The sequence below is a fragment of the Pelobates fuscus genome, chromosome 5, assembly GCF_036172605.1.
Source record: "Pelobates fuscus isolate aPelFus1 chromosome 5, aPelFus1.pri, whole genome shotgun sequence".
NCBI classification, from domain to species: Eukaryota; Metazoa; Chordata; class Amphibia; order Anura; family Pelobatidae; genus Pelobates; species Pelobates fuscus.
The window spans coordinates 165,026,271-165,098,359 of record NC_086321.1 but is presented as its reverse complement, the minus strand read 5'-3'; the positions used below and the strand labels follow the sequence as shown (position 1 = coordinate 165,098,359).

General features: G+C 43.6%; 1 protein-coding gene across 1 annotated transcript; it reads right to left on the bottom strand.

Moving 5' to 3' along the window:
- Positions 1-59,612: 59,612 nt before the first annotated feature.
- Positions 59,613-60,245, bottom strand: LOC134612061 (olfactory receptor 11L1-like). Its single transcript, XM_063456440.1, has one exon. It carries the CDS (start codon positions 60,192-60,194, stop codon positions 59,613-59,615), a length of 582 nt encoding a protein of 193 aa, XP_063312510.1. The 5' UTR covers positions 60,195-60,245.
- Between the last annotated feature and the right edge of the window lie 11,844 nt (positions 60,246-72,089).

Genomic DNA, 72,089 nt, shown 5'->3' with positions numbered 1-72,089 from the left:
TCTTTCAGTCCGGTCTGGTAGCAGAGGCTTTCACAACGAAGTTGTAGCCGGGTTGTGAGTAAGGAACGTAGTTCAATAATCCAGCCCTGATCAGCTGGTGCAGTCAGATTAAATAGGCAGACCGTGTCATAAAGGGGTGTGGCTAGGCTCCGTGGAACCAGGAAGTAAGAGGATACCATAGTTAAGGCATTACAGTACCCCCTCTCTAATGAGCAACCTCTGGGTGCTATTGAGTTGGCTTAGAAGGGTTATGCTTGTGAAATTTGGAAATCAATTTATTAGCATGAACAACAGAGGAGTTTTCCCATGTATCTTCATCAACACCATATCCTTTCCATCTGATGAGGTATTGTAAGGAGCCACGATGGATCCTTGAATCCAGTATACTTTGAATTTCGTATTCTTCTTCACCCTGGACCAATATGGGATCAGGAGAAGTAGTGACATTTCTTTGGAAAGGGTCAGGATGATAAGGCTTTAGCAAGGACACATGTTTGGATCTTTGGCATACAGAACAGGAATTGACATAAGATTCAATAGTTTGGTCTTGACGAGGCCACCAATAGTATCTTTTAGACAATTCAAGGGTCTTTTTCATACCTGGATGACCTGCCAGAGGAGAATCATGAATAATTTCAAGTACTTTAATTCTGAAAGAGGGAGGTACATAAATCCGGTCTTTAAAATAGTAGAGACCGTTTTTCTTGGATAATTTACTTGATTTAGGAAGTTCAAGAGCGTCTTCACTGAGACCTTTAACGTCGTCGATAAGAGAAGATAGGATTCTAATGACTGTAGGAGGAGGAGACTCCAGTTCGGTGTCAGAACAACATGAGGTTTTAGCTGGTTCTTTCGTAGACTGGAGAATTGGAATACGTTGCAAGCATGTTTTCTTGCAATAATCAGAATCAAATGCAAGAGAGAAGGGAAACCATGAGATTTGAGGGTTGTGGTTCCTTAACCAGTTGATCCCTAATATAATAGGAAATAATGGTGATGAGATGACATCAAATATAAGACTTTCCGTATGAGTATGATTGATGGTTACTTTTAGAGGGATGGATTCATGAAGTATTGGTCCCGATGAGATGAGGGACCGTCAATCACTTTAACAGGTACATAAGTTCTTTTACGAACACAAGGAATTTTATTCTTTGTTACAAAGGCTGAGTCGATGAATACTCCATTTGCACCGGAATCGATAACAGCCTTGGTTATAATTCTTTTATTGTCCCACTGTAATACAAGAACGATAGGGGACATTTGAGTATTTGCTGTAGAGGGAAGTACACTTAGGATGGAAGAGGCATGAGACTGCCTTCTGCCTTTTATCCGTTTCAATGAAGGACAATCAGAGACTAAATGAACTTGAGAGGCACAATACATGCATAGGTTTAATTGACGTCTTCGATTTTTCTCTTCAGGAGTGAGGGGACTTCTTATTATCCCTATTTCCATAGGTTCGATTGGTTCAGATGGGTTGTCAGGAGGCTTTGGAGCCCCTATTTCCATAGGTTCACTTGGTATGGAAGTCTTATCTGGAGCTTTTGAGGGAGTGAAAGGTTTGCGGTCTTTTGAATGTGAAAGGGCTTTTTCGGCATTTCTTTCTCTTAATCTTCTGTCAATGCTGATTGATAGGCGAATTAGAGCGTTCAAATTAGTAGGGAGTTCTGTTCTAGATAATTCATCTTTTACAGCTTCCGATAAACCAATTCGAAATTGGTTGCGCAATGTGATGTCATTCCATTGCGTTTCTATAGCCCATCTTTTGAATTCAGCAATGTAATCTTCAACGGGTCTATTTCTTTGCTGTAGTGTTCTGATTGTTAAATCAGCTGTAGCTTGTTTGTTAGGATCTTCATAGAGAAGAGACATGGCTTCAAAAAATTCATCCAGTGAATCTAAAATGGGGTCATCGTTTTCCAGAAAGGAATGAGCCCATGACATAGGTTCACCTCTTAGAAAGGAAATAACCGAACAAACTTTAGTTCTTTCTGTAGGATAGGATCTAGGTTTCAAAGCAATTAAAAGTTTGCAAGAGTTGAGGAACTCCCTGTATCTGGAACGATCTCCATAGAACTTTTCAGAGTTACACACAGCAGGATCACTAGCCGAGTGCAGAGTAGTATGAGGAGTATGAGTTTGTAAATCTCTGATATAAGTGAGAAGTCTTTCATTAGTAACTTGCAGGTCTTGCACACTTTGGGCTAGTGCATTAACTCTTTGATTCAGCGTAGCTATAGTAGAATCGAAATCTGCTGGATCCATTACAATGGCTGGATTATTCTGTCACGTCTAAACATTTGTTATGAAGGAACACAACTGCAGATTTCGTATAGTTTGAATAGTTATTAAAGAAAGTAAAAGGTAAAGACTTTAATTCCAATTTACAGGTACTGTAGCTTTAAGTAGTAAATGATAACTGAAGTCCACAGTTACAGGCACTGTAGCTTTAAGTAGTAAACGATAACTGAAGTCCACAATTACAGGCACTGTAGCTTTAAGGAGTAAACGATAGTAAATTGCAGACACTGAATCAATAAGGAGTCTCTTAGTAGAGTTAACGGTTTAGGTGATAAGTAATTACAATAGCTGTTCCATACTTTAACTGAAGCAAGACAGATGCAGATAACTGATATGAAGTATGAGTTGAAGTTAGCTGTAACGGGATTGTTTTTACCGAAGGACTTTTGGAGACAGGTAATAACAGCTTTTAGATGCAACTCTTATCACATTGGTTTTACTTAGCTTCCGGCATATAGAACACTGGTTCCCAAGATCTCCTCAGAGGCGTATGAAGAGTGTTTAATCTTTAGTCGTGGATGAGGAGAGGTGAAGGGAACTTTGCAGAGTATTTCAGTCCGGTCTGGTAGCAGAGGCTTTCACAACGAAGTTGTAGCCGGGTTGTGAGTAAGGAACGTAGTTCAATAATCCAGCCCTGATCAGCTGGTGCAGTCAGATTAAATAGGCAGACCGTGTCATAAAGGGGTGTGGCTAGGCTCCGTGGAACCAGGAAGTAAGAGGATACCATAGTTAAGGCATTACAGGAGGGAGTAAGAAGAGGGGGGAGTAAGAAGGGGGTAAGAAGAGGGGGAGGGGGAGTAAGAGGAGGGCAATTGCCCCCTCCCCTGTCTGCAGGCACCGTGCGGGCAGCTGGCAGGGGAGGGAGGAAGAGAGGACACGGGAGCTCAGCCTGCAGCTCCTGTGGGTCCTTCTTGCGCGAGCACAGATCATTGCCGCGGTTACCACGGCTCGTTACGGCTCTTGCCAGGGATTCCTGGTGGTCGCAGTGGTGAGAGTGAACTCTAGCCCCATAAACACACTGCCCCCCATACACCCACACACACCATACACATTTACACACATTGCTTCACGCACACACATACACTGCCCACCCTTACACACACAGCCCCCCATACTAACATTGCCACACACATACACAGCCCCCTCATACACACATTGCCCCACACACCCTACACATTTACACACTACACCCCCTCACACACACTGAACCTTTCACACACACTGCACCCCTTACACATTGCACCACTGCTCCTATACCCTACTACAGCCTCATATCCCAGCAGACCCCAGGTAAGTTGTCTACTTACTCTGAAAAGGGGGCCCGGCCCTCCTGGCACCATAACGACTACACAGAGCAGTAGTGGTTATTGTGCATGGATTATTTCTTGAAATAATCTACAAGTGCCCCAGTAGCCAGCAAACCAGCCAGCCCACAGGCCGGCCAGCCAGCCAGCCCACAGGCCGGCCAGCCAGCCCACAGGCCACCAGTTAGGCTTACAGCCAGCAAGCCCACAGCCTGCCAACCGCAGCCAGCAAGCCACAGCCTGCCAGCCAGCAAGCCACAGCCAGCAAGCCACAGCCTGACAGCAGCAGCCAGCAAGCCAACAGCCTGCCAGCCGCAGCCAGCAAGCCAACAGCCTGCCAGCCACCGCCAGCAAGCCCACCGCCTGCCGGCAGTAGCCAGCAAGCCCACAGCCTGCCAGCAAGCCTACAGCCTGCCAGCCAGCAACAGTAATTAAGGTAAGAGGAGCTAACTTGGCCTAGGTATCAGCAAGCTATGTTGTGTTGCTATATTGTGAATAGGAACCAGAGTGTTGGAGAGACCCCCCTCCAGGCCCCATTAGACTCCATTGTAGTCTCTAATGGGACCTGAAGGAAATTATTTCTAACACACTCTCTAAAGGACACTGAGATAGCCTCTGCTAGAATGCTCCCCCCCCCTCCATGGCCCATTAGCCCTCAATTGTAGTCTCTACTGGGGCCTCGAAGGGATTATTGCACTTTTGTTCCTTGTGGCTAAAGATTGTGTAGGGTGTGGCTGGAGGCGGTGCATGGAGGCGGGACATGGGTGGCGCTTGCTGCTGAGTATGGGTGGGGCCTGTAAGGGGGCCCTTGATTTATTTTGCCTGGGGGCCCTGAGGGTTCTCAGTCCGCCCCTGCACAGACTGCTGAGTACACACACACACAGTCCGCTGAATACACACACACAGACCGCTGAATACACGCACAGACTGCTGAATACGCACACACACACAGACTGCTGAATATGCACATGGGAGGATAATGTATAATGAACACAGGTTACTGGCTATGGGGAGGATAATGTATAATAAACACAGGTTACTGGCTATGCAGAGATAATGTATAATAAACACAGGTTACTGGCTATGGGAGGGATAATGTATAATAAACACAGGTGACTGGCTATGGGAGATAATGTATAATAAACACAGGTTACTGGCTATGGGAGGGATAATAAACACAGGTTACTGTCTATGGGGGATAATGTATAATAAACACAGGTTACTGGCTATGAAGGGATAATGTACAATAAACACAGGTTACTGGCTATGGGGGGATAATGTATAATAAACACAGGTTACTGGCTATGGGGAGGAAAATGTATAATAAACACAGGTTACTGGCTTTGGGGGTATAATGTATAATAAACACAGGTTACTGGCTATGGAGGATAATGTATAATAAACACAAACACACGGGGCGTGGTTTGGCCGCGAGGGAAGATGGCTGCTTAGGAGAGGAGCTCCGACCCACACAGCCTCTATAGCCAGCTAACACCGCAGCACGGCGCTATAATGGGGCGCACAAAACGCCCGGAGGGCGCACAGACACCCAGGAACCACCCGAGCGGCTCCCAACGGGACCCATGGACGGGTATCTTGCCCCGTCGACGGCCGGACACCGCAAGACGGCGGGTGCAAGCATGGACGACTCCCCGTCCCGCTCTCTCACCTCGGAACAGGACGGGCCCTCATTAGCAGACATTAGTGCGGACATCCGAGCCCTGGCAGCGGCGATGGTGACAAAAAACGATCTGCAGATCCTGTCTGACACCCTGCATGCAGCGATCCGCACAGAGGTGACTGCACTCAGGGCTGACCTCACCACACAAGCAAGCAGGCTGTAGGTAGCTGAATTTAATGTGCAGGCCATGGGGGACAGAGTGGAGGCCACAAACCTTGCCATAAACAGGCAAGGCAATCTTCTTTTAACCTTAAGGAGACAAACAGAAGATCTAGACAACAGGGGTCGCAGATCAAATATAAGGGTCCGCGGCCTACCTGAACCTGAAGGGGACGAGGACATAGAGGCTACACTGCAGGCACTATTCCACGACATCCTGGGACCGGAGGCACCAGAGTCCATGATATTTGATCGGGCGCACAGAGCTAACAGAGCACGTGCAGCAGATAACACGCCACGTGACACTATATGCTGTCTGCATGCCTACAAGCTAAAGGAAAAAATAATACACAAAGCCCGCTCGAGACCTACCTGGCGATTCCGCGACGCAGAAGTGGCCCTATACCAAGACCTGTCACCCCTTACACTCGAAGCCCGCAGGGCCCTGAGGCCCGTCACGACACTCCTCAGGGACAGAGGGATCCCTTATAAATGGGGTTTCCCCTTTATGCTCTTAGCCAGACATCAAAGTGACACACATACATGAGTGGGGACATATACACGGACACCCAGAGCTGGGCCAAGTGGCAACATGATAGCACACACCTTGGGAGGGACTGCATCTCCAAGTTGAATGGGGAGTGGGGCCTACTGGGGATGGGGCACACCGGACACGCTAGAAGCGGCCCAAGGAAGGGGACAAAGTTTAGGTTTGCCCGCCAAACGCATGCCGCACCATTGCATTGGATTGCTGGACATCTCAGGGACACTCCAACGCACGACACAACAAGCCATTCGGGCGATACGGGAGCACACCTGCCGTGCCACATCGACACACTACAAGCTATCTGGACTTTTGTCTGGGGGTGGTGGGAGGGACAATGAAGGTGCCTGAGGGAACATGCAACTGGGAAGTGTTATACCAGATTGTACTAAGGGTGATGTATGTGCTGTGGGGTGCCGGGTTATGCTAGCCGAATAACCAACGGATCGGGGTGGGGTTGGATGGGGGGGGGGCTGGGATTGGGGCTCTAACTGTGCTGCCTAAGGTATCCTCATGTTTCTGTAGATGGCACGTGGGAGGTGGGTTGAGACAGATGGGGGCGGGGATGACATGCACAGAGGAGAGGCACTTTATACTTAAAACGTTGCTCATTTTAAAGGAAACACGTCACCCTGAAACAGTGTTTCTACCGCCTGCATATGCACGCACCCATCTACGAAGCAGTAAACCTACACACACAACTTCTAACCCCCTAGCTGACAGGTCACGCAACGCCAACCTCTTTACCCTAGAGAGGTCCCCCCAGGGACCCCCCCATGTGACACAGGACCCTATAATGACAGCACCTCCCCCCCCCCCGGCCACGCCCGACATGAACCACATGTCACCTTTACGTTACACTGGTCATACAACAAGAGAAGTGACTCATAGGGGGCTACCGGATTGGCGCCCCGAGACACACCAATATCCTTCCACAAAGGGGAGGACTCCTGGACGTCCGCCCGCGCCCCATTGTCACGTGACGTACAGAACGTTCATTTAAGAGTATTAGCTGATGACGTTAGATTGGAACAAGTGGGACACGGATATCTCACTAGGTACACCTCATACTTTACAGTAGATTCTAGATAGTTCACTCCTGCTACTCAGCAGGCAACACGCTGGACTAGCTAATCCCACCAACCCGACCAGACCTGTGTAGACCTGATTGCTGGGGGATCCAACTCCGTGGCTGCCCTAGCCCAACTAGGAGATGGTACGGTCTTGAACTCCGCCCAGCTACACAGGTTCCCCTCACACTGAGGGATTTAACCCCACAGAGACCACATCATTGGGTCTCCCGGGTCGGACCGAATCGAGCGCGGGCCGAGCTGCTGGCCTGCAGGGCATAAGACCTCCAACGACTGAGTGTCATAACCTACTCTTTCCCGGCTGCAACCCTCACTCATCCCCTGCCGTCGCCCACCCACTGCACACTCTTCCCCCCCCCCCCCATAGCAGTTGGAGTGTGCACGGGCACCTAGACCTCGACACTGGAAACCAAACTCCGCAGGATCTACGCGCACGATCACTCTCTCTCTATGGCTTACACGGGCGCACCCCTCAGCATCTTAACACAGAACTGTCGGGGCCTTAACGCGCCTGACAAGCGTTCACATCTCCTGCGGGAACTTCACCGTAAGCGGATCTCAGTAGCTCTGCTGCAGGAAACGCACCTCAAATCGGTGGACACCCACAGACTGAAGGACAGACGATATCCAACCATCTGCCACAGCACCCACCCTACAGACCGAAAGGCAGGAGTAGCGATACTGATAGCCGCTGATACCCAATTCATCCAGACAGACCAACTCGCAGACCCAAATGGCAGATACCTCTTTCTCAAAGGCACTATATCAGGAAGAGTTTACACCTTCACATCAATCTATGCACCAAATGCAAAGCAGGCGACATTCCTGAACAAAACGATACGCCAACTAGCAACGTTCACGGAAGGCTCACTTGTCATAGGGGGGGACTTTAACACGCCACTTGATCCACTGTCCGACTCATCGACCGGACACAGCAGCATACCACAAGTCGCGATCAGGGTGATAAGGAAGACACTGTTAGACCTGAGACTGGTGGATGCATGGCGAACCATACACCCGATGACTCGGGATTATACGCACTACTCGGCCATACACAGGAGACACTCGCGCATCGACTACATCCTCATACAGCAGGAAGGGCTACAACGCTTGCGGTCAGCTGAAATTGAACCAACACCGTGGTCGGACCACAGCGCAGTACAGGTGCACCTGGACTCCCCTCTCTTCATACCCACCAAGTCGACATGGAGATTGAATGAGTCACTCTTGCTGGACCCAGGAGTGAAGACACTCCTGACAGAACACCTGTCCAACTACTTCTCTGAGAATGATACGGAAGACGTTTCTAAAGTGACACTCTGGGAAGCGCACAAAAGTGCTCCGGGGCCATCTCATAAGGATTGTGTTGCGGAAAAAGAAAGAAATGCAACACAATATGCTGGAACTCACCGACCTGATTTCAAACTTGGAAACTCAGCACAAGCCGTCACAACTGGAGGAACATTACCGCTCTCTTTTAGACGCACGAAGACAGCTGGCGGAACTGATAGCCCGCAAACACCATAGAGCAACGCAGAGATCCAAAGCCTTCTTCTACATCCACGCTAATAAAAGTGGGAGACTCCTGGCCAACATGATCCGACCCCAACAAGCCAGGGCGCAGGTACATGCACTGAGAAGGACCAATGGCACCCTCACACAATTCCCAGAGGATATCGCCAACGAATTCCATTATTACCGACGACTATACAACACCTCGCTGTCGACGCCCGATGCTCAACGCGCCGCTCTGCAGGAGGCCACGACGCTCTACTTACACACATTCCGACCGGACGCCCTCACACCAGAGGAAGCGGAAATGCTGGAAGTCCCGATCACCACAGAAGAGATACAAGCGGCAATAAAGGCAGCGAAAAGGGGGAAAGCGCCGGGTCCGGATGGACTATCGGCGGGGTATTATAAAATGTTTGGAGACATTTTGAACCCACACCTAACGGCAGCCCTCAACCGACTCCAATGGGGTGACAAGTTCCACCAGGAAACACTAGCAGCCACAATTACGGTGCTGCCCAAGCCAGGCAAAAACCCTGAAAACTGCGGCAGTTATCGGCCGATTTTGCTCCTTAACACGGATGTGAAACTCTTCTGCAAAATCATCGCCACAAGATTACAAACATACGTTCAGCACCTAATCCACCCTGACCAAACAGGCTCAGTGACAGGCCGGGAAGCCAGAGACTGCACTTTAAGGGCCTTCTCTATACAAGCATTGGCCCTTAGGGAGAACACGGAGTTACTAATGCTCTCCACAGATGCTGAAAAAGCATTCGATCGGGTAACGTGGAGCTTCATGATGGCAACACTACGTAAGATTGGCCTAGGGAGAGGAATGATAGCCTGGATAGAGGCGCTCTACACTGACCCCAGTGCCAGAGTGAGGGTGAATGGCGCGCTCACAGACAGCTTCACCATACACAATGGCACCAGGCAGGGCTGCCCGCTATCACCGCTCCTATTTGCCCTCTCATTGGAGCTGTTCCTAGATAGGATAAGGCAAACCCCAGAGATTCGGGGGGTTTAGACACAAAGACCATGAGCATAAGGTAGCCGCGTATGCGGATGACATGCTCTTTTTTATTGACGACTCTATCAACTCCATGTCGGTCCTGATGAAGGAATTCGAAACATACGGCCAGATATCGGGACTGAAGCTAAACCAAACTAAATGCGAATTGTTGAACGTAATGGCCCCAACAGCTGTAAGGGAACAGATCAAACGCGACTACACCTTCCACTGGTGCCTGGAACAAGATGCGTTATCTGGGAATTTGGATACCCAGCAAACCGAAAGAGATATATGCCAGAAACTACATGCCCCTTCTACACACAATACTGCTCGACCTCAAAAACTGGAACTTTGACCACATATCCTGGCAGGGGCGCATAGCGGTGGTTAAAATGAATATCCTACCACGGCTGCTTCACCATTTTCACACCATCTCCTGGCACGTACCCCCAGAATTTTTTGCAACTCTTAAATCGGCGGTGATAAAATACATCTGGAAGGGGGAGAGAGCGCGACTCAGCTACGACAAGTTATGCCTACCCAAGAACTGGGGCGGATTGGCGCTACCTGACATTCGCAAATATTTTCAGGCCACAGTCCTACAACGGATAAGAGATTGGCACACAGCACCCGAACACAAATTGTGGGCTTCCCTAGATAGGGAAAGTACGAACAAGGCCCTCCACATGTATATATGGCAAGGCACGGCGGACGCGGCACCAAGACTGGGCCATGAATCACCCATTGTACAAACGCTGAAAACGTGGTCGTCCCTGAGACGAAACCAACATATCTCTCTGCAACCAAGCCCCTTGATCCCGATAACACATAATAGTGAGATAGGCGGGGGACTCCACCGATCTGCCTGGCCGATAGAAGGAGACGGAGACTATATCCCGTTGACCAAGGTCCTGAGCAACACAGGAATGAGAAACCTGCCAGAATGGAGCACGGCGACACAACAAACGCTGATGCACAGATTTCGATATGCACAATTACGACACTTCTACTACAACCTCCCCAACCGCGAAGCGATACACAGAGAACAGACGTGGTTCGAACACCTCTGTGTGACTAACACCGATGCAGATGGCAGAGTATCAATCATTTACCAGCAGTTAATCACAGGGGACCGCACACGGAAAAATGCATTTCAGAGGCAACGGGAGGAACTGACGGCTAGGACATACACAGAGGCGCAATGGGAGCAGATATTAATATTACAACACAAGAGCTCCATGAGCGGATAGGAGCTAAGCACTAAATCTACAATTCATCGGGGTGACCAGACACAAACATATCCCACGACCGGTCAGGGGGACACACAAACGAACCCCAACAATAGGCTAACTGTGACCTCATAATTTCCCCTGGGGTTCACTTCTATGGGAGACTCCGGGTTGAAACCTGGATTCAGGGAACCGATTCCTGAATTGAACTGCATCAGGCTCTGGGAACTGAATCCCAATGTCGACCCCATAATAACAGACGTAGACGTGAGCATGAGAACTTGAATTGAGTTTGACAGATTATGTGCTAAATGTCACTTAATATTGCGGCTCCTGCAGTCAGACTCTATGTGTCATATCTGTCTTAATACTGATGTTTCTACGATGTTACTGCCTTATTTTTTCTGCCAACCTTGCAAGCTCGAATATACAATAGTATACCATAATATAGTAAAGTAGTGTTAACACATTTATGCACAGCCATTCAATCTAGAGTGTACTTCTGTTTTACAAATGCGTTCTTATGCACCGATGTCACAGCTGTATTCATTTTCCTGTCGGGCGTTATGACGCTTGACGACTATTGAGTATTCAAGACCGTGTATGATCAAATATTTGTATTATCAGAGCTATTACTCACTTTGTACACACGCGCATGTACGCTGTTGTGGCGTTAGTTTATGTTTTTGTACTCACCTGTATGACAAAATAAAGAATTTACAAATAAAAAATAAACACAAACACAAAAAAAAAATACAAAAAAAAATTGCAGCTTCAGAATTAATCTAAATTGGATGCTATCTATGAGGTGGGAGGGTCTGGGAGGGAGGGTCTGCTGCTGATTGGCTGGAATGTGTCTGCTGACTGTGAGGTACAGGGTCAAAGTTTACTCAATGATGACGAATAGGGGGCGGACCGAACATCGCATATGTTCGCCGTCCGTAGCGAACGCGAACACACTATGTTCGCCAGGAACTATTCGCCAGCGAACCGTTCGGGACATCACTATTTATCTACCCACGTCTCCATGTCACGTATTAGTTGCCTAATCAGTGGTACGTAATTATGTTGGTGCAATAGGGAGGGATCCGCCGTCAACCAGATGCCCAAATATTGTGATCTTTCGCTATGTGGATATGATATGTCTTCCCTATATGTGCCGCATCTGCATTGCTCATCCCTATGGGGAGTGCGCTTGATTTGTGTAAATTGACTTAGTATCCAGCCACCGTGCCACACTCTGTCAATATCCCCGTCAGTGCTGCCATGGATTCCAGCGGGTCCGTCAACGACAGTAGTATATCGTCAGCAAATCCCGAAATAATGTACTCCTGTCCCCCTACCGTGATTCCTTTGATCTCAGGGGTTACGCGTATCATTTGCAGGAAGGACTCCAATGATAGGACAAACAGCAACGGTGAAAGAGGGCAACCCTGTCTCGTACCGTTACACAATGGGAAAGGGATAAATTGCGCTCCCGTTATCCTAACCTGTGCCCTGACGTTAGAATATAAGGCTTTGATTGTTGTGATAAACCAGGCCAGCATGCCGAAATGGTTTAACATCTCAAATAGATACGGCCATTTGACTCTGTCAAATGACTTTTCGGCATCTAGTGACAGCATCAACGTCGGGGTTTGCAGCCTAGTTTGTCTCCCTATAAGATCAATGTTGCGTCTCGTGCCTACCCGGTACGAAGCCCACCTGGTCTGGATGGACCAGGCTAGTGAGAATTGGGTTCAGTCTGATCGCTAACACTTTAGCCAGGATTTTGGAATCATGATTAATTAATGATATTGGGCGAAAATTCTCCGGGAATGAGTCATCTTTCCCAGGTTTGGGCAATAAAACTATATTCGCTAGTGACATATCTCGGTCTGGGATCCCCCCATTCTGAAGGTCGTTAACATAGAAACATGTTCAAGGTGGGGCAGGAGTTCCTCTCTAAATGTCTTATAGTAGCTTCCGTCTAAGCCATCTGGGCCAGGTGCCTTATTGCTTTTCAGGGCCGAAATCGCTGCATCTATTTCCTCCACTGAGATCTGTAACGGACCGTTTCAGCATAAAAGGGGAAAAATCCGTTTAGGCGATAATCCCCTTTTCACAAAAAGGCACAGCTACGCTAAAAGCACCAAAACTCACGAATTGGATATAGGTGAATGCACCAAACTCCCGAACTGCATACAAGGGAATAAGGTAGCACTCCAAACTCCCGAACTGGAACCTCACGAATTGCTGCTAGCAGACGAACAGGAAAAGCTCCCAAGCGGCTTACACTCCTGGCAGTCAGTCCCTATCAGCATACAGTGAATCCCCCCAAGAACGAGACAAGGCTCCGTGTTGAGGGTCAAGCAGTGGTCTGTTTATTCAGGGCTACCTGCCCCTGTATTTATGCAGGTCTCCCACCTGGTGGACACTCCCCTAGGGGACCAGATGGAAGACTGAAACAGCAGACAGACATGTATCATTTTCGTACACACAGCCACAATACTTTCCCACCATGCATCTTGGTTTCCTCCTCCCTGCCCTGGAGATAATTAATGAAGTAATTCAATTATCTCCTAAGACAAAGGCCAGACTCCATTATGCACATGGTGACACAGAAACAGACTATCACTTTAAAATACATACAGACACATTTTATACACAAAACACAGACATGTAACATATCCCCAGATAGCTCAGGTCTGGGTGCACATTATTAGGTGAATGGCACCCAGATCACACAAATACATTTTAATTGCCATGGAGCTAAAGTCTTTAATTATATGAACAGGCTCCATGGCAGGCTATCTGGGTTACTACAGTTCACATAAAACATAAACTACCGAATTTCCCTGCATTCACCAAATTCATACGAATGAGAACCAGGGGCTGGAGGTTCAGCGGTGCCTGCACGTAAAAGTGTCCGATTTTGGTGCATGAAAGCCGGGCAGAAAAGTGTTGGCTGCCCGGGGAGCTCCAGAACAGCGCCACCTAGCGGCCGCTAAGTGTAACAGCGGCCACACAGTTAACAGGCAATTAACCGCAGCTTCAGGGAGGTAAATTGGCAGCACACTCCAGCTTCTGGGTGGCCAATTAACAACGCCGGCCGGCTTCCCACGGCTCTGGGGAGGTTGGTGAACGGCTGTTTGTTCGGTAGATGAAATCTACCGAACTGCTGTGCAGAAAGGGAGAAATGAATCCTTCTGCACAGTAAAATTAACCCTTTAGCTGCCGGTCCATAGTCCAGAGCCAGCAGGCGGGCAACCAGGCTCCTCCAATACAATGTGGCGAGATTGGTTTCGTCACAAGATCTGATTCCCGAGTGTTGCCACATCCGCCTCGCTCAGTTTCGGGAGAGGGATCCTAGAGAGGAAACCCCGTATCCCATCCAGTTCTCTTTGTGGGTTCGTGTTTGCACCTCTCGAGTGGTTATATAGTTCGGTGTAAAACCCTGTAAATACTTTGGCGATATCTGTGGGATTCGTCTAATAGACTCCCGTTATATTCTTGATGTTTGTTATATGTGTGTTCCGTTGACTTGGTCTAAGGGACCTTGCCAACAAGGTATCCATTTTATTGGCCCTCTCATAGAAGGTCCGCCTAGACCACAATATAGCTCTCGTGGTGTCATCTAGGAGCGTTTCACGTATAGCATTCCTCAAATCTTGTACTGTCTTCAAATTGGCCAAGTAGCGTTTCTATGAAAAAAGCAACAAAGCAGACTTTCTACTTGCTCACTGCATTAAAAAAAGATAAGAAGCTAAAAAGAGCTCCAAAATCTGAACTCCCTCTGGAATCATAACCCACCACCCGAAAAAGATGGCACAAACTTTCCTGCACCATTATACAACACTATATAACCATTCAATCACCCAACCAACTCCAAATTCTAAACTAATAGACAGAGTCATCGAGGAGCCAAAATGTTATCTCCATTTTCTTGTTTCAAATAAAAAGACTGCCTTTTAGAACACTGCCTTATGTCATAATCAGGCACCAGGAAGCTCTAGATGAGTGGGTGTGACTCAGAACTCAGAAAATGCATAAATTCTGTGACACCCTCACCGAACTCTCTAATCTAATCGACCCAGACCAAGTGGGATTTATCCTTAGACATCATCAGCTGACAACACCCGACATACAACAGATACCATCTAGTACGCCTTTCACCAATAGATCTACCACAAAATAGTTTAATTGAATGTCAAAAGGCATTTGACAGACTTCTTTAGTATATTTAAGGTTCTAACACATTTTGGCTTTCCACCCATATTTCTAAGTGAACTTACCTCACTCTATGACAAACCGACTAGCCACCCTTTGCTACCCAATATACCGGCCCCTTCGTTCACCATAAGAAATGGCATGATACAGAGATGCTCCTATTACAAGCTATACGCTTACACTCAGACATCCACGGCGTTCAAAACTGACAAGAAAATGTCAAGGTTGCGGCATATGCGGATGACATTCTACTCACACTATCTAATCAAGTAAACTCCCTGCAAGCCACATTGACTCTGATAGACAATTCCACAACCCTATCTGGATATAAAATAAACTGGACAAAATCGTGGCCCTAGATAATGTTCCCTTACACACCATCCGAACGACTTTTACGCTCGCAATAACTTTAAACTCCACTACCTACCACGTATTCAAATCTCGCCCAAACTCTAAAATCTTTATAAAGATAGAATAGAAAAATAGAAAGATGGAATGTCTCCTGGCTAGGAAGCATAACTTCCATAAAGATGAACCTCCTTCCCCGCTTCCTCTACCTCTGCCATTTCCGGAAATACAATCTGACTTTAAACAATTACAAGTGGCTATAGGCAGGTTTAGTTGGAGAGTCAGTAAACCTAGAACCCTCAGAACAACAATGTATGTACCAAAAATGCATGGTGGACTGGGCCTGCCTAATTTTGCTTAATACTACCATGCAGCCCTCCTAACACAACTTCAACAATGGCACACAGGAATAGGTGAGAAATGTTGGGTATACTTGGAGCACATAATTTTAGGATGGGAACTCCCCTCCTCCTACATGTTGGTCCCACAGCCACAACACCCACTCCCACACCCTACCTCCCAACATATCACTCACACCCTTGCCTTTTGGGACAAACGTAAAATAAAATATGACATTTCTTCTTTTCTCTCAACAGTTACTCCCATCTACCACAATGCAATATTCCCACCAGGTATGACTCCAAAACACTTCCATAACTTTGATTATAGAGACATATTACGACTATTGAATCTGTATCCCCAAGGCAATGTGCTCAATAATGCTCACTTACCACTCCCAGGAACTCTTACAATCTTTTACTGCTTCAGATATATACAAATGAAAGACCAAAACACCCATTGTAACGGACCGTTTCACTTACAAGAGGATAAAACCCAGTTTAGGCGATAATCCCCTTTTCTCAGAAAGGCACAGCTACTGCAGAACATCAGAACTCACGAACTGGATATAGGTGAATAAGGTAGCACTCCAGCTGGAACCTCACAAATAGCTGCTAGCAGATGAATAGGAAAAGCAGACATCAGCTTACACTCCTAGCAGTCAAATCTCCAACAGCATACAGTGAATCCCCCCAAGAACGAGACAAGGCTCCGTGTTGAAGGTCAAGCAGTGGTCTGAGGTGCTGGGCAGCCAGCCTGGTTTTTATTACATGAGTACACATACAGGCCACACCCAGGGGGAGGCATAAAATAACCAATAACATAGATGTTACCTCCCACACATCCCCTCCCCTTAGTGTGACACTTAATCCCATTATGTGTACAGTTCAAAATATACTTTTACACAACTTTCATAACTTTAAAACCATACATCACATTCACATAAAAATACATACCCACAATCAATCCATTCAGGGGAACAACATATTAAAAAATGGCATGAATCAGACCAGGGGTTCAAAAGTTAATAAAAGTATCTTTTATTCCCCCTGGCTCAAACAGTAAAAGTAAAACATCCCCACAATGCATCCTGGCTTCCTCCCTTCTGCCCTGGAGATAATTGGAGAAGAAATCTAATTATCCAGGACTAGAGGCAGACTCCATTAACCACATGGTTGCAAAACAACATAAAACTCTTTAAAATACATAAAGTCATATTTTATACATTAAACACAGACATTTAACATATCCCCAGATAGCTCAGGTCTGCGTGCACATTATTAGGTGAATGGCACGCAGACCACACAAATACAGTTTAATTGCCATGGAGCCAAAGTCTTTCCCATAGTCTTTCATTATATGAATAGGCTCCATGGCATAGCTATCTGGGGGGTATCACTGCTCACACAGGGCAAGTACCGAATGGCCCCACTGTATTTAAAGGGCCAGAATGAGTGACATGCACTCTGTTAGGGCCGAATACTGTTTGTAAAGGGCCCAATCTCCCAGGGCCATAGTCCAAAGGCAGCAGGCGGGCAGCCAGGCTCCTCCAATACAATGTGGCGAGATTGGTTTCGTCACATCTCTCCCCCTTTCCAAAAAGACTAACAGGGTACCTGACCTCCTGCCGGTCAGTGCCCTTGTTAGTCCAGCAACCCACCCATAAAGCAAAAAAAACAGTACAGCCCACCCACAATAAATAGTTACTACACCTGGGTAGAGGAGAAGTTTGTCCATGTCCAGGTGCCTCACCACGGCTGTGTAGGGGACTGGTAGGCTGCCTTGGTGGGTTGCTGAGTGGGCAGAGACCAGCGGTACTCTGTCCTGGTGCCAGCACTACCACCGGAGTAGTCTGGTTGGAGCCTGGTTGCTGGAGACGGACTGTCTCCCCCTTAGTTGCATAGCTCTGCTGCTGAGTGGGGAGACCGGTTGTCTCCCCCTTGGATACACAGCTCTGTCGTGGGGGGGTAGGACCGACCGTCCCTACCCCCTGTGTGGTGAGTGCAGAGACCACGGTCCCATCTGCACCGGTGGGGGGTTTACAGTCTCCCCCTGGTATATTAAGCTGCCGCTGGGGAGAGGGGGTAACAGGCTCCTCTCCCACTAGAACACTCTGCCGCTGGGGAAAGGAGACTGGGCTCTCTATTCCCTGCACATTACGGATCCGCCGCTGGGGAGAGGTGGTAGCAAGCTCCTCTCCCATACATACTTTCCACCTTTGTGGAGGGAGACCGACTGTCTCTCCTCCCAATACAGTGTCCTGCTGCTGGGGAAAGGAGACTGGGCTCTCTATTCCCTGCATATCAATGATCCGCCGCTGGGGAGAGGTGGTAGCAAGCTCCTCTCCCATACCTACTTCCATCATCTGTGGAGGGAGACCGACTGTCTCTTCTCCCAATACAGTGTCCTGCTGCTGGGGAAAGGAGACTGGGCTCTCTATTCCCTGCTGGACACTCTGCCGCTGGGGAAAGGAGACTGTGCTCTCTATTCCCAAAAAATCACGCTGCTGCTGGGGGGTAGGACCAACTACCTCTGCCCCCTGTAACTCAGCCTGCCGCTGGGGAGGGAGGACGCTTCCCTCCTCTCCCTGCACTTCACACTGCCTTCCCGGCATATCACTCTGCTGCTGGGGGGTAGGACCAACTACCTCTGCCCCCTGTAACTCAGCCTGCCGCTGGGGAGGGAGGACGCTGCTCTCCTCTCCCTGCACTTCACACTGCCTTCCCGGCATATCACTCTGCTGCTGGGGGGTAGGACCAACTACCTCTGCCCCCTGTAACTCAGCCTGCTGCTGGGGAATGGAGACTGGGCTCCCAATTCCCTGCAGGACCGGTGGAGAGACCTCGGTCCCATCTCTACCGGCCACCTGGGGTTCTTCCCAGTAAATCTCTACAATATCTTCCCAGCGGAAGGGGTCTGGATCTGGGTCTGTCACATTACTGTCCTGCTGAGCCTTCCCAATGAAGTGGAAGAGATCTTGGTAGTTTTGCTCCAGTTCCCACTCCAGGGTTGCTAGGTGAGCCAGGTCTTGCTCTACCTCATGGGGGTCATCCCACTCATGCCTAGCCTCCCTCTCATAGAAAATGTCCTGCAGTCTGGTTTGCGCAGGGCTCCCGAAGCCAGGCTCTGCAAAGGACTCCCATAACAAGCCAGGACCATCAAACTCCTCTCCCTCTGGCTTGTCATGTTCGGCTGTCCAGGGTATATACTGTGCCATATACCACCAGAGCGCCTGGTAGGCATCCTCCAGCCATAGCTCCTGCCATACCCGGTGCTCTAGTTCCTTCACCCATTACTCCAGGGGCTGCTCTCTCAGGAAGGGCATCCGCAGGGCCACTTGCTTCTGCAACCGCTGCTCTTCACTGGGGAGACTCTCACCCCGCTGGTATTGTACATTATCCAGGGCCTGGTACCAGATGCCTTTCCTTATTGCATCCCGGTCATCCATGTCACCCTTATTGTACTCCACTGCTGGTTCCATCCTGGTGCTGTCAGGGTTGCTGTACTCAGACATGCGTTGCCCTCAAATTGTAAAAATCCAAAGCAATGGTGTTCTGTAGCTGTCCTTCTGGCTGTAGGAACGATCCCGCCGCTTGCCACCAATTGTAACGGACCGTTTCACTTACAAGAGGATAAAACCCAGTTTAGGCGATAATCCCCTTTTCTCAGAAAGGCACAGCTACTGCAGAACATCAGAACTCACGAACTGGATATAGGTGAATAAGGTAGCACTCCAGCTGGAACCTCACAAATAGCTGCTAGCAGATGAATAGGAAAAGCAGACATCAGCTTACACTCCTAGCAGTCAAATCTCCAACAGCATACAGTGAATCCCCCCAAGAACGAGACAAGGCTCCGTGTTGAAGGTCAAGCAGTGGTCTGAGGTGCTGGGCACCCAGCCTGGTTTTTATTACATGAGTACACATACAGGCCACACCCAGGGGGAGGCATAAAATAACCAATAACATAGATGTTACCTCCCACACATCCCCTCCCCTTAGTGTGACACTTAATCCCATTATGTGTACAGTTCAAAATATACTTTTACACAACTTTCATAACTTTAAAACCATACATCGCATTCACATAAAAATACATATCCACAATCAATCCATTCAGGGGAACAACATATTAAAAAAATGGCATGAATCAGACCAGGGGTTCAAAAGTTAATAAAAGTATCTTTTATTCCCCCTGGCTCAAACAGTAAAAGTAAAACATCCCCACAATGCATCCTGGCTTCCTCCCTTCTGCCCTGGAGATAATTGGAGAAGAAATCTAATTATCCAGGACTAGAGGCAGACTCCATTAACCACATGGTTGCAAAACAACATAAAACTCTTTAAAATACATAAAGTCATATTTTATACATTAAACACAGACATTTAACATATCCCCAGATAGCTCAGGTCTGCGTGCACATTAATAGGTGAATGGCACGCAGACCACACAAATACAGTTTAATTGCCATGGAGCCAAAGTCTTTCCCATAGTCTTTCATTATATGAATAGGCTCCATGGCATAGCTATCTGGGGGGTATCACTGCTCACACAGGGCAAGTACCGAATGGCCCCACTGTATTTAAAGGGCCAGAATGAGTGACATGCACTCTGTTAGGGCCGAATACTGTTTGTAAAGGGCCCAATCTCCCAGGGCCATAGTCCAAAGGCAGCAGGCGGGCAACCAGGCTCCTCCAATACAATGTGGCGAGATTGGTTTCGTCACACCCATAATTAAGCAAGGTGGAACTGCACCCCAAAACCACTTTCAATGTCAGTGTTTGGTTGCACCCATACAGAAAGGACACATTTCCATGATATACAACACACACACGTCCCACATTAATCTCACCTCCATTGCTGCATGGGATCATGGCCTAGGTCCACCAGAGGAGATTAGCAGCTGGTCATCAATCTGAGATGCTCTTAATTCATTGATAATTTGTATCACTCATAAAGAGCAGGCCTATAATCATTCATCTGTTTTCGCACTAATAAACCACAAAACTCAATGACCGTGAGGTGCCCTTGGACAGGATGACTCAATTAACTAATATTGAACAAGGCATGCATCTATATGTGCACTGCTTACAGATTCACAACCCCAGAAACTAACCAGCACTTTTAATCTAATCTGATAATATATTACTCACATCTATTAACAAGGTACTCCCTATAGATCAAGTTCATAGTTTCATTGTATTGATATTATCATCTCAACTATTGATCAGCCCAGGGGTTGTTTATAAGCTGCATACAAAATGTGATCCTGACCTGAAAATTTGTATCGTCCCAATAACCCTTTTTTTAACTGCACTCATTATGTAACATGCATTGTTTCTTACTTTTCTGTTTCTTTCTAAGTTCTACTAAGTAAGGAATTTTAAAAAATACACTCCACTTGTTGGGATGATTGGCGAATTCAACACACGACAACATGGGATTACACTTTCTACTCAAAAAGCTTTTTATGGGCAGTGGACAAAGCACTTCAAAATTATCAGTATAGTTTCTAACCATAAAAAGCAATGTTTAGCCAAACTAGAAAAAATACTATCTGACCTGCACTCTCTAGAAATCGAACATAAAAAACACCCCTCTCCAGCCCTCATTGCTAGAATTACACAATGTAAAGTATGCTCCCCTTCTGGACAACTCCAAGAACTCCCTGCTCATATAGCAAAAGGCATTCAAGACTATTATGTCTCTATACAACCACAACCCACAGTCACACCAAAATTCTAGCAAAATTCTATCCTACTAATTAATAAATCTTTTGACTCTCTACAAATGCATTCCCTGTACACTAGGCTGCTGAAACTATAGGATGCTTGATGATCTCAGCCATAGAGGCAGGGCCAGTCGAGGGGAGACCAGCACGGCGTGGGGAGAAAAAAAAGGTGAGTAAAACATTTTTTAAATACACACAGACACACAGATACACCATGACACAGACACACACACCATGACACAGACACACACACACAATGACACAGACACACAATGACACAGACACACACACCATGACACAGACACACAATGACACAGACACACACACCATGACACATACACACACACAATGACACAGACACACACCATGACACATACACACACCATGCCACATACACACACATACCATGACACAGACACACACACCGTGATACAGACACACAATGACACATACACACACCGTGACACATACACACACACCATGACACATACACACACACCATGACACACACACACACACACACAATGGCACAGACACACACCATGGCACAAACACACACACACAATTACACAGACACACACACACACCATGACACAGACAAACACACCATGGCACAGACACACACACCATGACACAGACACACACAATGACACAGACACACACAATGACACAGACACAATGACACCGACACACACACACACACACAATGACACAGACACACACACCATGGCACAGACACACAATGACACACACACACACACCATGACACATACACACACAATGCCACACACACACACCCACCATGACGCAGACACACACACCATGACACATACACACACACCATGACACAGACACACACCATGACACAGACACACACACAATGACACATCCACACACACACCATGACACATACACACACATCATGACACATACACACACCATGACACAGACACACACACCATGACACAGACACCATGACACAGACACCATGATACATACACACACACCATGACACAGACACACACACCATGACACAGACACCATGACACATACACACACACCATGACACAGACACAGACACCATGACACAGACACCATGACACACACACACACCACGACACAGACACACACACACGACACATGCACACACAATGACACATACACACACCATGGCACAAACACACACACACACACACAATGACACAGACACACACACACCATGACACAGACACACACACCATGACACACACACAATGACACAGACACACACAATGACACAGACACACACAATGACACAGACACACACACCACGACACAGACACACACACACGACACATGCACACACAATAACACATACACACACCATGGCACAAACACACACACACACACACAATGACACAGACACACACACACCATGACACAGACACACACACCATGACACAGACACACACACCATGACACACACACAATGACACATACATACACACCACGACACAGACACACACACCACGACACAGACACACACAATGACACAGACACACACACAATGACACAGACACACACACCATGACACATACACACACACACCATGACACAGACACACACACCATGACACAGACACACACACATGACACAGGCACACACACATGACACAGACACACACCATGGCACACACACACAATGGCACAGACACACACACACCATGACACAGACACACACACCATGACACATACACACACAATGACATACATACACACCACGACACAGACACACACACCACGACACAGACACACACAATGACACAGACACACACAATGACACAGACACACACACCATGACACAGACACACACACCATGACACATACACACACACAATGACACATACATACACACCCCGACACATACACACACCCCGACACATACACACACCACGACACAGACACACACAATGACACAGACACACACAATGACACAGACACACACAATGACACAGACACACACATACAATGACACACACACACCATGACACAGACACATAATTACACACCCACACACCATGACACATACACACACACAAGGACACACACACCATGACACAGACACACACACCATGACACATACACACACACATGACACAGGCACACACACACACATGACACAGACACACACCATGGCACAAACACACACACACACACAATGACACAGACACACACACACCATGACACAGACACACACACCATGACACAGACACACACACCATGACACACACACAATGACACATACATACACACCACGACACAGACACACACACCACGACACAGACACACACAATGACACAGACACACACACAATGACACAGACACACACACCATGACACATACACACACACACCATGACACAGACACACACACCATGACACACACACACACACATGACACAGGCACACACACATGACACAGACACACACCATGGCACACACACACAATGACACAGACACACACACACCATGACACAGACACACACACCATGACACATACACACACAATGACATACATACACACCACGACACAGACACACACACCACGACACAGACACACACAATGACACAGACACACACAATGACACAGACACACACACCATGACACAGACACACACACCATGACACATACACACACACAATGACACATACATACACACCCCGACACATACACACACCCCGACACATACACACACCACGACACAGACACACACAATGACACAGACACACACAATGACACAGACACACACATACAATGACACACACACACCATGACACAGACACATAATTACACACCCACACACCATGACACATACACACACATAAGGACACACACACCATGACACAGACACACACACCATGACACAGACACACACACATGACACAGGCACACACACACATGACACAGACACACACCATGGCACAAACACACACACACACACACACACAATGACACAGACACACACACACCATGACACAGACACACACAACATGACACATACACATACAATGACACATACATACACACACACCACAACACAGACACACACAACACGACAAAGACATACACAATGACACAGATACACACAATGAAACAGACACACACACCATGACACAGACACACACACCATGACACATACACACACACAATGACACATACATACACACCATGACACAGACACACACACCACAACACATACACACACCACGACACAGGCACACACAATGACACAGACACACACAATGACACAGACACACACAATGACACAGACACAATGACACAGACACACACACAATGACACAGACACACACACCATGACACAGACACACAATTACACACCCACACACCATGCCACATACACACACACAATGACACATACACACACAATGACACACACACACCGTGACACATACACACCGTGACACAGACACACACCATGGCACAGACACACACACACACAATGACACAGACACACACACCATGACACATACACACACACCATGGCACAGACACACACCATGACACAGACACACACAGCATGACACAGACACCATGACACAGACACCATGACACAGACACACACACCATGACACAGCCACAGACACACACACAATGACACATACACACACACATACACTCACACTGACAGAATTTTACCTGTGGGTGACCGGCTGGGTGGGCTAGTGGCGCAGGGGGAGGTCTGCTGGAGGCCCTAGGGGAGCAGGCTGTTCTGTCTCTGCTCCCCCGCCCACGCACGCTAGAAAGAGACCGGGGCCGGAATATGACGTCATATTCCATTCCTGGTCTCATTAAGCTGCGCGTGAGGGTGGGGGAGCAGAGACAGAACAGCCTGCTCCCCCTGCGGCCGCCAGCAGACCTCCCCCAGCCAGCAGCCACCAGCAGACCCAGCTGTCTGCCCGGCCCCAGGTGCCGACGGCCCACCGGGAAATTTCCCGGTATCCCGTTGGGCCAGTCCGGCCCTGTTCAGAGGTGATCCTCTCCCAACGGACATGCGGCAAGTCAACATTTGCCTGATCTCCAAACCTGATAATTCCCTACTGGAACCTAGCAACTTTAACTTCATCTCCTTGGTGATTGGTAGAATGACTTAACCCATTAACCCACCAAGACACACATTTGCTTTTGACTGCAACTCCTAGATGTATTCCCATCCTATTATTTTCTATTGATGACAAAAAGGCATTCAACCATTTACTTTGGCCCTTTTTGTTTGGAACCCTTCAAAAATGTCTCTTCCCAAAACCCTTCCTAGATGCCTAGTGGACACTTTATGGTAACCCTGTAGCAAACTTACGAATACATCATACGGATCCTCTGTCATTCCACATTCGAAATGGGACCTGACAAGGGTGCCCTATCTCACCCATTCTTTTTGCACTATCCTTTGAGCCACATTTGCAGGCTTTAAGGTCAGACCCCAACATTACTAGACTGAAGTTACATGCTGATGAATACATAACAGCCATATACGTGGATGACTCATTACTAATCTTAACCAACCCTCTTCAATCACTACCTTCTCTTTTGACGTGCCTAAATGAATATGCTAAAATTTTAGGCTACAAGCAAAACATTGATAAGATGGAAGCCCTGCCTATACACATCCCCACCCCCACACTATCTGTTGTCAATCGATCCTACGTATTTTGCTTTACCTCTACCAGCATTCACTACTTAGACACCCAACGTCCAGTAGATCTGTCTCAGATCTGTCACCTCTTTATCATCCACTATCATAAACAGCCTTATGGGACCAGGAATACTGGAGTGGAATGTCTATTAACTAGTTCAGAAGACTAGTCTCCATAAAAATGAATAGACTACCACATCTTCTGTATCTATTTCAAGCTCTACCTATTCACATCTCAACTTCAGACATTCAAATTTTGCAAATGTACATCGACAAATTTATCTGGGCTAACAAGAAGGCCATGATAAAAGAGTACAGCCAAATTTATCTGGGCTAACAAGAAGGCCAGGATCAAAAGGGTACATCTATATGTGTGTCCATCATAAGTCAGGTGGATTGGGTTTCCCAAATTCTTTACAGTATTTTAACGCTCAGATACAGAATCTACATGGTCCACTAGGTATCAAAAGGTGGGTATACCTTGAACATACCCATTTTGGCAGGGATTTTCCCTCCCTCTATCTTTGGCTCCAAAAACAAGCCTTCTTATCCCACGCACTACTCCAGCTTTACTAACCTCTATCAAAGTTACATAGTTACATAGTTACATAGCTGAAAAGAGACTTGCGTCCATCATGTTCAGCCTTCCTTACATTGTTTTTTTTGCTGTTGATCCAAAAGAAGGCAAAAAAAAACCAGTTTGAAGCACAATTTTGCAACAAGCTAGGAAAAAAATTCCTTCTTGACCCCAGAATGGCAGTCAGATTTAACCTTGGATCAAGCAGTTATTACCCAACAAAGTTGCTGTCAAACACTCTATAATCTCAGACCCTTCCCTGCTTACCTCTGTCCTGAGGTATTCTCCCTGCCATGATGCAAAAAATGATTGCCCACATTGAGGGTAATAACTTACCATTACTTCAAAGATGATTAATTAATATAATTCCAAGACTTAACACTCGATTCAACACACTTGACTTCTTTCACTTCCTCCAAATTCAAATTTTTTTGAACACACCTAACAACAGAAAGTTAGGCACACCCTCTTTCACCCACTTCAAACTTGAATGCAAAACCCTATACAAAAGGGCCAGGTTTCCACGTTATATTCTCTTCTCACATCCACACCTAACATCCCTCTTATATGTCGTTATAACCACAAGGAACAGGTCTATAAAACGCTATTGCATTGGTACCTCACACCACTGCAGTTAAAACAGATGGGGAGATCAGATTCAGACCTTTTCTGGAAGGGATGGGGGCAGAAGGGTACTTATAAGTAAGTAGTTGTTTCCCTGTCTCGCCTCCCTCCCTTCAAGGGTGGAAAAAGAGGGATATAAGAGGCTGAGGCCAGGGAAGTCTGGTCAGGTGGTGGTGCCAGCTCCACCAAGGGCTTGAACCCACTAACAATTTTATAGAAAGAACAAAAGAGGTCTCCCCTAGGGGAGATCTGCTGCTGGCAAACTGAAGAATAAGACAACTTATATAGAAAGCTTGAACCACTGGTCCTAGAAAGTGTGGCAAATATATAGAGGGGACGGAATTAATAAGAAACAGGGGTATGTGCTTCTCATTAACTCAACAGGTATCCTTTGTAGAAAAATATATAAAGTAACAAAAAGTCTTTATTAGGTCCTTTAAAATCAAGTAAACAAGGAGTACTGTATTAACCTCCCCCAATTGTGGCTAGTTAACATGCAACCATAGTAACACTTCACTTGTTATATGTTGAAGCCCTAAGCAAGGGGGGGGGGGGTCCCTTTAAATCTATTGGTTTGGGCAGGTGCCTGCGCAGGATAGAGTGATGCTTGGATCCAATACGTGGATATAAAAATGTGCTGCGCCTAAATCACTCTCGTGACATAGGTGTATATTTACACATAAATCAGCAAAAACTCTTAAATAAGGGCTTCTGTCCAGGAGAGATTAGCTTGAAAGAGAATTCTCTGAACTAGTCCCTAATTCTCCTGTAACACCTTCGAGGGTGTTCTGTGCTGAGCCTTAACTAATGCGGTTTGCCTTCTGCTTAAACCCCCATTGCCTTAAATCAGCGTTAACTATTAAGTATAGGCTTCTGTCCAGGAGAGATTGGCTAGAAAGGAAAAATCTCTGAGCTAATCCCTAGTCCTCCTGTAACACCTTCAAGGGTGTTCTATGCTGAGCCTTATCTAATGCGGTTAGCCTTTTGCCCAAACCCTCATTGCCATTTGTCTAGGAAAAAGCACACAAAGTGAATTGAAAAATGGGTCTAAATACCCATGGTGAAATACAGTGTCTCTTAAGTGAAGAGAAAAATGTGAAAAAGAAAAGCGAGCTGAAGCCCGACGCGCGTTTCAGTGTGCAATGACACCTTCGTCAGGGGCTAACTATTGCCGTGAAAAAAAGCCGGGACTTTTAAATGCCTCTCAGCCAATCAGATGCAGGATTCCCTCATCGTCATAATGACGTTGCGGGAGAATCCCGCGTCATCGATGACGTGCCGCCCCACGTGATCCGCAATGGGAAAGATAGGAGGGGTTTAATTGGGGACGTCATTAGATGACTATTAACTGTTTGATCGCCATCCTATGGATGGTAAGGGTGAGAACTATATCCTTTTTTATCATCCTCTGTCTGTCAATTTGGGTAAATCACATCCAAACATAGGTATGCTCCCTTCCCAACAGAGGACAACAATTCGACGTGGGCAATCACAGAAGCATCACGATCCCACTACTGTTTATGTTTACTCAGCATACTGTGATCTGGGGATCAGTGGGGAAGGTATTATGATCTTCAAAGTGACACTAAGGTCAATCTATTTAGAGGATCATTAAGGCATTAGTTGTGGTTTATCCACACTGTAATCGTTTTATCCCACCACAGATGATGAGGTATTTGAAATGGACACTGTCTAAATGACACTGGTGCTAGTTTGATTGCTCTGCACAGTATCATCAAAGACTAGTAGAGGAGGCATAATCCCTGAAGTTGACATAAGAGTCAGTGTATTTGGGTTGCCTCCTTGTCATGATGAATTGACAGAGCTAAGTTGATTTAGAAAGCAGTCTGCAGTGTCCAAGTCAGAGTTGTCATGATGCTTCATATTCTCCAAGGAATTCATCCTTTATCATCCAATCATCATTTGGCTGTGGGATGAAGGTGCATCTGGTTATGAGAGGTAAGTATCAAATTATGTTGATGTATCAAAATTGTGCTAAGTGTCTAGTGATTATGTGTATCGTGCAAATTATTTGAAAGTTGTTAATCTTCATGGAGATCATGTAATGAATGGTGAATAAGTGAAACCTTAATTCAATCCATTCGGAGACAAGGTTTGTAATCGGTAAATCCAATAGCACTCTCTCTTCCTAATGCTTTGGTCCCAGTTGCCCTTCCTTTGGTCCTGTTTTATAAGTTCTATGCCTTGGAACTTTAGAACGGAGGGGTCTCCCCCGTGTGCATTTTTAACATGTCTGGAAACCGTGGTTTCTATGTGTCTCGTTGTTCTCACTGAATTGACATGTTCCAAAATTCTTCTCCTAAAGGGGCGGAACGTCTTCCCGACGTAGGACATTGGGCATTGGCAAGTGATTAAGTAGACCAAGCCTTTTGAGCTGCAGTTAAAGAAGGAGGGGGCGTCGAAAGACAAACTTTTGGAGCTATTACTGAAAGTTTTTGAGTCTTTTTTAATAAAGTCGCAAGCTTTGCACCTACCACACTTATAGGTGCCTTTGAGGTTATTAGATAGCCAGTGCATAGGTGTCGCCATTCTCTGAAAATGGCTATGTACAAGAGAATCTTTGAGATTCTTGCCTCTCCTTGCTACTAGGGAGACTTGTGTTGGAATAATTTCCCTGAGATGCTCATCCTGTGAAGTTGGCGTACAGTATTTGGATTTGGAACTTACATTTGCATCTAAGGAAATACAATATACCTTATTTTCAAAACCAACGGATCGCAACACACTGCTGCATGCAGATAGTGCACACCCAGCCCCTCTGAAAAAATCCATTCCCAAGGCGCAATTCCAAAGGGTCATTCACAATAATTCGGATGACAACAAAGCTGAGTTACAATTACAAACCATGACTGAGAAGTTTTTGGATAGAGGTTATGACCGTCGGGAGTTGGAACAGGCACTGTTGAAAGTTAAGATGGCTCCGGTACGTACCACAAAGGATCCCGTGCAGAGGATGGTATTCCCTATGACGTTCCACAATACCTCAAGTGAAATGACAGCAATTGTTAAGGAGAATTGGAGAATGGTCGCTTTGGATGAATCGCTACCGAAGATTTTTAGAGAGAAACCACTGATATGTTACAGAAGGAACAAAAGCCTCAAGGACATGTTGGTGCACACCGACCCAGTGGAAAGTTATTCCAAAGTGGACAAGCACAACATAAGGGGATGCATCCGATGTTTAGGGTGTGTGACATGTGGACACATGATTGCAGCAAAAAAATTTAACCATCCACATACGAATAAGGTCTATGATATAAGACACACCATCACTTGCAAAACTCCTTACGTGGTTTATAAATTGGTATGCCCGTGTGGTTTACACTACGTGGGAAAGACTGAAACACCCCTATGCGAGAGGATTAGGGGCCATCGATCAAGTATAAGGTTGGCGTATAGGGATGGACTAACGGACAAACCTGTTGCTCAGCACTTTTTGGACAAAAAGCACCCTTTGGCATCCCTAAAGTTTATTGGGATAGACCACATTCCTCCCCCCCGTAGAGGGGGTAACAGAGGCAGACTATTGCTCCAAAGAGAGGCGTTTTGGATTAATCAATTAACCCCTTCAGGACCGCTGACGGTTCAGGACCGTCAGCGGTAAAACGTGCGTTTGGACCGCTGACGGTCCTGAACCGTCATAACGGTCTGGGGCTACTTACCTGATCGCCGTCGGTCCCACGGCGGTGATCAGTGCTCCACCCAGTCCAGGGGGACTGCCTGTCTGCCCGGGCAGTCCCCCCTCGGCAGATCAGGACCCCACGGCCATGTGATCACTCGATCACATGACCGCAATAGGTGTCTGTGTATCTGCCTGCAGGGGGACTGTCTGTGCTGACAGGCAGTCTCCCTGCAAGTGAAAAATCCAAAAAATAAAGTAAAAAAAAAACAGTGTAAAATCAGTGTAAAAATAAATAAATAATATGTGTGTATATATATATATATATGATATATATACATGTATTATATCTATATATAATATATGTATATGTATCATATATATAATGTCATATTAAGTGTATTTTTATATTTATATATACGTATATTAATATAAAAATACACTTATATAATTGCTATATATATGGTATATATATATTATTATAAAATACAAATAATATGTTAATAAAAATAAATAACAAAAATAAAAATAATTTTTAATAATTATAAAAAAATATTTATATATGCAATTTTATTCTAACAGTATTTTGATATATATATATATATATATATATATATATATATTTATATCAAAATATACTTAGAATGTAATGATATATATATCTATGTATAAATAAATAAATAAAAACAATACGAAATATACATATGTCCATATACATAATTACATAAATAATTTCATAAATATACACGTAGACGTCAAATATATAAATATGTATATATATTAAAATTCTACATGTGTATTTATGTAATATTTTTACCTAATTAAGTAATTTTAATGATTGTAATTTGAGGGACCTGCCTGCCAACCCAGGCCGAAAGTCCAGATAATTTAATTTGCTAGCACTGTGTTTAACCCTGTAACTTTCTATGACACCCTAAAACCTGTACATGGGGGTACTGTTTTACTCGGGAGACTTCGCTGAACACAAATATTAGTGTTTCAAAACAGTAAAACATATCACAGCGATGATATTGTCAGTGAAAGTGAAGTTTTTTGCATTTTTCACACACAAACAGCACTTTCACTGAGGATATTATTGCTGTGATACATTTTACTGTTCTGATACACTAATATTTGTGTTCAGCGAAGTCTCCTGAGTATAACAGTACCTCACATGTAGAGGTTTTATAGTGTTTGTGAAAGTTACAGGGTCAAATATAAGGCTTGATTTTACTTTTTTTTTTATTAAAATTTGTCGGATTGGTTAGGTTGCCTTTGAGAGCGTATGGTAGCCAAGGAATGAGAATTAGCCCCATGATGGCATACCATTTGCAAAAGAAGACAACCCAAGGTATTGCAAATGGGGTATGTTCAGCCATTTTTAGTAGCCACTTAGTCACAAACACCGGCCAAAGTCAATCAAGATGCAAACATCTTGCATTTTTAACACACAAACAAATATAAATGCTAACTTTGGCCAGTGTTTGTGACTAAGTGGCTACTAAAAAAAACTGGACATACCCAATTTTGAATACCCTGGGTTGTCTACTTTAAAAAAATATGTACATGTTAGTGTGTTTCGGGGATTTATGACAGATAACGGTGTTACAAGGTCACTATTGATACATTTAAAATATATATATATTGAAACAGCAATTTCCTACTTGTATTTATAGGCCTATAACTTGCAAAAAAAGCAATAAAGCATGTAAACACAGGGTGTTTTTAAACTCGGGACAAAATTTTGAATCTATTTAGCATTTTTTTTCATTAGCTTTTGTAGATAAGTAAAAGATTTTTCAAGTAAAAGTCCAAAAACATGTTTTTTTTTAATTTTTCACCATATTTTATTATTTTTTTTAAATACAATATTGGACATAATACAAATAATGGTATGTAAAGAAAGCCCCTTTTGTCCTGAAAAAAACAATATATAACTTGTATGGGAACCGTAAATGAGAGAGCGGAAAATTACAGCTAAACACAAACACCACAAAAGTGTTAAAACTGCTCTGGTCCTTAACGTACAAACATCGCAAAAACAGGCCGGTCCTGAAGGGGTTAAATACGGTGTCACCTCTGGGACTTAATGAAAACATCACTTACCATTCTTTTTTGTAGTAATAGCCAGCTAGCTGAAATGTTTTTAGTTAAAAATCATTGGCTTATATGTATTTATGTATAATATTTGTATGTTCATGAATAATGGGTTTTAGATGTATATAGCATTTTGGTAGCACTTTAATTTGTGAGGTTCACTTCAAGCACTGATTTTGCAGTTTTCTATTGTTTTGCACTTGGCACTTTATATACAAGTATCGGCTACCAGGTGAGCACTTTATTTCAAGCACTTTAAATTAGATAAGTATAAATCTTTACCTTCATGTAGATCATACACTTTGAGCACTTAAGTCTTTCCCATAGTCTTTCATTATATGAATAGGCTCCATGGCATAGCTATCTGGGGGGTATCACTGCTCACACAGGGCAAGTACCGAATGGCCCCACTGTATTTAAAGGGCCAGAATGAGTGACATGCACTCTGTTAGGGCCGAATACTGTTTGTAAAGGGCCCAATCTCCCAGGGCCATAGTCCAAAGGCAGCAGGCGGGCAACCAGGCTCCTCCAATACAATGTGGCGAGATTGGTTTCGTCACACCCATAATTAAGCAAGGTGGAACTGCACCCCAAAACCACTTTCAATGTCAGTGTTTGGTTGCACCCATACAGAAAGGACACATTTCCATGATATACAACACACACACGTCCCACATTAATCTCACCTCCATTGCTGCATGGGATCATGGCCTAGGTCCACCAGAGGAGATTAGCAGCTGGTCATCAATCTGAGATGCTCTTAATTCATTGATAATTTGTATCACTCATAAAGAGCAGGCCTATAATCATTCATCTGTTTTCGCACTAATAAACCACAAAACTCAATGACCGTGAGGTGCCCTTGGACAGGATGACTCAATTAACTAATATTGAACAAGGCATGCATCTATATGTGCACTGCTTACAGATTCACAACCCCAGAAACTAACCAGCACTTTTAATCTAATCTGATAATATATTACTCACATCTATTAACAAGGTACTCCCTATAGATCAAGTTCATAGTTTCATTGTATTGATATTATCATCTCAACTATTGATCAGCCCAGGGGTTGTTTATAAGCTGCATACAAAATGTGATCCTGACCTGAAAATTTGTATCGTCCCAATAACCCTTTTTTTAACTGCACTCATTATGTAACATGCATTGTTTCTTACTTTTCTGTTTCTTTCTAAGTTCTACTAAGTAAGGAATTTTAAAAAATACACTCCACTTGTTGGGATGATTGGCGAATTCAACACACGACAACATGGGATTACACTTTCTACTCAAAAAGCTTTTTATGGGCAGTGGACAAAGCACTTCAAAATTATCAGTATAGTTTCTAACCATAAAAAGCAATGTTTAGCCAAACTAGAAAAAATACTATCTGACCTGCACTCTCTAGAAATCGAACATAAAAAACACCCCTCTCCAGCCCTCATTGCTAGAATTACACAATGTAAAGTATGCTCCCCTTCTGGACAACTCCAAGAACTCCCTGCTCATATAGCAAAAGGCATTCAAGACTATTATGTCTCTATACAACCACAACCCACAGTCACACCAAAATTCTAGCAAAATTCTATCCTACTAATTAATAAATCTTTTGACTCTCTACAAATGCATTCCCTGTACACTAGGCTGCTGAAACTATAGGATGCTTGATGATCTCAGCCATAGAGGCAGGGCCAGTCGAGGGGAGACCAGCACGGCGTGGGGAGAAAAAAAAGGTGAGTAAAACATTTTTTAAATACACACAGACACACAGATACACCATGACACAGACACACACACCATGACACAGACACACACACACAATGACACAGACACACAATGACACAGACACACACACCATGACACAGACACACAATGACACAGACACACACACCATGACACATACACACACACAATGACACAGACACACACCATGACACATACACACACCATGCCACATACACACACATACCATGACACAGACACACACACCGTGATACAGACACACAATGACACATACACACACCGTGACACATACACACACACCATGACACATACACACACACCATGACACACACACACACACACACAATGGCACAGACACACACCATGGCACAAACACACACACACAATTACACAGACACACACACACACCATGACACAGACAAACACACCATGGCACAGACACACACACCATGACACAGACACACACAATGACACAGACACACACAATGACACAGACACAATGACACCGACACACACACACACACACAATGACACAGACACACACACCATGGCACAGACACACAATGACACACACACACACACCATGACACATACACACACAATGCCACACACACACACCCACCATGACGCAGACACACACACCATGACACATACACACACACCATGACACAGACACACACCATGACACAGACACACACACAATGACACATCCACACACACACCATGACACATACACACACATCATGACACATACACACACCATGACACAGACACACACACCATGACACAGACACCATGACACAGACACCATGATACATACACACACACCATGACACAGACACACACACCATGACACAGACACCATGACACATACACACACACCATGACACAGACACAGACACCATGACACAGACACCATGACACACACACACACCACGACACAGACACACACACACGACACATGCACACACAATGACACATACACACACCATGGCACAAACACACACACACACACACAATGACACAGACACACACACACCATGACACAGACACACACACCATGACACACACACAATGACACAGACACACACAATGACACAGACACACACAATGACACAGACACACACACCACGACACAGACACACACACACGACACATGCACACACAATAACACATACACACACCATGGCACAAACACACACACACACACACAATGACACAGACACACACACACCATGACACAGACACACACACCATGACACAGACACACACACCATGACACACACACAATGACACATACATACACACCACGACACAGACACACACACCACGACACAGACACACACAATGACACAGACACACACACAATGACACAGACACACACACCATGACACATACACACACACACCATGACACAGACACACACACCATGACACAGACACACACACATGACACAGGCACACACACATGACACAGACACACACCATGGCACACACACACAATGGCACAGACACACACACACCATGACACAGACACACACACCATGACACATACACACACAATGACATACATACACACCACGACACAGACACACACACCACGACACAGACACACACAATGACACAGACACACACAATGACACAGACACACACACCATGACACAGACACACACACCATGACACATACACACACACAATGACACATACATACACACCCCGACACATACACACACCCCGACACATACACACACCACGACACAGACACACACAATGACACAGACACACACAATGACACAGACACACACAATGACACAGACACACACATACAATGACACACACACACCATGACACAGACACATAATTACACACCCACACACCATGACACATACACACACACAAGGACACACACACCATGACACAGACACACACACCATGACACATACACACACACATGACACAGGCACACACACACACATGACACAGACACACACCATGGCACAAACACACACACACACACAATGACACAGACACACACACACCATGACACAGACACACACACCATGACACAGACACACACACCATGACACACACACAATGACACATACATACACACCACGACACAGACACACACACCACGACACAGACACACACAATGACACAGACACACACACAATGACACAGACACACACACCATGACACATACACACACACACCATGACACAGACACACACACCATGACACAGACACACACACATGACACAGGCACACACACATGACACAGACACACACCATGGCACACACACACAATGACACAGACACACACACACACCATGACACAGACACACACACCATGACACATACACACACAATGACATACATACACACCACGACACAGACACACACACCACGACACAGACACACACAATGACACAGACACACACAATGACACAGACACACACACCATGACACAGACACACACACCATGACACATACACACACACAATGACACATACATACACACCCCGACACATACACACACCCCGACACATACACACACCACGACACAGACACACACAATGACACAGACACACACAATGACACAGACACACACATACAATGACACACACACACCATGACACAGACACATAATTACACACCCACACACCATGACACATACACACACATAAGGACACACACACCATGACACAGACACACACACCATGACACAGACACACACACATGACACAGGCACACACACACATGACACAGACACACACCATGGCACAAACACACACACACACACACACACAATGACACAGACACACACACACCATGACACAGACACACACAACATGACACATACACATACAATGACACATACATACACACACACCACAACACAGACACACACAACACGACAAAGACATACACAATGACACAGATACACACAATGAAACAGACACACACACCATGACACAGACACACACACCATGACACATACACACACACAATGACACATACATACACACCATGACACAGACACACACACCACAACACATACACACACCACGACACAGGCACACACAATGACACAGACACACACAATGACACAGACACACACAATGACACAGACACAATGACACAGACACACACACAATGACACAGACACACACACCATGACACAGACACACAATTACACACCCACACACCATGCCACATACACACACACAATGACACATACACACACAATGACACACACACACCGTGACACATACACACCGTGACACAGACACACACCATGGCACAGACACACACACACACAATGACACAGACACACACACCATGACACATACACACACACCATGGCACAGACACACACCATGACACAGACACACACAGCATGACACAGACACCATGACACAGACACCATGACACAGACACACACACCATGACACAGCCACAGACACACACACAATGACACATACACACACACATACACTCACACTGACAGAATTTTACCTGTGGGTGACCGGCTGGGTGGGCTAGTGGCGCAGGGGGAGGTCTGCTGGAGGCCCTAGGGGAGCAGGCTGTTCTGTCTCTGCTCCCCCGCCCACGCACGCTAGAAAGAGACCGGGGCCGGAATATGACGTCATATTCCATTCCTGGTCTCATTAAGCTGCGCGTGAGGGTGGGGGAGCAGAGACAGAACAGCCTGCTCCCCCTGCGGCCGCCAGCAGACCTCCCCCAGCCAGCAGCCACCAGCAGACCCAGCTGTCTGCCCGGCCCCAGGTGCCGACGGCCCACCGGGAAATTTCCCGGTATCCCGTTGGGCCAGTCCGGCCCTGTTCAGAGGTGATCCTCTCCCAACGGACATGCGGCAAGTCAACATTTGCCTGATCTCCAAACCTGATAATTCCCTACTGGAACCTAGCAACTTTAACTTCATCTCCTTGGTGATTGGTAGAATGACTTAACCCATTAACCCACCAAGACACACATTTGCTTTTGACTGCAACTCCTAGATGTATTCCCATCCTATTATTTTCTATTGATGACAAAAAGGCATTCAACCATTTACTTTGGCCCTTTTTGTTTGGAACCCTTCAAAAATGTCTCTTCCCAAAACCCTTCCTAGATGCCTAGTGGACACTTTATGGTAACCCTGTAGCAAACTTACGAATACATCATACGGATCCTCTGTCATTCCACATTCGAAATGGGACCTGACAAGGGTGCCCTATCTCACCCATTCTTTTTGCACTATCCTTTGAGCCACATTTGCAGGCTTTAAGGTCAGACCCCAACATTACTAGACTGAAGTTACATGCTGATGAATACATAACAGCCATATACGTGGATGACTCATTACTAATCTTAACCAACCCTCTTCAATCACTACCTTCTCTTTTGACGTGCCTAAATGAATATGCTAAAATTTTAGGCTACAAGCAAAACATTGATAAGATGGAAGCCCTGCCTATACACATCCCCACCCCCACACTATCTGTTGTCAATCGATCCTACGTATTTTGCTTTACCTCTACCAGCATTCACTACTTAGACACCCAACGTCCAGTAGATCTGTCTCAGATCTGTCACCTCTTTATCATCCACTATCATAAACAGCCTTATGGGACCAGGAATACTGGAGTGGAATGTCTATTAACTAGTTCAGAAGACTAGTCTCCATAAAAATGAATAGACTACCACATCTTCTGTATCTATTTCAAGCTCTACCTATTCACATCTCAACTTCAGACATTCAAATTTTGCAAATGTACATCGACAAATTTATCTGGGCTAACAAGAAGGCCATGATAAAAGAGTACAGCCAAATTTATCTGGGCTAACAAGAAGGCCAGGATCAAAAGGGTACATCTATATGTGTGTCCATCATAAGTCAGGTGGATTGGGTTTCCCAAATTCTTTACAGTATTTTAACGCTCAGATACAGAATCTACATGGTCCACTAGGTATCAAAAGGTGGGTATACCTTGAACATACCCATTTTGGCAGGGATTTTCCCTCCCTCTATCTTTGGCTCCAAAAACAAGCCTTCTTATCCCACGCACTACTCCAGCTTTACTAACCTCTATCAAAGTTACATAGTTACATAGTTACATAGCTGAAAAGAGACTTGCGTCCATCATGTTCAGCCTTCCTTACATTGTTTTTTTTGCTGTTGATCCAAAAGAAGGCAAAAAAAAACCAGTTTGAAGCACAATTTTGCAACAAGCTAGGAAAAAAATTCCTTCTTGACCCCAGAATGGCAGTCAGATTTAACCTTGGATCAAGCAGTTATTACCCAACAAAGTTGCTGTCAAACACTCTATAATCTCAGACCCTTCCCTGCTTACCTCTGTCCTGAGGTATTCTCCCTGCCATGATGCAAAAAATGATTGCCCACATTGAGGGTAATAACTTACCATTACTTCAAAGATGATTAATTAATATAATTCCAAGACTTAACACTCGATTCAACACACTTGACTTCTTTCACTTCCTCCAAATTCAAATTTTTTTGAACACACCTAACAACAGAAAGTTAGGCACACCCTCTTTCACCCACTTCAAACTTGAATGCAAAACCCTATACAAAAGGGCCAGGTTTCCACGTTATATTCTCTTCTCACATCCACACCTAACATCCCTCTTATATGTCGTTATAACCACAAGGAACAGGTCTATAAAACGCTATTGCATTGGTACCTCACACCACTGCAGTTAAAACAGATGGGGAGATCAGATTCAGACCTTTTCTGGAAGGGATGGGGGCAGAAGGGTACTTATAAGTAAGTAGTTGTTTCCCTGTCTCGCCTCCCTCCCTTCAAGGGTGGAAAAAGAGGGATATAAGAGGCTGAGGCCAGGGAAGTCTGGTCAGGTGGTGGTGCCAGCTCCACCAAGGGCTTGAACCCACTAACAATTTTATAGAAAGAACAAAAGAGGTCTCCCCTAGGGGAGATCTGCTGCTGGCAAACTGAAGAATAAGACAACTTATATAGAAAGCTTGAACCACTGGTCCTAGAAAGTGTGGCAAATATATAGAGGGGACGGAATTAATAAGAAACAGGGGTATGTGCTTCTCATTAACTCAACAGGTATCCTTTGTAGAAAAATATATAAAGTAACAAAAAGTCTTTATTAGGTCCTTTAAAATCAAGTAAACAAGGAGTACTGTATTAACCTCCCCCAATTGTGGCTAGTTAACATGCAACCATAGTAACACTTCACTTGTTATATGTTGAAGCCCTAAGCAAGGGGGGGGGGGTCCCTTTAAATCTATTGGTTTGGGCAGGTGCCTGCGCAGGATAGAGTGATGCTTGGATCCAATACGTGGATATAAAAATGTGCTGCGCCTAAATCACTCTCGTGACATAGGTGTATATTTACACATAAATCAGCAAAAACTCTTAAATAAGGGCTTCTGTCCAGGAGAGATTAGCTTGAAAGAGAATTCTCTGAACTAGTCCCTAATTCTCCTGTAACACCTTCGAGGGTGTTCTGTGCTGAGCCTTAACTAATGCGGTTTGCCTTCTGCTTAAACCCCCATTGCCTTAAATCAGCGTTAACTATTAAGTATAGGCTTCTGTCCAGGAGAGATTGGCTAGAAAGGAAAAATCTCTGAGCTAATCCCTAGTCCTCCTGTAACACCTTCAAGGGTGTTCTATGCTGAGCCTTATCTAATGCGGTTAGCCTTTTGCCCAAACCCTCATTGCCATTTGTCTAGGAAAAAGCACACAAAGTGAATTGAAAAATGGGTCTAAATACCCATGGTGAAATACAGTGTCTCTTAAGTGAAGAGAAAAATGTGAAAAAGAAAAGCGAGCTGAAGCCCGACGCGCGTTTCAGTGTGCAATGACACCTTCGTCAGGGGCTAACTATTGCCGTGAAAAAAAGCCGGGACTTTTAAATGCCTCTCAGCCAATCAGATGCAGGATTCCCTCATCGTCATAATGACGTTGCGGGAGAATCCCGCGTCATCGATGACGTGCCGCCCCACGTGATCCGCAATGGGAAAGATAGGAGGGGTTTAATTGGGGACGTCATTAGATGACTATTAACTGTTTGATCGCCATCCTATGGATGGTAAGGGTGAGAACTATATCCTTTTTTATCATCCTCTGTCTGTCAATTTGGGTAAATCACATCCAAACATAGGTATGCTCCCTTCCCAACAGAGGACAACAATTCGACGTGGGCAATCACAGAAGCATCACGATCCCACTACTGTTTATGTTTACTCAGCATACTGTGATCTGGGGATCAGTGGGGAAGGTATTATGATCTTCAAAGTGACACTAAGGTCAATCTATTTAGAGGATCATTAAGGCATTAGTTGTGGTTTATCCACACTGTAATCGTTTTATCCCACCACAGATGATGAGGTATTTGAAATGGACACTGTCTAAATGACACTGGTGCTAGTTTGATTGCTCTGCACAGTATCATCAAAGACTAGTAGAGGAGGCATAATCCCTGAAGTTGACATAAGAGTCAGTGTATTTGGGTTGCCTCCTTGTCATGATGAATTGACAGAGCTAAGTTGATTTAGAAAGCAGTCTGCAGTGTCCAAGTCAGAGTTGTCATGATGCTTCATATTCTCCAAGGAATTCATCCTTTATCATCCAATCATCATTTGGCTGTGGGATGAAGGTGCATCTGGTTATGAGAGGTAAGTATCAAATTATGTTGATGTATCAAAATTGTGCTAAGTGTCTAGTGATTATGTGTATCGTGCAAATTATTTGAAAGTTGTTAATCTTCATGGAGATCATGTAATGAATGGTGAATAAGTGAAACCTTAATTCAATCCATTCGGAGACAAGGTTTGTAATCGGTAAATCCAATAGCACTCTCTCTTCCTAATGCTTTGGTCCCAGTTGCCCTTCCTTTGGTCCTGTTTTATAAGTTCTATGCCTTGGAACTTTAGAACGGAGGGGTCTCCCCCGTGTGCATTTTTAACATGTCTGGAAACCGTGGTTTCTATGTGTCTCGTTGTTCTCACTGAATTGACATGTTCCAAAATTCTTCTCCTAAAGGGGCGGAACGTCTTCCCGACGTAGGACATTGGGCATTGGCAAGTGATTAAGTAGACCAAGCCTTTTGAGCTGCAGTTAAAGAAGGAGGGGGCGTCGAAAGACAAACTTTTGGAGCTATTACTGAAAGTTTTTGAGTCTTTTTTAATAAAGTCGCAAGCTTTGCACCTACCACACTTATAGGTGCCTTTGAGGTTATTAGATAGCCAGTGCATAGGTGTCGCCATTCTCTGAAAATGGCTATGTACAAGAGAATCTTTGAGATTCTTGCCTCTCCTTGCTACTAGGGAGACTTGTGTTGGAATAATTTCCCTGAGATGCTCATCCTGTGAAGTTGGCGTACAGTATTTGGATTTGGAACTTACATTTGCATCTAAGGAAATACAATATACCTTATTTTCAAAACCAACGGATCGCAACACACTGCTGCATGCAGATAGTGCACACCCAGCCCCTCTGAAAAAATCCATTCCCAAGGCGCAATTCCAAAGGGTCATTCACAATAATTCGGATGACAACAAAGCTGAGTTACAATTACAAACCATGACTGAGAAGTTTTTGGATAGAGGTTATGACCGTCGGGAGTTGGAACAGGCACTGTTGAAAGTTAAGATGGCTCCGGTACGTACCACAAAGGATCCCGTGCAGAGGATGGTATTCCCTATGACGTTCCACAATACCTCAAGTGAAATGACAGCAATTGTTAAGGAGAATTGGAGAATGGTCGCTTTGGATGAATCGCTACCGAAGATTTTTAGAGAGAAACCACTGATATGTTACAGAAGGAACAAAAGCCTCAAGGACATGTTGGTGCACACCGACCCAGTGGAAAGTTATTCCAAAGTGGACAAGCACAACATAAGGGGATGCATCCGATGTTTAGGGTGTGTGACATGTGGACACATGATTGCAGCAAAAAAATTTAACCATCCACATACGAATAAGGTCTATGATATAAGACACACCATCACTTGCAAAACTCCTTACGTGGTTTATAAATTGGTATGCCCGTGTGGTTTACACTACGTGGGAAAGACTGAAACACCCCTATGCGAGAGGATTAGGGGCCATCGATCAAGTATAAGGTTGGCGTATAGGGATGGACTAACGGACAAACCTGTTGCTCAGCACTTTTTGGACAAAAAGCACCCTTTGGCATCCCTAAAGTTTATTGGGATAGACCACATTCCTCCCCCCCGTAGAGGGGGTAACAGAGGCAGACTATTGCTCCAAAGAGAGGCGTTTTGGATTAATCAATTAACCCCTTCAGGACCGCTGACGGTTCAGGACCGTCAGCGGTAAAACGTGCGTTTGGACCGCTGACGGTCCTGAACCGTCATAACGGTCTGGGGCTACTTACCTGATCGCCGTCGGTCCCACGGCGGTGATCAGTGCTCCACCCAGTCCAGGGGGACTGCCTGTCTGCCCGGGCAGTCCCCCCTCGGCAGATCAGGACCCCACGGCCATGTGATCACTCGATCACATGACCGCAATAGGTGTCTGTGTATCTGCCTGCAGGGGGACTGTCTGTGCTGACAGGCAGTCTCCCTGCAAGTGAAAAATCCAAAAAATAAAGTAAAAAAAAAACAGTGTAAAATCAGTGTAAAAATAAATAAATAATATGTGTGTATATATATATATATATGATATATATACATGTATTATATCTATATATAATATATGTATATGTATCATATATATAATGTCATATTAAGTGTATTTTTATATTTATATATACGTATATTAATATAAAAATACACTTATATAATTGCTATATATATGGTATATATATATTATTATAAAATACAAATAATATGTTAATAAAAATAAATAACAAAAATAAAAATAATTTTTAATAATTATAAAAAAATATTTATATATGCAATTTTATTCTAACAGTATTTTGATATATATATATATATATATATATATATATATATATTTATATCAAAATATACTTAGAATGTAATGATATATATATCTATGTATAAATAAATAAATAAAAACAATACGAAATATACATATGTCCATATACATAATTACATAAATAATTTCATAAATATACACGTAGACGTCAAATATATAAATATGTATATATATTAAAATTCTACATGTGTATTTATGTAATATTTTTACCTAATTAAGTAATTTTAATGATTGTAATTTGAGGGACCTGCCTGCCAACCCAGGCCGAAAGTCCAGATAATTTAATTTGCTAGCACTGTGTTTAACCCTGTAACTTTCTATGACACCCTAAAACCTGTACATGGGGGTACTGTTTTACTCGGGAGACTTCGCTGAACACAAATATTAGTGTTTCAAAACAGTAAAACATATCACAGCGATGATATTGTCAGTGAAAGTGAAGTTTTTTGCATTTTTCACACACAAACAGCACTTTCACTGAGGATATTATTGCTGTGATACATTTTACTGTTCTGATACACTAATATTTGTGTTCAGCGAAGTCTCCTGAGTATAACAGTACCTCACATGTAGAGGTTTTATAGTGTTTGTGAAAGTTACAGGGTCAAATATAAGGCTTGATTTTACTTTTTTTTTTATTAAAATTTGTCGGATTGGTTAGGTTGCCTTTGAGAGCGTATGGTAGCCAAGGAATGAGAATTAGCCCCATGATGGCATACCATTTGCAAAAGAAGACAACCCAAGGTATTGCAAATGGGGTATGTTCAGCCATTTTTAGTAGCCACTTAGTCACAAACACCGGCCAAAGTCAATCAAGATGCAAACATCTTGCATTTTTAACACACAAACAAATATAAATGCTAACTTTGGCCAGTGTTTGTGACTAAGTGGCTACTAAAAAAAACTGGACATACCCAATTTTGAATACCCTGGGTTGTCTACTTTAAAAAAATATGTACATGTTAGTGTGTTTCGGGGATTTATGACAGATAACGGTGTTACAAGGTCACTATTGATACATTTAAAATATATATATATTGAAACAGCAATTTCCTACTTGTATTTATAGGCCTATAACTTGCAAAAAAAGCAATAAAGCATGTAAACACAGGGTGTTTTTAAACTCGGGACAAAATTTTGAATCTATTTAGCATTTTTTTTCATTAGCTTTTGTAGATAAGTAAAAGATTTTTCAAGTAAAAGTCCAAAAACATGTTTTTTTTTAATTTTTCACCATATTTTATTATTTTTTTTAAATACAATATTGGACATAATACAAATAATGGTATGTAAAGAAAGCCCCTTTTGTCCTGAAAAAAACAATATATAACTTGTATGGGAACCGTAAATGAGAGAGCGGAAAATTACAGCTAAACACAAACACCACAAAAGTGTTAAAACTGCTCTGGTCCTTAACGTACAAACATCGCAAAAACAGGCCGGTCCTGAAGGGGTTAAATACGGTGTCACCTCTGGGACTTAATGAAAACATCACTTACCATTCTTTTTTGTAGTAATAGCCAGCTAGCTGAAATGTTTTTAGTTAAAAATCATTGGCTTATATGTATTTATGTATAATATTTGTATGTTCATGAATAATGGGTTTTAGATGTATATAGCATTTTGGTAGCACTTTAATTTGTGAGGTTCACTTCAAGCACTGATTTTGCAGTTTTCTATTGTTTTGCACTTGGCACTTTATATACAAGTATCGGCTACCAGGTGAGCACTTTATTTCAAGCACTTTAAATTAGATAAGTATAAATCTTTACCTTCATGTAGATCATACACTTTGAGCACTTAAGTCTTTCCCATAGTCTTTCATTATATGAATAGGCTCCATGGCATAGCTATCTGGGGGGTATCACTGCTCACACTGGGCAAGTACCGAATGGCCCCACTGTATTTAAAGGGCCAGAATGAGTGACATGCACTCTGTTAGGGCCGAATACTGTTTGTAAAGGGCCCAATCTCCCAGGGCCATAGTCCAAAGGCAGCAGGCGGGCAACCAGGCTCCTCCAATACAATGTGGCGAGATTGGTTTCGTCACACCCATAATTAAGCAAGGTGGAACTGCACCCCAAAACCACTTTCAATGTCAGTGTTTGGTTGCACCCATACAGAAAGGACACATTTCCATGATATACAACACACACACGTCCCACATTAATCTCACCTCCATTGCTGCATGGGATCATGGCCTAGGTCCACCAGAGGAGATTAGCAGCTGGTCATCAATCTGAGATGCTCTTAATTCATTGATAATTTGTATCACTCATAAAGAGCAGGCCTATAATCATTCATCTGTTTTCGCACTAATAAACCACAAAACTCAATGACCGTGAGGTGCCCTTGGACAGGATGACTCAATTAACTAATATTGAACAAGGCATGCATCTATATGTGCACTGCTTACAGATTCACAACCCCAGAAACTAACCAGCACTTTTAATCTAATCTGATAATATATTACTCACATCTATTAACAAGGTACTCCCTATAGATCAAGTTCATAGTTTCATTGTATTGATATTATCATCTCAACTATTGATCAGCCCAGGGGTTGTTTATAAGCTGCATACAAAATGTGATCCTGACCTGAAAATTTGTATCGTCCCAATAACCCTTTTTTTAACTGCACTCATTATGTAACATGCATTGTTTCTTACTTTTCTGTTTCTTTCTAAGTTCTACTAAGTAAGGAATTTTAAAAAATACACTCCACTTGTTGGGATGATTGGCGAATTCAACACACGACAACATGGGATTACACTTTCTACTCAAAAAGCTTTTTATGGGCAGTGGACAAAGCACTTCAAAATTATCAGTATAGTTTCTAACCATAAAAAGCAATGTTTAGCCAAACTAGAAAAAATACTATCTGACCTGCACTCTCTAGAAATCGAACATAAAAAACACCCCTCTCCAGCCCTCATTGCTAGAATTACACAATGTAAAGTATGCTCCCCTTCTGGACAACTCCAAGAACTCCCTGCTCATATAGCAAAAGGCATTCAAGACTATTATGTCTCTATACAACCACAACCCACAGTCACACCAAAATTCTAGCAAAATTCTATCCTACTAATTAATAAATCTTTTGACTCTCTACAAATGCATTCCCTGTACACTAGGCTGCTGAAACTATAGGATGCTTGATGATCTCAGCCATAGAGGCAGGGCCAGTCGAGGGGAGACCAGCACGGCGTGGGGAGAAAAAAAAGGTGAGTAAAACATTTTTTAAATACACACAGACACACAGATACACCATGACACAGACACACACACCATGACACAGACACACACACACAATGACACAGACACACAATGACACAGACACACACACCATGACACAGACACACAATGACACAGACACACACACCATGACACATACACACACACAATGACACAGACACACACCATGACACATACACACACCATGCCACATACACACACATACCATGACACAGACACACACACCGTGATACAGACACACAATGACACATACACACACCGTGACACATACACACACACCATGACACATACACACACACCATGACACACACACACACACACACAATGGCACAGACACACACCATGGCACAAACACACACACACAATTACACAGACACACACACACACCATGACACAGACAAACACACCATGGCACAGACACACACACCATGACACAGACACACACAATGACACAGACACACACAATGACACAGACACAATGACACCGACACACACACACACACAATGACACAGACACACACACCATGGCACAGACACACAATGACACACACACACACACCATGACACATACACACACAATGCCACACACACACACCCACCATGACGCAGACACACACACCATGACACATACACACACACCATGACACAGACACACACCATGACACAGACACACACACAATGACACATCCACACACATACCATGACACATACACACACATCATGACACATACACACACCATGACACAGACACACACACCATGACACAGACACCATGACACAGACACCATGATACATACACACACACCATGACACAGACACACACACCATGACACAGACACCATGACACATACACACACACCATGACACAGACACAGACACCATGACACAGACACCATGACACACACACACACCACGACACAGACACACACACATGACACATGCACACACAATGACACATACACACACCATGGCACAAACACACACACACACACACAATGACACAGACACACACACACCATGACACAGACACACACACCATGACACACACACAATGACACAGACACACACAATGACACAGACACACACAATGACACAGACACACACACCACGACACAGACACACACACACGACACATGCACACACAATAACACATACACACACCATGGCACAAACACACACACACACACAATGACACAGACACACACACACCATGACACAGACACACACACCATGACACAGACACACACACCATGACACACACACAATGACACATACATACACACCACGACACAGACACACACACCACGACACAGACACACACAATGACACAGACACACACACAATGACACAGACACACACACCATGACACATACACACACACACCATGACACAGACACACACACCATGACACAGACACACACACATGACACAGGCACACACACATGACACAGACACACACCATGGCACACACACACAATGACACAGACACACACACACAATGACACAGACACACACACACCATGACACATACACACACAATGACATACATACACACCACGACACAGACACACACACCACGACACAGACACACACAATGACACAGACACACACAATGACACAGACACACACACCATGACACAGACACACACACCATGACACATACACACACACAATGACACATACATACACACCCCGGCACATACACACACCCCGACACATACACACACCACGACACAGACACACACAATGACACAGACACACATAATGACACAGACACACACAATGACACAGACACACACATACAATGACACACACACACCATGACACAGACACATAATTACACACCCACACACCATGACACATACACACACACAATGACACACACACCATGACACAGACACACACACCATGACACAGACACACACACATGACACAGGCACACACACACATGACACAGACACACACCATGGCACAAACACACACACACAATGACACAGACACACACACACCATGACACAGACACACACAACATGACACATACACATACAATGACACATACATACACACACACCACAACACAGACACACACAACACGACAAAGACATACACAATGACACAGATACACACAATGAAACAGACACACACACCATGACACAGACACACACACCATGACACATACACACACACAATGACACATACATACACACCATGACACAGACACACACACCACAACACATACACACACCACGACACAGGCACACACAATGACACAGACACACACAATGACACAGACACACACAATGACACAGACACAATGACACAGACACACACACAATGACACAGACACACACACCATGACACAGACACACAATTACACACCCACACACCATGCCACATACACACACACAATGACACATACACACACAATGACACACACACACCGTGACACATACACACCATGACACAGGCACACACCATGGCACAGACACAGACACAGACACACAATGACACAGACACACACACCATGACACATACACACACACCATGGCACAGACACACACCATGACACAGACACACACACCATGACACAGACACCATGACACAGACACCATGACACAGACACACACACCATGACACAGCCACAGACACACACACAATGACACAGACACACACACAATGACACATACACACACACATACACTCACACTGACAGAATTTTACCTGTGGGTGACCGGCTGGGTGGGCTAGTGGCGCAGGGGGAGGTCTGCTGGAGGCCCTAGGGGAGCAGGCTGTTCTGTCTCTGCTCCCCCGCCCACGCACGCTAGAAAGAGACCGGGGCCAGAATATGACGTCATATTCCATTCCTGTTCTCATTAAGCTGCGCGTGAGGGTGGGGGAGCAGAGACAGAACAGCCTGCTCCCCCTGCGGCCGCCAGCAGACCTCCCCCAGCCAGCAGCCACCAGCAGACCCAGCTGTCTGCCCGGCCCCAGGTGCCGACGGCCCACCGGGAAATTTCCCGGTATCCCGTTGGGCCAGTCCGGCCCTGTTCAGAGGTGATCCTCTCCCAACGGACATGCGGCAAGTCAACATTTGCCTGATCTCCAAACCTGATAATTCCCTACTGGAACCTAGCAACTTTAACTTCATCTCCTTGGTGATTGGTAGAATGACTTAACCCATTAACCCACCAAGACACACATTTGCTTTTGACTGCAACTCCTAGATGTATTCCCATCCTATTATTTTCTATTGATGACAAAAAGGCATTCAACCATTTACTTTGGCCCTTTTTGTTTGGAACCCTTCAAAAATGTCTCTTCCCAAAACCCTTCCTAGATGCCTAGTGGACACTTTATGGTAACCCTGTAGCAAACTTACGAATACATCATACGGATCCTCTGTCATTCCACATTCGAAATGGGACCTGACAAGGGTGCCCTATCTCACCCATTCTTTTTGCACTATCCTTTGAGCCACATTTGCAGGCTTTAAGGTCAGACCCCAACATTACTAGACTGAAGTTACATGCTGATGAATACATAACAGCCATATACGTGGATGACTCATTACTAATCTTAACCAACCCTCTTCAATCACTACCTTCTCTTTTGACGTGCCTAAATGAATATGCTAAAATTTTAGGCTACAAGCAAAACATTGATAAGATGGAAGCCCTGCCTATACACATCCCCACCCCCACACTATCTGTTGTCAATCGATCCTACGTATTTTGCTTTACCTCTACCAGCATTCACTACTTAGACACCCAACGTCCAGTAGATCTGTCTCAGATCTGTCACCTCTTTATCATCCACTATCATAAACAGCCTTATGGGACCAGGAATACTGGAGTGGAATGTCTATTAACTAGTTCAGAAGACTAGTCTCCATAAAAATGAATAGACTACCACATCTTCTGTATCTATTTCAAGCTCTACCTATTCACATCTCAACTTCAGACATTCAAATTTTGCAAATGCACATCGACAAATTTATCTGGGCTAACAAGAAGGCCATGATAAAAGAGTACAGCCAAATTTATCTGGGCTAACAAGAAGGCCAGGATCAAAAGGGTACATCTATATGTGCGTCCATCATAAGTCAGGTGGATTGGGTTTCCCAAATTCTTTACAGTATTTTAACGCTCAGATACAGAATCTACATGGTCCACTAGGTATCAAAAGGTGGGTATACCTTGAACATACCCATTTTGGCAGGGATTTTCCCTCCCTCTATCTTTGGCTCCAAAAACAAGCCTTCTTATCCCACGCACTACTCCAGCTTTACTAACCTCTATCAAAGTTACATAGTTACATAGTTACATAGCTGAAAAGAGACTTGCGTCCATCATGTTCAGCCTTCCTTACATTGTTTTTTTTGCTGTTGATCCAAAAGAAGGCAAAAAAAAACCAGTTTGAAGCACAATTTTGCAACAAGCTAGGAAAAAAATTCCTTCTTGACCCCAGAATGGCAGTCAGATTTAACCTTGGATCAAGCAGTTATTACCCAACAAAGTTGCTGTCAAACACTCTATAATCTCAGACCCTTCCCTGCTTACCTCTGTCCTGAGGTATTCTCCCTGCCATGATGCAAAAAATGATTGCCCACATTGAGGGTAATAACTTACCATTACTTCAAAGATGATTAATTAATATAATTCCAAGACTTAACACTCGATTCAACACACTTGACTTCTTTCACTTCCTCCAAATTCAAATTTTTTTGAACACACCTAACAACAGAAAGTTAGGCACACCCTCTTTCACCCACTTCAAACTTGAATGCAAAACCCTATACAAAAGGGCCAGGTTTCCACGTTATATTCTCTTCTCACATCCACACCTAACATCCCTCTTATATGTCGTTATAACCACAAGGAACAGGTCTATAAAACGCTATTGCATTGGTACCTCACACCACTGCAGTTAAAACAGATGGGGAGATCAGATTCAGACCTTTTCTGGAAGGGATGGGGGCAGAAGGGTACTTATAAGTAAGTAGTTGTTTCCCTGTCTCGCCTCCCTCCCTTCAAGGGTGGAAAAAGAGGGATATAAGAGGCTGAGGCCAGGGAAGTCTGGTCAGGTGGTGGTGCCAGCTCCACCAAGGGCTTGAACCCACTAACAATTTTATAGAAAGAACAAAAGAGGTCTCCCCTAGGGGAGATCTGCTGCTGGCAAACTGAAGAATAAGACAACTTATATAGAAAGCTTGAACCACTGGTCCTAGAAAGTGTGGCAAATATATAGAGGGGACGGAATTAATAAGAAACAGGGGTATGTGCTTCTCATTAACTCAACAGGTATCCTTTGTAGAAAAATATATAAAGTAACAAAAAGTCTTTATTAGGTCCTTTAAAATCAAGTAAACAAGGAGTACTGTATTAACCTCCCCCAATTGTGGCTAGTTAACATGCAACCATAGTAACACTTCACTTGTTATATGTTGAAGCCCTAAGCAAGGGGGGGGGGGGGTCCCTTTAAATCTATTGGTTTGGGCAGGTGCCTGCGCAGGATAGAGTGATGCTTGGATCCAATACGTGGATATAAAAATGTGCTGCGCCTAAATCACTCTCGTGACATAGGTGTATATTTACACATAAATCAGCAAAAACTCTTAAATAAGGGCTTCTGTCCAGGAGAGATTAGCTTGAAAGAGAATTCTCTGAACTAGTCCCTAATTCTCCTGTAACACCTTCGAGGGTGTTCTGTGCTGAGCCTTAACTAATGCGGTTTGCCTTCTGCTTAAACCCCCATTGCCTTAAATCAGCGTTAACTATTAAGTATAGGCTTCTGTCCAGGAGAGATTGGCTAGAAAGGAAAAATCTCTGAGCTAATCCCTAGTCCTCCTGTAACACCTTCAAGGGTGTTCTATGCTGAGCCTTATCTAATGCGGTTAGCCTTTTGCCCAAACCCTCATTGCCATTTGTCTAGGAAAAAGCACACAAAGTGAATTGAAAAATGGGTCTAAATACCCATGGTGAAATACAGTGTCTCTTAAGTGAAGAGAAAAATGTGAAAAAGAAAAGCGAGCTGAAGCCCGACGCGCGTTTCAGTGTGCAATGACACCTTCGTCAGGGGCTAACTATTGCCGTGAAAAAAAGCCGGGACTTTTAAATGCCTCTCAGCCAATCAGATGCAGGATTCCCTCATCGTCATAATGACGTTGCGGGAGAATCCCGCGTCATCGATGACGTGCCGCCCCACGTGATCCGCAATGGGAAAGATAGGAGGGGTTTAATTGGGGACGTCATTAGATGACTATTAACTGTTTGATCGCCATCCTATGGATGGTAAGGGTGAGAACTATATCCTTTTTTATCATCCTCTGTCTGTCAATTTGGGTAAATCACATCCAAACATAGGTATGCTCCCTTCCCAACAGAGGACAACAATTCGACGTGGGCAATCACAGAAGCATCACGATCCCACTACTGTTTATGTTTACTCAGCATACTGTGATCTGGGGATCAGTGGGGAAGGTATTATGATCTTCAAAGTGACACTAAGGTCAATCTATTTAGAGGATCATTAAGGCATTAGTTGTGGTTTATCCACACTGTAATCGTTTTATCCCACCACAGATGATGAGGTATTTGAAATGGACACTGTCTAAATGACACTGGTGCTAGTTTGATTGCTCTGCACAGTATCATCAAAGACTAGTAGAGGAGGCATAATCCCTGAAGTTGACATAAGAGTCAGTGTATTTGGGTTGCCTCCTTGTCATGATGAATTGACAGAGCTAAGTTGATTTAGAAAGCAGTCTGCAGTGTCCAAGTCAGAGTTGTCATGATGCTTCATATTCTCCAAGGAATTCATCCTTTATCATCCAATCATCATTTGGCTGTGGGATGAAGGTGCATCTGGTTATGAGAGGTAAGTATCAAATTATGTTGATGTATCAAAATTGTGCTAAGTGTCTAGTGATTATGTGTATCGTGCAAATTATTTGAAAGTTGTTAATCTTCATGGAGATCATGTAATGAATGGTGAATAAGTGAAACCTTAATTCAATCCATTCGGAGACAAGGTTTGTAATCGGTAAATCCAATAGCACTCTCTCTTCCTAATGCTTTGGTCCCAGTTGCCCTTCCTTTGGTCCTGTTTTATAAGTTCTATGCCTTGGAACTTTAGAACGGAGGGGTCTCCCCCGTGTGCATTTTTAACATGTCTGGAAACCGTGGTTTCTATGTGTCTCGTTGTTCTCACTGAATTGACATGTTCCAAAATTCTTCTCCTAAAGGGGCGGAACGTCTTCCCGACGTAGGACATTGGGCATTGGCAAGTGATTAAGTAGACCAAGCCTTTTGAGCTGCAGTTAAAGAAGGAGGGGGCGTCGAAAGACAAACTTTTGGAGCTATTACTGAAAGTTTTTGAGTCTTTTTTAATAAAGTCGCAAGCTTTGCACCTACCACACTTATAGGTGCCTTTGAGGTTATTAGATAGCCAGTGCATAGGTGTCGCCATTCTCTGAAAATGGCTATGTACAAGAGAATCTTTGAGATTCTTGCCTCTCCTTGCTACTAGGGAGACTTGTGTTGGAATAATTTCCCTGAGATGCTCATCCTGTGAAGTTGGCGTACAGTATTTGGATTTGGAACTTACATTTGCATCTAAGGAAATACAATATACCTTATTTTCAAAACCAACGGATCGCAACACACTGCTGCATGCAGATAGTGCACACCCAGCCCCTCTGAAAAAATCCATTCCCAAGGCGCAATTCCAAAGGGTCATTCACAATAATTCGGATGACAACAAAGCTGAGTTACAATTACAAACCATGACTGAGAAGTTTTTGGATAGAGGTTATGACCGTCGGGAGTTGGAACAGGCACTGTTGAAAGTTAAGATGGCTCCGGTACGTACCACAAAGGATCCCGTGCAGAGGATGGTATTCCCTATGACGTTCCACAATACCTCAAGTGAAATGACAGCAATTGTTAAGGAGAATTGGAGAATGGTCGCTTTGGATGAATCGCTACCGAAGATTTTTAGAGAGAAACCACTGATATGTTACAGAAGGAACAAAAGCCTCAAGGACATGTTGGTGCACACCGACCCAGTGGAAAGTTATTCCAAAGTGGACAAGCACAACATAAGGGGATGCATCCGATGTTTAGGGTGTGTGACATGTGGACACATGATTGCAGCAAAAAAATTTAACCATCCACATACGAATAAGGTCTATGATATAAGACACACCATCACTTGCAAAACTCCTTACGTGGTTTATAAATTGGTATGCCCGTGTGGTTTACACTACGTGGGAAAGACTGAAACACCCCTATGCGAGAGGATTAGGGGCCATCGATCAAGTATAAGGTTGGCGTATAGGGATGGACTAACGGACAAACCTGTTGCTCAGCACTTTTTGGACAAAAAGCACCCTTTGGCATCCCTAAAGTTTATTGGGATAGACCACATTCCTCCCCCCCGTAGAGGGGGTAACAGAGGCAGACTATTGCTCCAAAGAGAGGCGTTTTGGATTAATCAATTAACCCCTTCAGGACCGCTGACGGTTCAGGACCGTCAGCGGTAAAACGTGCGTTTGGACCGCTGACGGTCCTGAACCGTCATAACGGTCTGGGGCTACTTACCTGATCGCCGTCGGTCCCACGGCGGTGATCAGTGCTCCACCCGGTCCAGGGGGACTGCCTGTCTGCCCGGGCAGTCCCCCCTCGGCAGATCAGGACCCCACGGCCATGTGATCACTCGATCACATGACCGCAATAGGTGTCTGTGTATCTGCCTGCAGGGGGACTGTCTGTGCTGACAGGCAGTCTCCCTGCAAGTGAAAAATCCAAAAAATAAAGTAAAAAAAAAACTGTGTAAAATCAGTGTAAAAATAAATAAATAATATGTGTGTATATATATATATATATATGATATATATACATGTATTATATCTATATATAATATATGTATATGTATCATATATATAATGTCATATTAAGTGTATTTTTATATTTATATATACGTATATTAATATAAAAATACACTTATATTTAAATTACACACGAATATATACAATATATATATATAATTGCTATATATATGGTATATATATATTATTATAAAATACAAATAATATGTTAATAAAAATAAATAACAAAAATAAAAATAATTTTTAATAATTATAAAAAAATATTTATATATGCAATTTTATTCTAACAGTATTTTGATATATATATATATATATATATATATATATATTTATATCAAAATATACTTAGAATGTAATGATATATATATCTATGTATAAATAAATAAATAAAAACAATACGAAATATACATATGTCCATATACATAATTACATAAATAATTTCATAAATATACACGTAGACGTCAAATATATAAATATGTATATATATTAAAATTCTACATGTGTATTTATGTAATATTTTTACCTAATTAAGTAATTTTAATGATTGCAATTTGAGGGACCTGCCTGCCAACCCAGGCTGAAAGTCCAGATAATTTAATTTGCTAGCACTGTGTTTAACCCTGTAACTTTCTATGACACCCTAAAACCTGTACATGGGGGTACTGTTTTACTCGGGAGACTTCGCTGAACACAAATATTAGTGTTTCAAAACAGTAAAACATATCACAGCGATGATATTGTCAGTGAAAGTGAAGTTTTTTGCATTTTTCACACACAAACAGCACTTTCACTGAGGATATTATTGCTGTGATACATTTTACTGTTCTGATACACTAATATTTGTGTTCAGCGAAGTCTCCTGAGTATAACAGTACCTCACATGTAGAGGTTTTATAGTGTTTGTGAAAGTTACAGGGTCAAATATAAGGCTTGATTTTACTTTTTTTTTTATTGAAATTTGTCGGATTGGTTAGGTTGCCTTTGAGAGCGTATGGTAGCCAAGGAATGAGAATTAGCCCCATGATGGCATACCATTTGCAAAAGAAGACAACCCAAGGTATTGCAAATGGGGTATGTTCAGCCTTTTTTAGTAGCCACTTAGTCACAAACACCGGCCAAAGTCAATCAAGATGCAAACATCTTGCATTTTTAACACACAAACAAATATAAATGCTAACTTTGGCCAGTGTTTGTGACTAAGTGGCTACTAAAAAAAACTGGACATACCCAATTTTGAATACCCTGGGTTGTCTACTTTAAAAAAATATGTACATGTTAGTGTGTTTCGGGGATTTATGACAGATAACGGTGTTACAAGGTCACTATTGATACATTTAAAATATATATATATTGAAACAGCAATTTCCTACTTGTATTTATAGGCCTATAACTTGCAAAAAAAAGCAATAAAGCATGTAAACACAGGGTGTTTTTAAACTCGGGACAAAATTTTGAATCTATTTAGCAGTTTTTTTCATTAGCTTTTGTAGATAAGTAAAAGATTTTTCAAGTAAAAGTCCAAAAACATGTTTTTTTTTTAATTTTTCACCATATTTTATTATTTTTTTTAAATACAATATTGGACATAATACAAATAATGGTATGTAAAGAAAGCCCCTTTTGTCCTGAAAAAAACAATATATAACTTGTATGGGAACCGTAAATGAGAGAGCGGAAAATTACAGCTAAACACAAACACCACAAAAGTGTTAAAACTGCTCTGGTCCTTAACGTACAAACATCGCAAAAACAGGCCGGTCCTGAAGGGGTTAAATACGGTGTCACCTCTGGGACTTAATGAAAACATCACTTACCATTCTTTTTTGTAGTAATAGCCAGCTAGCTAAAATGTTTTTAGTTAAAAATCCTTGGCTTATATGTATTTATGTATAATATTTGTATGTTCATGAATAATGGGTTTTAGATGTATATAGCATTTTGGTAGCACTTTAATTTGTGAGGTTCACTTCAAGCACTGATTTTGCAGTTTTCTATTGTTTTGCACTTGGCACTTTATATACAAGTATCGGCTACCAGGTGAGCACTTTATTTCAAGCACTTTATATTAGATAAGTATAAATCTTTACCTTCATGTAGATCATACACTTTGAGCACTTAAATCGATGTCCCCCTTATACTATTTTTATATAGGAACATATCTTAATTCATTCATATTTCACAATGTTTATTGTCACCATGGAAACCGCAGTTCTCGGTTACCCAGGAGGCTAAGCACGCACGATCACGTGACAGGAGGCGGGGCACGTTTAGAGGTGCGCGCGCATACCCGGAAGTACACTTGGTGATGGCGGTCTCGGCGGCAAACACTCTGGTGAGTTATTTTCTTAATTATTAATGGTATATATTGTCAGTATCTGTAATGTGATGTATTGTCCTGATGAAATTTGACCCTGAAGTAGGTCCCGAACGGGGACCGAAACGTTGGTCACACTTTTAATCAACTTTAAATAAAAATTGGAACTTTTTAAGCCCGGAGAGCAGCCTATTTCATTTGGATTTTTATCTGTTTGGAGCTTTGGTCTGGCGCCCGGCATTGGCTTAAGATAAATGTGAGTGCTGGGGATTCCAAGTATAATATATATATATATATATATATATATATATATAGTATTCTGCCCTTGTGATCTATAAAATGTTTAAATGTAAACAGTTTAAAAATTAGCTTTAGCCATGGCAATGTTTCGTATCCTTGCGTTGATCTCATGATTCCTCAGGCTGTATATGATGGGGTTAAACAAAGGAGTGACCACAGTGTAAATAAGAGATAAAACCTTATTAAATGAAGAAAGATTTTGAACAGGAAAGCCATAAAGAGCAGTTAAAGTCCCATAATAAGTACACACAGAAGCTAAATGGGAAATACAAGTTGAAAAGGTTTTATATCTTCCAGTAGATGAGTGGACCTTGAGGATTGTGTTTATGATACACACATATGTGCCAATGACAAAACCAAATGAAAATATTATCATCAACGAGCACATAACAAAAGTTTCTGTTTTTACTACAAAGGTGTCTGAACAAGAGAGATTCACAAGTGGCGCAAAATCACAGAAGAAATGATCAATAAATTTTGGTCCACAAAATTTTAATTGAGAAATCATAGCTAATGTACTTAGCATGCTAATAAAACCACTTGCCCATGAACAGACAATCAACTCTTTGCAGAAATGTAGGTTCATGATGGAGGCATAATGCAGGGGGTTACATATAGCTATGTAACGGTCGTATGACATCACTGCAAAAATGCAACATTCAGATATTCCTAGAGAAGCACACACATAAAACTGTGCCAGACAATTATTTATAGTCATGGTGGATCCATTTAAAAGTAAGATATGTAAAAACATTGGTATCAGATTTGTTGTAAACACAATTTCTGACAAGGATAAACTACAGAGAAATATATACATTGGGGTGTGAAGGTGCTGTGTTAATGTGACCAAAAATAGTATCAGCAAATTCCCCCAAAGTATCATAATGTACAATAAAAGGAACAATGAAAATAGAATCATCCGGATTTCTGGTCCATTTTGTAGGCCTGTTAACCAAACTTCTGTGATTTTGGTGTAATTCAGAATTTCTTCAGAATCTTTCTATATGAAAAGATCAACAAGAAATAAAATCACAAACACAAAATATTATATGTTAATAAAATTAATATATTTATTAAAATAATTATCTACCTGTAATACATCATGTTTAATATTAATGACAGTGCATACTGAAAAATGTAAAACTATTTGTAACATATTTTCTAAATAATGTATTAAAATGCAATATGTATACAGTCATGGGAATTAGAAAGTACACCCTTCTTGAATTCTAGGATTCTACATATGAGGACATAACAATCATCTGTTCCTTTGCATGTTTTACAAAAAGCAAATACAAAAACAACCTCAGATGAAAAACACATTACATATCAAATAGTGTCAAGATTTAATTAACAAAATTAAAGCCAAAATTGAGAAGACATGCGGGAAAAACTAAGCACATCCTTACAGCTTCCATAGGAATTAAGAGGCTAAATAGACAGGTGCTGCTAATTCAATGTCTTTGATTAATAGATCATTCGCAAATGTGATGACCTCTATCAAAGCCAAAGATTTAGCAGTTTGCTGATATGAAGCACTCAAGTGTGTGTTAACACAATGCCAAGGATGAAATATATCAGCAATTTCTTAGAGAAGCAATTGTTGCTGCTTATCAAACTGGAAAGGATTATACAGCCATTTCCAAACAATTGAAAGTCAATCATTCTACAGTGAGAAAGATTATTTAAAAGTGGAAAACATGTAAGACAGTTACCAATCCTCCCAGGAGTGAATGTCCCATCAAATTCATCCCAAGGTAAAACCGTGCAATGCTCATAGAAATTGCAAAACGACCAAGACTTACATTCCAGACTCTACAGGCCTCAGTTAGCATATTAAATATTAAACTTCATGACATTACAATTATAAAAAGACTCAACAAGTATGGTTTGTTTGGAAGGGCTGTCAGGAGAAAGCCTCTTCTCTCTAAAAATAACATGGCAGCATGGCTTAGGTTTGCAAGGTTGCATCTGAACTCCTGTAACAATGTCCTTTGGACAGACAAAACCAAAGTGGACTTGTTTGTCCATAATACAGAGTGCCATATTTGGTGAAAACCAAACACAGGATATGTTCACAAACACCTCATTCAAACTGTAGGGCACCATGGTGGAGGGGTAATGATTTGGGCTTGGTTTGCAGCGCCAGGACCTGATCTCTTCTGTATACCAAAGTATTCTAGAGTCAAATGTGAGGCCATCTGTCCGACAGCTAAAGCTTGGCTGGAATTGGGTCATGGGACAGGGCAATGATCTAAAACACACCAGCAAATCTGCAACAGAATGGCTGAAAAAGAAAACAATCAATGTATTGCAATGGGAAAGCAAAATCCAGACCTCAACCTGATGGAAATGCTTTGGTGAGAACTTAAAAGAACTGTGCTTAAACAAATGTCAACAAACATCAGTGAACTGAAGCAACGTTTTAAAGTGAGTCAAATTTCCTCCACAACAATGTGAGAGACTGATAAAGTCATACAAAAAAAGATTACTTGAAGTTATTGCTGCTAAAGGGTGTTCTACAACCTCTTAGATCATGATATAGATGTACTTAGTTTTTCACACATGGCTTCTCAATTTTGGCTTTATTTTTGTTAAATAAATCATGACACAGTGTAATATGTAATGTGTTGTTGTTCACTAAGGTTCTGAGGTATTTACCTTATGTTAATACATGCTAAGAAATAGATGATTGTTATTATGTCCTGATATGTAAAACCATGGAATTTGATGCAACTGTCACTCACTTGCCATTAAGGGGGCACCAATCAGAGGCATCATCTTCTGATACATTGGGTCTGCAATTGTCCCACAAATCTTTTTCATGCAGAGGTTTATGGTTGTATAGATAAGTTGTATATAAATAGGATCAGTTTTACTAATCACATAGGATGAGTAGAACTGTTCTGTAAACCTGATTGAAGCCTCACTGTGACTGCTACCAGTTTACATACAGCCCGGCCCACTCTTTGGTGTCCAGCAATCAGCAGAGCTGAGTACTATGCTTTCATCGTCCATGGCTCAGTTCTTTTCGGTTTAGAGAAATGCACTGTTTAATATAAATCTTAGCATTTTATTATAATATTTTATTCAGCTACACTGTATAGGTTACTTTGGGCTAACCACTGAAAAAGTGTTTTCATTAATATGACATTAATTATCAGTGAATTCATTTCCAATTTATTAAATCACCTGCTCTAACCCATGGCCCAAATTAGGCTGCTTTCATTGTTTGATTGAATAAATGATTGATTTAGTTTTGTACCATATCTGTTTTTTTTCTTTATAAATGGTAACAAATGTGAAATAAAATGTAAAATAAATTTCTTTGTTACTTTTTGATTCTTTTTTTGTATAAATTTTTTTGCTACACGTGAAACTGCAGCAGAGTAACTGCATCCCTATGAAAAGCAAAATACTTAATAATTTAGTTTTCACAAAAAACAAATTAAACCATGAATAATTTAATGTATCAGTCATCATATTGTGTTTAATATTTATCTAACCTTCTAATACCTACCACAAAGAGCTTAGTCTGTTACACTACGTAATAATAGCTCATGTAATAAATATGTGTAGTATGAGCAATGCAAAAAAATGCCCTAAAAGCATTCCTTTTACGTAGAGCTGGTTAAGCAAATTGATTATTTGAGTCATGTTGTAAGAGTAATGATTTATTCATCACCCTTTCCTTTAACTCCATACCATAGGATTATGTTTTGTCCAAAAACATAGCAGTGAAATGTGACAAATAAATAAAGAAATAAAGAAAGAAAGGAATGTAAAACATGTTTTTGTAAAACTGCAAAATACAAGAAAGAGAATATAGTTTTCATTTTAGCGAGAACACATTTTACTCTAACATTTCAATTTATTATAATGTATTAATATTTATTATATTTCAATTTAAACAATATTAATAATCAAGGATCCTTCCTCTATACCTTTCTGTCTGAATGTAGATAACACTAGCATTGATAAAGGGAATTGTCAGCATCATAATGTACATGTCTCAAAAAAAAGTTAACTTTAATAATGGCATACAAATTGCTTGTGTGACTGCTTATTTTGGAGAAACAAACATTTTATATTTTAAATACCTGCTATGGCCTTACATAAAATATATACATGGAATTTGTTAGAATGAAAGATGAACCTCCATTACTTACATTGATTCCTTTTGTTGCAGATGAAGTAATGGTGAGATCTCGTGCCAGGTACTCCTTCCTTTCATATTTACTGAAGGAACTCATTGCATAAAATTCACATTTATCTAAATCCTACTCTGCTGGAGATAAGCACGTAAACATTTGTTGTGAGTTATTAATGTCTGATGATGTATGGTGTGTAGTTCTCTAGGTTTCTTTTATGTGAATATAATTTCCATATTATGATTTCTTCATTTTATAGTTTTGCAAAATATATGCTGCCTATTAATGTAAATACTTTAAAATGTCTTATAAGCCTCCTAGGGATATTGGTATACCTAAGTCTATATACCTAAATTTATGTATGCAGATAATTGCATTCTCTAAGGCATTGTTTCTCTATCTCAAAGGTGTTGTTTTTATTTCTGATATACATCTTCGTTTATTTATTTTTTTAAATTATTGTGATGTTTACATTATATTCAACACATTATTATTATTATTATTATTGCCATTTATATAGCGCCAATATATTCCGTAGTGCTTTTCAACATTATGAGAGGGGGGATGTAACTATAAATAGGACAATTTCAAGAAAACATACAGGAACAATAGGTTGAAGAGGACCCTGCTCTAACGAGCTTACAGTCTATAAGAGGTGGGGGTATAAGACACGTTAGGACAGGAAATATCAATCAAATAGGGTGGGAGTGAAGCAGAGCTGGAGGAGAGAGTAAAGCACTGTCCTATAGGAGAGAGCAAGAGACAGGTATTTAAGGTAGAGGCCATAAGCTTTCCTGAAGAGATGAGTTTTAAGGCCCTTCTTAAATGATTGAAGACTAGGGGAGAGTCTGATGGTGGTAAGTAGGCTATTCCATAGGAAAGGAGCCACCTGCGAGAGGTTCTGCAAGTGCGAGTTGGCCGTACGGGTGCGAGCAGCGGTCAGGAGGTGGTCACGGGCAGAGCGGAGGGAACGAGGAGGGGCATACCTATGGATCAGTGAAGAGATATCAGAGGGGCTAGAATTGTCCAGTGCTTTAAATGTATGGTTTAGCACTTTGCATTGACTCCTATAGGATACAGGGAGCCAATGTAAGGACTGACAGAGGGGTGAGGTCTGAGAGGACCGACTAGAGAGGAAAATCAGTCTAGCGGCAGCATTCATTACAGACTGTAGCGGGGCAATACGGCTTTTGGGGAGCCCAATCAGGAGATTGTTACAGTACTCCATGCGGGAAATTACTAGAGCATGGACAAGCTCCTTGGTAGCATCTTGTGTAAGAAAGGGGCGGATGCCGGCTATGTTTTTGAGTTGGAACCTACAGGATTTGGCAACAAACTGGATGTGAGACTCAAAGGTGAGACCAGAGTCAAGTATGACGCCAAGACAGCGCACTTGCAAGGATGGACTTATGTGGATATCAATGACTTGAAGGGAGAGCGAGAGAGGAGGATCAGTATTAGCTGGAGGAAAAACAAGGAGTTCAGTTTTAGAGAGATTGAGTTTCAGAAAGCATGAGGACATCCAGTCCCCTTGTTCACAAATCACGCTTGGGCTGGATTAGAAGATTGTGCTTGTCCCATTTTGGATATGATATTGAAACACAAGGGTTTTTTTGTTCCTGAAAGCTGATGAGTATTAACTAGACATGTGCAATTCATTTCGGGCCGAATATGAATTCGGACAAATTTTGGGCAATTTGGACATTCGGGTACTTCCCACGTTATTAGGGAGCTTTCTACTAAAAGTACCAAATGTACTAATACTAATACTAAGTAAAGATTAAGTAAAGTGCTCTGAGCCTAATTTCAGGGAGGGGCAAGGCTTTATAAGGCTTTCCCCACCCTGCAGAGCTAAGTCTGTGCGGAGCCTTCGCCAGGTGAAGATGGATTATTATTATTATTTGTTTTAATTGTGTCGGTTATTGTGTTTTTTTATTTGGCCTTTTTTGGGGATGAAAAAAAGAAGATTTTAGAAGAAAGAAAACATCGAATGGTAAGTTTTTTTTTTTTTTACAGGTACTTAGTTATAGGTTCCCCCTCATTATTTTTAGGGTGAGGGGGGTAGGTAGGGGGATCATTTTTTATTGGGGAGAGGGGGTGACTAGGGGTTTGGGGACCCCTAGTCACCTGGGGGGAACATTTTTTTTGTAGGTCCCCCCCTTTTTCCAATTTAGGGCCCCCACCCACCGCTCAGGGGTGGGGGGCAGGGGGGAGGACATTAAGTCCCCCCTTATTAGTATTTACGGCCCACACCCACCACTCAGGGGTGGGGGCCGGGGTGGGGGGGACACAATAGGTCCCCCTATCATTTTACTTTAGGGCCTCCACCCACCACTCAGGGGTGGAGGCCACGGGGGGGGGGGCAATATTGTCTTTACTAGACATGACCCTACTCGCGGTATAGCTAGTAGGGGCAAAATTTACTAATACTAAGTAATTCTTACTTAGTATTAGTAAATTTGGCTTAAAGACCAATTTAGGTCTTTCAGCCTTTTGGTAGATAACTCCCTAATACCATGGGAATTAGGGAGTTATCTACTAAGTGGCTGCAATAGAAGTCCCGAAGTGCTGAAGTCCCGAAATTCCGAAGTGCCGAAGTTGCCGAATTTCTGAAGTGTTGAAGTGTCGAAGTTCCGAAGTGCTGAAGTGCCGAAGTTCCCAAGTTGCCGAAATGCCAAAGCCCCGAATTGCGAAAGTCCCAAATTTCGGAATGCCGAACCGAACCGAAAATGTTCCCCATGCACATGCCTAGTATTATCATATTAACATGTCAAAGGACTTCCTATCTAAGAGGAAAACAAGGCTTCCAGGACACTTCTCACACCTTACCGAATAGCTCTGTTGGAGTCCCCGACTTCAAAGAGTAGCTCAGGTTGTAAGCTCTGTCCTTTCATACAATCAAATAACCCCTTCTGTAAAGTTAAATGTGTGTTGGGCTTTGGAACTATTGTATAGGTCAAAAAAGTCTAGATTACCTGACCTTTATTAAGATGAATGAGGGATGGATCCCGAAGGGACTGACAGTGGGCGATACATTCAACTAAAAAAGGCCTGATGAGATGAGCTGCCTTGGGCTAAAAATGGTGACCCTTTGTAGGAGGAACAGTCCCTATTCTGCTCTGTGTCAGTGTGTATCAGGGTCACTTAGGAAAGATGTTCGCGACATCACTAGCTACCACTTCTGATTATTAGTGATGTACCGAACTGTCCGCTGGCGAACAGTTCCCGGCGAACTTAGCGTGTTCGCGTTCGCCACGGCGGGCGGACACATGCGCAGTTCGATCCGCCCCCTATTCGTCATCATTGGGCAAACTTTGACCCTGTGCCTCTCGGTCAGCAGACACATTCCAGCCAATCAGCAGCACTCCCTCCCTTCCAGACCCTCCAACCTCCTCTCCCAGCATCCATTTTCGATTCATTCGGAAGATGCATGCTTAGTGAGAGGAGGGAAAGTTTAGCTGCTGCTGATTAGATAGGGAAATTGATAGCTAGGCTAGGGTATTCAGTGTCCACTACAATCCTGAAGGACTCATCTGATCTCTGCTGTAAGGACAGCACCCCAAAAAGCCCTTTTTAGGGCTATAACATCAGGCTGCTTTTTTTTTTTTTCCTGTGTAATGTAATTGCAGTTGCCTGCCTGCCAGCTTCTGTGTGAGGTTCACATTGGATACTGTGCCCACTTGCCCAGTGCCACCACTCATATCTGTTTTAACAATTGGTTAAGCTTTAGATTTAAAATAAATAATTTGTTTTCACTGTAATAGAAGAGCAGTTGCCTGCCTGCCAGCTTCTGTGTCAGGTTGGATGCCTTGCCCATTTGCACAGTCAGTGCCACCACTCATATCTGTTTTAACAATAGCTTAAGCTTTAGATTTTAAAGAAATAATTTTTTTTCACTGTAATAGAAGATCAGTTAGTTGTCTGCAAGCGTCTGGGTGTCAGGCCTTCTTCAGCGTGTGCTCTGTAGACCTGTTCCAGCGTGCTTTGACAGTTGCCAATCATATTTGGTGTCTCTATAGCGTGGTTTTAAAACCAAAATTAGTTTTTCACTGTTATAGATTGAATAGCAGTTACTTGTCTTCAAGCGGCTCTGTCAGTCCTTCCTTCAGCGTGTGCTCTGCAGAACTGTTCCAGTGCACATTGCCAATCATATCTGGTGTCTCTATAGCGTGCTTTTAAAACCAAAATTTGTTTTTCACTGTTATAGATTGAATAGCAGTTACTTGTCTTCAAGCGGGTGTCTCAGGCCTACAGTGTGTGCTCTGCAGAACTGTTCCAGTGCACATTGCCAATCATATCTGGTGTCTCTATAGCGTGCTTTTAAAACCAAAATTAGTTTTTCACTGTTATAGATTGAATAGCAGTTACTTGTCTTCAAGCGGGTGTCTTAGGCCTACAGTGTGTGCTCTGCAGAACTGTTCCAGTGCACATTGCCAATCATATCTGGTGTCTCTATAGCGTGCTTTTAAAACAATATTTGTTTTTCACTGTTATAGATTGAATAGCAGTTACTTGTCTTCAAGCGGCTCTGTCAGTCCTTCCTTCAGCGTGTGCTCTGCAGAACTGTTCCAGTGCACATTGCCAATCATATCTGGTGTCTCTATAGCGTGCTTTTAAAACCAAAATTTATTTTTCACAGTTATAGATTGAATAGCAGTTACTTGTCTTCAAGCGGGTGTCTCAGGCCTACAGTGTGTGCTCTGCAGAACTGATCCAGTGCACATTGCCAATCATATCTGGTGTCTCTATAGCGTGCTTTTAAAACCAACATTTATTTTTCACTGTTATAGATTGAATAGCAGTTACTTGTCTTCAAGCGGGTGTCTTAGGCCTACAGTGTGTGCTCTGCAGAACTGTTACAGTTCACATTGCCAATCATATCTGGTCTCACAGTAGCTTGCACGCATAGTACCACTAATACCCAAAAAAATGACAGGCAGAGGCAGGCCACCCCTCAGGGGCCGTCGTGGTCGTGGTGCTGTGATTCCCTTTTGCCCTAGAATAATGCCCAGTTTTTAGAAGCCACGTACCCTGAACTTGAAAAGTTCTGAGGACATAGTTGACTGGCTAACACAGGACACCCAATCTTGTACAGCCTCCGCTCGGAACCTTGACGCACCATCCTCCTCCAGCTTAGCTTCAGGCACCTCTCAAGATACCACTCACCCGCCTGCCGCCACCACCAACACTAGCACCACAGCCGCTTCACTTTATCTGTCAGAGGAGTTATTTACACATCCGTTTCAAGAAATTAGTGATGTGCAACCATTATTGCCAGAGGATGTAGATAACAGGGATATGTCTCAGACAGGCAGCATTAAACACATGGAGGTATGGTGTGATGATGATGATGTTGTACCCACTGTTGCTTCCTTTTCTGAGTTGTCAGATACAAGCGAAGCGGTTGATGATGACGATGCGTCCATGGATGTCACGTGGGTGCCCGCTCGGCAAGAAGAAGAACAGGGCGAAAGTTCAGATGGGGAGACAGAGAGGAGGAGGAGACGAGTTGGAAGCAGGGGGGGTCGTCGCAAGGAGCTAGTGGCACAGTCAGACAGCATGCATCGGCACCCGGGGTCAGCCCGACAGCACGCCAATCAACGCATGCTGTGTCCACCACCAGAATGCCGTCATTGCAGAGCTCAGCAGTGTGGCATTTTTTTTTGTGTGTCTGCCTCTGACAACAGCGATGCCATTTGCAACCTGTGCCAAAGGAAACTGAGTCGTGGGAGGTCCAACACCCACCTAGGTACAACTGCTTTGCGTAGGCACATGATCTCACATCACAAACGCCTATGGGATCAACACATGAGTACAAGCAGCACGCCTACTCTAAGCCGCCATCCTCCTCCTGGTCCAGCATCTTCAGCCACGTCAACCACTGCTGTCCTTCTTGCCCCCTCTCAACCATCCGCCACTCCGTCTCCCGCCTTGAGCAGTTCCCGCTCATCTGCCCACAGTCATGTGTCTGTCAAGGACATGTTTGAGCGTAAGAAGCCAATGTCACCAAGTCACCCCCTTGCCCAGCGTCTGACAGCTGGCTTGTCCGAACTATTAGCCCGCCAGCTTTTACTATACAATCTGGTTGAGTCTGAGGCGTTCAAAAAATTTGTAGCTATTGGGACACCGCAGTGGAAGGTACCCGGCCGGAATTTCTTTTCACAAAAGGCAATCCCCAACTTGTACTCGATTGTGCAAAAGGAAGTCATGGCATTTCTGGCACACAGTGTTGGGGCAAGGGTCCATCTGACCACTGATACCTGGTCTGCAAAGCATGGTCAGGGCAGGTATATCACCTACACTGCGCATTGGGTAAACCTGCTGACGGCTGACAAGCAAGGAATGCGTGGCATTGCAGAGGAGTTGGTGACACCGCCACGAATTGCAGGCAGTCCTGCTGCCACCTCCTCTACTCCTCCTACTACATCCTCTTCCATAACCTCCTCGGCTGAGTCCTCTTGTGCCGCTGCTTCTTGCTCCACATCAACGGCACCCCCCCAGCTCCCCAGGTACTATTCCACAATCCGGATGCGGCAGTGTCACGCCGTCTTGGGTTTGACTTGCTTGAAAGCAGAGAGTCACACCGGACAAGCACTCCTGTCCGCCCTGAACGCACAGGTGGAAAAGTGGCTGACTCCGCAGCAACTGGATATCGGCAAAGTGGTGTGTGACAACGGAAAAAATTTGATAGCGGCATTGAAGTTGGGCAAGTTGACACATGTGCCGTGCATGGCACATGTGTGTAATCTGATCGTACAACGCTTTGTGCATAAGTACACAGGCTTACAGGACGTCCTGAAGCAGGCCAGGAAGGTGTGTGGCCATTTCAGGCGTTCCTACACGGCCATGGCTCACTTTGCCGATATCCAGCGGCGAAACAACATGCTAGTGAGGCGCTTGATTTGCGACAGCCCTACACGTTGGAATTCAACACTCCTAATGTTCGACCGCCTGCTCCAACAAGAAAAAGCTGTTAATGAATATTTGTATGACCGGGGTGCTAGGACAGCCTCTGGGGAGCTGGGAATTTTTTTGCCACGTTACTGGACGCTCATGCGCAATGCCTGTAGGCTCATGCATCCTTTTGAGGAGGTGACAAACCTAGTCAGTCGCAACGAAGGCACCATCAGCGACATCATACCATTTGTTTTCTTCATGGAGCGTGCCCTGCGAAGAGTGCTGGATCAGGCTGTAGATGAGCGTGAAGAGGAAGAGGAAGAGTTGTGGTCACCATCACCACCAGAAACAGCCTTATCAGCATCGCTTGCTGGACCTGCGGCAACGCTGTTAGAGGATTGTGAGGAAGAGGAGTCAGAGGAGGAATGTGGCTTTGAGGAGGAGGAGGAAGACCAACCACAACAGGCATCCCAGGGTGCTCGTTGTCACCTATCTGGTACCCGTGGTGTTGTACGTGGCTGGGGGGAAGAACATACCTTCAATGACATCAGTGAGGAGGAGGAACGGGAAATGAGTAGCTCGGCATCCAACCTTGTGCAAATGGGGTCTTTCATGCTGTCCTGCCTGTTGAGGGACCCTCGTATAAAAAGGCTGAAGGAGAACGACCTGTACTGGGTGTCCACGCTACTAGACCCCCGGTATAAGCAGAAAGTGGTGGAAATGTTACCGAATTACAACAAGTCGGAAAGGATGCAGCATTTGCAAAATAAATTAAAAAGTATGCTTTACACAGCGTATAAGGGTGATGTCACAGCACAACGGGAATCTAACAGGGGGAGAGGTGGAAGTCATCCTCCTCCTCCTCCTCCCATGACCACGCCGGCAAGGACAGGACGCTTTAAAGACGTGTTGTTGATGGAGGACATGCGGACCTTTTTAAGTCCTATGCATCGCCACAGCCCTTCGGGATCCACCCTCAGAGAGCGACTCGACCGACAGGTAGCAGACTACCTCGCCTTAACTGCAGATATCGACACTCTGAGGAGCGATGAACCCCTTGACTACTGGGTGTGCAGGCTTGACCTGTGGCCTGAGCTATCCCAATTTGCGATAGAACTTCTGGCCTGCCCCGCTTCAAGTGTCCTGTCAGAAAGGACCTTCAGTGCAGCAGGAGGTATTGTCACTGAGAAGAGAAGTCGCCTAGGTCAAAAAAGTCTAGATTACCTCACCTTTATTAAGTGGAATGAGGGATGGATCCCGAAGGGACTGACACTGGGCGATACATTCGCTTAAAAAAGGCCTGATGAGATGAGCTGCCTTGGGCTAAAAATGGTCCACACGCTGCTGTATTTTAGCTCTGAATGACGTTTGACTTGCGTGACTTATCCGCCACCAACTAGGGTTCAAGCCGCCATGTTTTAGGGCACTTTCTGCCTGTGAAACAAACATCAATTTTTCTGCCCGCTGCTACAGCAGCGGCTGCAACA

What these genes read in the sequence shown, in the direction of transcription:
- LOC134612061 (XM_063456440.1), bottom strand. Translation starts at nt 60,194, where the DNA reads ATGTCATACGACCGTTACATAGCTATATGTAACCCCCTGCATTATGCC.